At 43.7% G+C, this 72,089-nt stretch overlaps 1 protein-coding gene across 1 annotated transcript; it reads left to right on the top strand.

The window, feature by feature from the left end:
* The first annotated feature begins 23,949 nt into the window (after nt 1–23,949).
* Nucleotides 23,950–64,066, top strand: LOC147606059 (nucleolar-like protein). The gene is made up of 4 exons (XM_086792660.1): nt 23,950–24,129; nt 24,220–24,401; nt 63,522–63,643; nt 63,724–64,066. The coding sequence occupies exons 1-4, from the start codon at nt 24,008–24,010 to the stop codon at nt 63,844–63,846; spliced, it is 549 nt and encodes a 182-aa protein (XP_086648786.1). The 5' UTR covers nt 23,950–24,007; the 3' UTR covers nt 63,847–64,066.
* Nucleotides 64,067–72,089: the final 8,023 nt, after the last annotated feature.

The following is a 72,089-nucleotide window of genomic DNA, read 5'->3' as shown; positions in this document are numbered from 1 at the left end:
AGTGGTTCATTGATGAGTTCTTGAGTACATTGTCTCTTCTCTCATCTCTTCTTTCTCACGAGAGAGAGAGAGAGAGAGAGAGGGAGGGAGGGAGGAGTTAAAACTTAAAAAAGAAAAAAGAAACCCTAAACAACTACAAAGCCCTAAAATGGAGGTCAAAACCTTAAAACTCAGGGTGGCCATAGTTTAGGAACCCTAAAGTGTAGAGCAAAACCTTAAAGTGCAAGAAAAACCCTAAAATGCAAGTAAAAACCCTAAAATAAGGCAACTCCTAAAATGTAGGAAAAAACCTAAAATACAACTTGAAACCCTAAAATGTAAGAAAAAACCTAAAACAAGCTCATAAGAGAGAAAGAGAGAGAGAGAGAGAGAGAGAGAGAGAGAGAGAGAAAGAAGAGCAGTAAACTTCAAGTGGTAAAGAAGCATAATAGGAGTTGCTCCTCAACGATGCACATCACGAAGGTAGAGAGACAAAGTCGACAATCAACACCAAGGCTTCAAAAGCTTCGTAAGGAAATACACACATTACACACGCGCGTGTGCACAGAGAGTGCAAAGTAGAATGAAGTTAGGCTCTAAGGGCATTTACAAACTTCACTTGCCCATGGTGCATTGAATTAATATGTACCGTGGGCTGGATGTGGGCGGGCAATCTTGCCCATCCATAATCTATGGTCATGCCCACGGGTGGGGTAGACTGTAAACACCCTAAGTAGAAGAGAGGAAGTGTTTAAAGGTGCCAATACAAGGAATATAGTACAAATACCTTTTAAAAAATTCTTCATTGATATATTCTTAATTTTATATATGAAGGTTTTCCAATTTTTGAGAAAATAGTTTTTTTCGAGCACTGATTGGAACCCCAAGCAAGAACACATTTTCCACCAGGACCGAGTTGAGTCCCAAACGCACCATGTGGAAAAGGCCTTCCACCATCTCACTAAAAAGAATGACCTCAAGCTGGGGACACAGAGTGCAGCATGGAGCTTGGTGTGGGCAAGGAGAGGTGGGAAACCAAGCTGCTGTCTTCACCACAACCGTAGAAAAAAGGTGGAAGATAAGGAGTTCATGTATTTTGATTGATTATATTTTAAATTGAATTTATATCAAGTTTTTTTCACCATACTTGATTACAAGAAAGTGCTAAAAGATTTCAATGTCAACATTTTATATCTTTAGAATGTGGGCTACTAGCACTTAGTGTCAAGATCCAAACTCCATTATAGTAGAGAAGGAACAAAAATGTGGTTTCAATAAGAGCAATAAAAGTCAAAAAAGATTTAGAAACTATAAAAAAAGTTAAAGAAGAAATCCATAACAAGTGCATTCATAATTCTAAGCTTATATCAAGAGGTATAATTCAATTTTAAACAAATCATTTTTTAAATTGTAATTAAAGTATTTATGGTAAATTATGGTAATTCCAAATGAATTTTTTGTTGATTGTGAATGTACATAAGTTTGGTCTAACTTACAAGAGTTAAGACTTCAGTGAAGGTTTCAACTTAATAAAAGTGAGCACGTGATAATTCAAAGTGAAGGTTTCAGCTTAATAAAAGTGAGCACGTGATAGTTCAAAGAGAAGTTTTGGACAAGCTCTTAAGGTGTCTATTGGATCACTTTCAGAATAATGATACAAGTTTTAAAGAAATGTTATAGAGCTTCTAGTTCATTGGAACATTCACTGTTAACAACAAAGTGATTGTATCTTTTTGTTGTAGCATAATAACATTCATTTTTACCTAATTTCTTTGTTTCTAATTATATATATAATTTTAAAGCATGATTTTATACAAATTCATTAAAAAGAGTTTTTTATTTTATTTTCATCACAAATATGTTCATATTTGAAAACTACTCTCTTGTGTATTGATTATTGATGAAAAGTTAAAGTGTTAATTATGTAAGAAACTTCTCCATTTAGGTAATTTAATTTAGATATAATTTACTATGAATGACTTGATGGATTAGAGTGAAAAATGAAAGAAAGGAAGAAAGACCAAGGGCGTTAACTCAAAGATTGACTTGTATGGTTACTTGTAAAAGGTGAAGTCAATGGTTAAAAAGGTAGCACATGAAAAGCACAAGGAGACACATGGAGTGTGAGAATTTCTTGACACATAAATGGCACAAGGGTGCATGTATCTTATGGATGAGGCCTCCTTAAGAGATATAAAATCATTTAATTGGGTTATCGCATTTGAGAGAAATGAAATGATATTATCTATTGTGTGATTAGTCTCTTCATTTTATATAAGTCATGTTTACCTCTTAATCTTTAATTAGTTTTCTTAATTATGGATGTCATTAACTTTGATCCTCCATAGCCTAGCCTAGATTCATGCTTTCTCCATATCTCCCCAATTGGCCACATGGAAGCTCTTCAATGCGAGCGTGGCTCGAGCGTGACCACCATCTTTAATACATTACCAGACCCCATAAGTGTGAGCCGTGCTAGATTGTAAGTCATGTTTACCTCTTAATCTTTAATTAGTTTTCTTAATTATGGATGTCATTAGCTTTGATCCTCCATAGCCTAGCCTAGATTCATGCTTTCTCCATATCTCCCCAATTGGCCACATGGAAGCTCTTCAATGCGAGCGTGGCTCGAGCGTGACCACCATCTTTAATACATTACCAGACCCCATAAGTGTGAGCCGTGCTAGATTGTAAGTGAGAGACATGTTAGACCTCAAGCTTAAGGTAGAGAACCAGTGTATCATGACTTCTTTCAATGTGTGCACCAACGAGCTCGAGGTCAGTAAAGGGGGGGGAGAGAGAGAGAGAGAGAGAGAGAGAGAGAGAGAGAGAGAGAGAGATAAAGAGTAGAATTAGTGAAAAATACCTTTTGTTTTGCTTTATTTAACTACAAAAAGTATATGACAACAATAAGATGAGAGAGAGAGAGAGAGAGAGAGAGGAAGAAGAAGAAGAATTAGTTTTAAAAATTGGTATTTGTTTTGTTTTATTTGTGTGTGAGAGAGAGTAGAATTAGTTTTTTTGTCTTATTTTGTTGTTGTTGTTGTTGTTGTTGTTGTTGTGTGTGTGTGTGTGTGTGTGTGTGAGAGAGAGAGAGAGAGAGAGAGAGAGAGAGAGGTGAGAGAGTTGATTACTTTACAAAGAGAGAGAGAGGGATTAAAGAGAAACAGTAGAATTAGTTTAAAATTTTTGTTTTTTTTAAGAGAGAGGAACACACACACACACACACACATGGATTAAAGAGAAACATTAGAATTAGTTTTAAAATTTTGTTTTGTTTTAAGAGAGAGAGAGAGAGAGAGAGAGAGAGAGAGAAACACACACACACACACATGCATAGATAGGGAGAGAGATAGGCTGACTAACTTGGACAAAGAGAGACAGAGGGGAAGAGGGGAGAGAGGGTAGAATTAGTTTTTAGAAACAATGTTTTTTTCTTTAAAAGAAAAACATAATTAGAGGAGAGAGAGAGAGAGAGAGAGAGAGAGAGAGAGTATTGAATGCGTGTTTGGTTGTTGTTAAGGTATTGTAAGCTTGGACTTAGTGAGGAATTGCGAAAATTGTGGGATAGTAGCGTATAGAATACTCTCCATACACATGTATATTTATTTGTATAAGAGTTGTTTACATTCTTTTAATTTTTATGTGTGTTTATTTTAAGTTTTGTGTGTGTATTATCTAGAATATTTCCTTTTCTATGAATCATTTTAAATTTCTGGTCATCATTGGCACCTATTGAGGTCTTTAAGAGAGTACATTTAGAATGTGGAAAGAATAGCTTAGGAGAGGTGTATAATATTGGAGCCTTTTGGCATGTAGAGATTGAGGTCTTTAAGGGAGTACATTTAGAAGGTGGAAATAATAGCTTAGGAGAGGTGTATATTGGAACCTTTTAGCATGTAGAGATTTTTATGGGAGGTATATATGTGCTTGAGAGTGTGTCCATGTTTGTGTGGATATGCTTTCTTGTGTGTGTTCACAATGTGCATACTATTAGGTGGACGTTATGGATATGAGTTTGTATATGCTTGTTGCAAGTGCAAGTAAGACCGATATAGCACACACATGTTAGTCGCACATAATACATTACCTTATGAATGTGCACACACACACACACACACAATTTAATAAGGACTAATCAAATATTTTTTTAGAATTTATAACCTTTCATGTACATATGAAATAAATATTGCTAAGGATTAGATGAAATCTTAAATATAAATAAAAAGTTGATACATCTTATAATAAAAGTACCTAATTGGTCCTATATGTTTAACAAAGCATGTAAGATCCCTCTTCTTATACCATAAAAGTACCTAATTGGTCTTATATGTTTAACAAAGCATGTAAGATCCCTCTTCTTATACCATAATTCTAACTGAGGTATTACATTTTGAGCTACACTTTCTAGTAAGAGAATGTGATTTTTTAAAGAAGGTGCACATCTAATAGGAGACACTTGGGAGTTTGAGACAATAAAATTAGAAAAATAAAATTTAAGTAAAATTGGCCAAGTTTCCATGTGCACAAATTAGAAAAATAAAATGAAGTAAATTGGCCAAGTTAGTATGTGCACAAATTCATTTGGGACTTTCACGTGTGAACCCCCCTACACACATTAAAGTTAAAAAGAGGAAAACAAATTATTGTACATTTTTATGAAAAAAAATGAGTTATTCCAAGAAAATTAAATAATCCATATGCAACTAAATAGGCTAAGGTTGAATGGATAAATGTAAAATCTAAGGTTGGATGGTAAAGTGCAAAATCATAGGTCTAATTTTTTGGGGTGTAAAATAAATATAAAATAAGGAGATAAGATTGGATGGATAAATGTAAAATAAGGAGATAACGTTGAATGGATAAATGTGAAACAATTAGGCTAAGGTTGAATGGATAAATGTAAAGTCTAAGGTTGGATGGTAAAGTGCAAAATCATAGGTCTAATTTTTGAGGTGTAAAATAAATATAAACAAGGAGATAATCTTGAAGAGACTAATAGAAACTCCAGCCATACTTAAATGAGGAAGTTCACTTGATGTAAGAGTTATATGCATGTGGAGTGGTTGGGTGCATGAAAAAATGAGAGGCTACATGAAGATTAAGTTTTAATTACATGGATATAATGTGGGCTACTGACCTTGAGTTAACTAGGGGAGCTTCTTCATGGTATCAAATGATGGAAAAATGGAATATCAACTAATCCTACAAAGGTGCAAGAGTGTAAGGCATCATTGACACAAGCCTAACACAAGCCAAAATCGAAGATGATATTAGGCCTAACTAGGTGGTATCAGATTTTCATCCCCCCATTTCTTCTCCTTTAACCCTTCTCAATAATGACACTCTTTTCCAATGGTCTTCTATGTGTTAAAGTGCCTTTGATAAGTTAAAGGTCGCACTTAACAAATCTTGTGTTGAAACTATCAAAATTTGGAAAGCCTTTTGAAGTCATCATTAATGCCAATGGATTCATTGTTGGTGGAATCCTAATGCAAGAAGGATGGCCCATTATATATGTACCTTAGAAGTTGAGGCCTCATGAAAGAAACTATGATGTCTATGATTTAAAGCTATTGCCAAAAGATCAAGGCCAAGAGAGTAAAGATGCCAAGAAAGTTCCATCCTTTGGACATCTCATAGATGAAATGGGAATGTATAAGCATGGATTTCATCACTGTATTTACCTTCAATAAATGCTAGTATGACTCTATTCTAGTAGTCATAGACAGCTAACAAAGGTTGCACACCTGATGCCTCCAATTAAAAAGACCTATAGTGCACTTGATGTGGGAGAGAATGTTAAATCAAACAAAGTAGTGATTAGTCCTAAAGTCGAACACAACATTGTATCTAAGAAAACTTGGGTATCTTTGAGACAAGCCACAATCACTCCTAGACACATTAATGTGATAGATGCTAGGGGGGAATACATGGAAATTTTGGGCTATTTCACTATTCTCATTGAGGGGATTAACATAGAATGGGAGTCCTAGGCTACTCCTATGTGATGACCTTGACAAAAAACATCTTGGGTGGCTTTTAGTTTTAAGTACTCTATTGACCAATCAATATGAACTATCACCTTAAACACCTAGTGATTACATTTACACCACTCTTACAAGAAGAGGAGTTGTTTTGAAATGGAACCCTTACCAAATAAACCCATAGATCTTGAAATCCCAATGCTTGAACTTGATCCATAGAGCTTGAAATCCATTTTTCTTTAAAAAATTCAATAATAGTGTAGACCTTGCAATTTAATCGGGCACAGAGAACTTCCACAACAAGGATTTGGCTCTGATACCAATGTTGAAAAAAAGAAGACATGGGGGAAGAAGCTCCACACAACTCTATGCTTATTATGAGAGGACTCAACCCTTTCTATACAACTTATAAAAAGTGAAAACTCAAAATAACGGAAAGCACTTTGTTAAAAATACCCTAGCGGGAAAAGTTTATAGCTTTAAAAACCCACTTTCACGACTCGTATAATGTTGGTAATGTATAAATAGACTAGGAAATTAGCCTAGACTAACTTATAGGCCCTCCAACATTAGGGCTCTTCATACACGTGCCCATGGAACATGCTTATTAACCCATTTTAGGGTTAACAAGGGTTAGGTTACCACACCCAATTATATGCCAAATCATGAGAAAATATCAAGGATGGACACACCAAAGTCATGTACAAACAAGCCATGAAGCAGTGGTGTCCAAATCTCAAATCGTTAAGTTCTAACGGATAATTAATCATGTTTTCTTGCTCCGATCCTCTCTATGAACCCTACAGAAGGGAAGGAGCAATTTAAATGGGGTAATCTTGGGGAAAACACATGCACTATGTCGGCTATAGATGGCAAATTTTTGCATTCTCAAAATAAACATTAGCAACTCCATGTTATGCTTTAGAATAAGTATTAAAGATTCTTAGTATTTTTTGTATAGGTTTTTAGTAGTAATAAAAGTTTTTTTTTAAGAAACTGTGGTGCTTGGGATTCCCTATAAATATCTCACATGTAGGGATTGAGCAAAGAGGGGAGCCTTTATAGGGCTCTCTCTTTACTTCACCACCAAGAGAGGGCATGGGGCGTGGAACTCATGGTGCTATTGGGCCTTTAGCAACCAACGTTTCGTCGCTTTCTTACGTGTGAATGGGGCCGCAATTTTAGGCTTCACACTAGGGTCCATGGCTTGGCTTGGTTAGGCCCTTCTTGTGGGACCTTTGCGCCACCTGTCGGCTATCTAGATCGGCCACGTGCACCTAAATCCGAGTTTGCCCATGCCCCATTTTTGGAAATTCTACCCCTTTATCTCTTCTCGTCACCTCTCTTTTAAAAAAATCTTTCTTTTCTCAAAAGTTTTGAGCTTTTTTAATCTTTTTAGCAAAAAAAAAGAGAGCCACTTTTAGCCCAAATAAACATGGTTGTTTGGCGAGAATAAGAATGCATGCACCACTCTTTTTTGCCAAGAAGAGGAAGAGAGCAAAAGGACGGTGTAAAGTTCAAGTCTCTCACCACAAGAACTCTATAAAGGACACCATATGCCTCACCAAGGAAGGAGAGAAGATTAAGCTAGACATAGCCTCTAGGAGAGGAGCTTAGTTGCAATATGATCTTTGTGGGTGTGTGAACTGTAGAACTCATGTGTTTTTGATGTGAGAGAATTTGTATCCTAATGAATATGAGATTTCTTTGTTAGTGGAGTCCATCCAACCATACGGGTGTCTTGTTATACATACTTACCACAAGTTTTGAATATCCACATATGTATTTATTGCATGGTGGCTAGTAGAGAAGAAGAAGAAGAAGGCTAGTAGAGAAGAAGAAGAAGAAGGCTCTTCATAGATTTTTTTGTCAACAATATCACCGGGTGGTAGAGTGTCCTCACTTAAGAAAGCTATGGTAGTCGCACCAACCAGCCCATAGCTGCTAGTACCACTCTGTATAGGTTGTGGCATTCACCACATGTATAAGGATTGCCATTCCAATCCGAGCTCAAGAGCACAAACCAAGTACAAGCCTTGATTTGCTAAGCATTAGGGATGGGCTCTTAAAAATGGTTCCTCTCAACATCATGAGACTAGAATAATGCAGAATAGGAGGAGAGTCACTGCTCATAAAATCGTGAAGGACTATTACCTGTTACCATTTACTGAGCATGTGCTAGAATGAGTAACAGGCAAAGAGGCCCCTAGACCTTAAACATAATATTACATTTACCATAGAATGGGGCACTTATGCATACAAAGTTATGCTATTTGTCCTATCCAACACACCAAGCATTTTCCAAAGGCTTATGTGCACACAATATACGAGGAATACATTAGGGAGTTCCTTAAGGTTTTGATGGATGACTTGTGTATCAATTCCAAATGGAAAGTGCATGTTTGGTGCCTTAGGAAGGTACTACTGGGAAAGATGCAAATTACACAATATCCCTTAATCCACTTAAATGCCAATTTTGGGTGAGGCATGGAGTAATACTAGGCCACATCATTTCTAAACATGGCATCTCCACCACTCATGATAGCAAGTTGAAGCTAGTTCTTCAGCTTCCCCCACCCACTAACTTTAATGGTATCCAGTGTTTCATGGGACATGTCAACGGATTCTATAGAATATTTATAATCATGTATGTTGACATAGCAAGACCCTTATACACAGTGGATGGACGAGTGTCAAAAAGCCTGTAACACTCTCAAGAAAGCCTTAGTAGCAAGTGCACCCATCCTAAGGTATCCCAATTGGGATATTATCCATGTGTACATATATTATTGAGATATCAAGCCTGTAACACTCTCAAGAAAGCCTTAGTAGCAAGTGCACCCATCCTAAGATAATATCCCAATTGGGATATTATCCATGTGTACATATATTATTGAGATATCAAGCTCAACTAGTGCTGCGGACATTGATGACTTGCCTGCTAGGTGGTGATAGCATCTGCACTTATGCCAGGCATGGTTGATGAGATTATGGTTAATATGCCACCAGTGGATGATAGGTTGTGTGATAACCACTTTAGAGTACTAGAGTTATGGCATAGTTATAGCACCAACTCAAAATGTTGGGTTCACATTATGGACCGACCATTGTACATTATAGTAGGAGAGTACTTTCCCTTATATTATGTACTCTTATCTCTTTTATGTTAATGGTTGTAGAAAAGAGAAGAAGATAGAAGAAAATCCAGCCATCCATCTCTCTCTTGTGTGTGTGTTTGCTTACAAGGAAATCAAGCTCTCCCTCTCACCCATATCCTCTTTATGGTATCAGAGCTTTGGTTTGTGTGAGAGCTAAGGAGGAAAGCAAGAGGCAAGAAAGAGGAAATCAAGGAAGTGGTACTACATGGGTAAGGGTATTTACATGTCTTTCTCTCTTTAATTTTGGAGCAACACCTTTGGTAGCTATGAGATTGAGGCATCCTCTTGTGTGAAGGAACAAAACCATATTGTGTTCAATTAATGTAGTTAACTAAATTTGGGCACGTTTCGACGTGATTCAGGCGTAGTTAACTACATTTAGTTAATGTAGTTGCATAAATTTGGGCGCATTTTGGCTTTGCAAGTTTTTTGTAAGCACTCTGTGATGTGTTGATTTTGACTGAATATGCCCAATTTCTAGTTCGGTGCAAAGTTGTAGCAGACATTTAGTTTCTAGTTCTTGGGTGCGTTTTGGGACCGCTTTGGCTCTGCAAGTTTTTTGTAAGCATTCTGTGATGTGTTGATTTTGACTGAATATGCCCAATTTCTAGTGGTGCAAAGTTGTAGCAGACATTTAGTTGTAGGAAAGTTTGTGCAAACAATCTAAGTGTTGCAACAAGTGTTGGTGGATGCATGTGTATGTGACTAGTTCACATATAGTGGCATTATAACATGTTTACAATACCACTTTATAGAAGGTTATAGATTTTCTACAAGAAGTGCAAAAGCTTTTTTGCAAGCACTATTTGGTAAGTTGATGCAAGTAAAGATGTATGCTGATAGTCTATCACTCAGATTGTGAGCGAGAAGCTAGATAAGATTAACTTCCAAGCATGGAAGTTCAGGATAACCAATTTCCTTATGAGAAAAGGATATTGGGAGTTCATTACACATGATAAAAAGGAGCCAGAGATTGCTCAAGAAAATTTGACTCCTCAACGAGTGTAAACATATAAAGCATGGCATGAAAAAACCAGAAAGATGTTGTATTGGTTGTGTATATACAGGATTCTATAATTGGGCATATACATGATGCACAAATGCCTAAGAAGGCTAGGGACACATTGGTGAAGATGTACCACACAAATATCCAAGCTCGGAAGATGTAGCTACTAAAGCAGGAGATGCATAATGTGACCAGAGGAAAGCTAAGTATAAATGATTACTCAATGAAGGTCAAAACACTTACAGATGCCCTTGCTTCCTATTGAATCACTAATAGATGATGATAATATGGTGTCCGTGACCTTAAATGATCTTAGCAAAGAATACAACCAATTTTAGACCTCCATTGGAGTTCAAGAGATCTTTCCTAATTTTTAGGAATTAATTTCTTTTCTCATCCATGAGAGGAGATGAATATTGGAGGAGGTTCATCCTTTGGAAATTTAAAAGTGCATGCCTTCTACTCAAATACGAGTAGATGTAGAGGGACATCATCATTTAGAGACTAAGGTGGAGACTGTTTTGGAAACAAAAACCATGGGCAGCAAACAACAACAAGATTCAAATGTATAAACAAGTGGAAGGGGCCACTCGAGGCAAGGGAAGCCACAGAGATCAAGGTTAGTTGGCAAAGAAATCAAAATGCAAATAACGTAGAGAGTTATTTACTATTGCAAACTAGGGTATATGGCAAAGAACTAATATAAAAAGAGTATTTTCCCAATAAGTTCAGTGATTTCTTAAGAAAGCAAGGAATCAAGAAATAGTTTACATGCAGGTTCTTTTTAGATAGCAAGGCACATGCCAATTTTACAATGTGCCTATTTTTCATTTCTATAATACCATTCTATTTTGCAATGCTTGAAATCAAGAAATGAATCTTTAAAGGTTATGCTTTGCACTAAAAAGTTTATAGATGCCATAACCCTACGACTCATGAGATGCAAGTAAGCAAAGATGCCTTTGATAAGATGAGTAGCTACTGGTATACACTAGTGAAGGCAATAGAAGATGTAGATATAAGAAGTAATGATGTTTCCCCACATGTAGAGTAGCAATCATAGGTTCTTAGTGGACCTAGAGAGTCCTCTAACAATGGATACAGTATTAGTCCATGGTTAGGCAGGTTAAGGATAGATGTAGGTACACAGGTATCATGCAAAGGGAAGGAAAAGGTAGATCAATCTTTTGTGAATGATCTGTCAACAGGTCACTCATATGTGGATGGTGACTTTAGTGGCTCTGAGCATAGCCTTTATGAGAAGCTTGGAATTCTGTTAGTGGGTTTACTCCTGGTACAAGGCTCTAGGGCATTCCGTCAGTGGCTACTACTGATGCAAGGAGATCTGGCAATGATCCCCGTGTATGTAAGTCTATGATGGTTAGATACCATGTTGACAAGTTGAGATATAATGGATACATAACCCATCATTATGCTTACATGGTTAAAGCAATATAGGAATTGGAGAGACCACTTATTTTGAGTAGGCACTTGGAAATAAAAAATGGGAAGATGCCATGAATGAGAAGATGGCATCATTGGATGTATTGTTAGTCCATGGTCAGTCAAGTGGAGGACAGATGTAGGTACACATGTATCATGCAAAGGAAAAGGTAGATCAAGCTTTTGTACCTAACCTGTCAGGACAGGTCACTCATATATAGATGGTGACTCTAGTGGCTTTGAGCAAAGCCTTGATGAGAAGCTTGGCATTCTGTCAGTGATATGATTACTCTTGGTGCAAGGAGAACGAGGGCTATTTTGAGGACACTTGGCAATGATTCAAGTGTACACAAGTCTGAGGATTAGATACCATGTTAACAACTTGAGATATGATAGATAAACATCCCATCATTATGCTTACATGGTCAAAGCAATACAAGAATTGAGCCCACTTGTTTTAAGCAGACACTTGGAAATGAGCATGTACTTGGAAATAAAAAATGGGAAGATGCCATGAATGAGGAGATGGTAGTATTTGATGAAAATGCAACATGTGGGAGCTAGTGCCTTTACCTAAGGAAAAAAAGGCAATTGGATGTAAGTGGGTGTATAAGCAAATGCAACATGATGGGAGTTAGTGCTTTTGCCTAAAGGAAAAGAAGGCAATTGGATATAAGTGGTATTAATCCCATTTTGGATTAACAAACATGATCCTCAATTGAGGACCTTAATAAGTGTCATGAAACGGCACTATAAAAGTTATACATTATGAGATATTGTCTCCCCAAGGCCTAGTAAGTGAGTTTTGGATGCCCAAGTGTAAATAAGAGCCAAATGTATATAAGGCATTTTCTCATAATGAAAAGACACAATCCCCTTTGTGCTATAAAGAGCTCACCCTTTTACCTTGAGAGAGATTGAAGGTGTGAGAGAGATTGAAGGTGTGAGAGCATTCTAGCATTGTGCCTCTTTCATGCTTATGTGATTCATGCTTGTGTGAGAGAGTGAGAGAGAGAGTGATTGCCTTATGCGATGGTGTGAGCAACTCTACGGTGACAGCGTGGAGGTGGCGCTTAGAGGTTGGAGCTTAACAAGTGAGCTTGGAGGCCTCAAGGGACTCAAGTTCGAGCATTAGTAAGTACCCTACGACAGTTGTGATCTATTTCTCATCCTTTAGGTGAATGTGTAGAGTTCCCTCTTGGAGGTGTGGTAGCCCATAACATTTTTGGCGCCGCTGTAGGGAAAATACCTTTGTTTCTTCCATCCTCTTGGACTTTCAGCTCCCATTACATAGGATTCATTATTGCCCTTGCATTCTCATAGTGCATTGTGTGGAAAATGAATGGATAAGATGTGTGTGGTGGTAAGAAGTCATGAGAAATTGGTTGTGATGTTATGTATGTTTGTGGTGGAGTGGTTTTAGGATAAGGCTTCACTGTTTGTTCTTATTAATTTTGATATTCGCATCATTGAAAACACCCACGTGAATGAGCATGTTGGTGTTTGGCTTCTTTCTTTTTAAAAAAATTCATAAAAAACAAAAACATAAGGGACCATTGACTGTGCCAAGAACTTGCATTTCATTCCTTAGGAGTGGCACAATCGATTTGGTATCAATTGGATAAGTATTATGCACCCAAAATCACAAACTTTTGACACGAGAAGTTCCACGTGAAAGTGCAGAAAATCCATTCACGGGCGTGAACCATTTCTTGCAGTTTCATGCCGCGAAATCATTCACGAAATCAATGCCACAATTAACACCGAAAATCACGGGGTTACCTTTCTAAAAACCTTATCCTGACACCTCTGACACCGCGAAGTCTGCCGAAATTTTTGAGCACGTGAAAGTTCAGTAAAGCGTTCACGACGTGAAACATTTCTTACAGTTTCACGCCGCGAAATCGTTCATGAAATCAGTGCGGCAATTAACGTCAAAAATCTCGGGATTACCTTTCTAAAAATAAAAAAGCTTATCCCCTGACACTTTTGACACCGCGAAGTTTGCCGAAATTTTTGAGCACGTGAAAGGTTAGTAAAGCATTCACGACGTGAAACATTCTAAAGCTGTTCACGGCATGAAACCCTTCCTGGTTCACGACGTGAACCCTTCTGAAACAGTTCACGACGTGAAACCCTTTCTGGTTCACGACGTGAAACATTCTCTGCAGATTCACGGGTTGGCCAAATCCAACGATTAGACAATGGACCGAGGCCACGAGCGTCAATTAAGGAGGGCAGCCTATATCAAAGAGAGGGGATCTAACCCGAAAGGCAAAATTTTTTGAGCACGTGTAAGTGCAAAAAAGTCGTTCACACCGTGAACCATTTCCTGCAGTTTCATGCCGTGAACCATTCTCTGTAGTTTCACGGTCTCTGAAACAGAGCGATAGAATCGGAAGCAAAATCAAATATGCTGTTTGGTTAGGTGCAGAGGCTGTAGTCGAAGCCAAACCCTTGAGTTAGTCATGCAGCCTATTAAGCTAGTGGCGGGTCTAGCATTTATTGATTGAGTGGGATTTTACCCCCATGGTCCGCTATCCCTTCCATCGATTATAGATTGGAGAAAGTGTCACTGCTTGTTGAGAGTCTCAAGCCATGTACCACACTGAATCTCATTCCTAAAAAGAGTCCCAAGACAAAGTGGGTTGATAAGAGCCTACTTGGGTCGACATGGTTTTCTGTAAATCTATCCCTAATACGCCCCTTAATTAACTGCATATCATTGCAGCCTGTTTTAGGACTAGGGGGATGTTTCAAATTTTTTGTTGTTGTTGGAGAAACTTGTCCAAAAGGGGTTTCATACAGTTCTAAACACTTTGGGAAGGATTGTGCATGCATTTTTTTTGGGCCAACCAGAGGGTTTCCTATAGTTCTATGGGAAATTGTATTTTTTTTTGGGGTTTTGTATTAAGTGCGCCAAAATGACCGCAATAGTCTGAAACCCATAATAGACAAGTTTATGTGTGCACTTTAAAAAAAAAATCTTTTTTTGGGCCCGCGGCCTTGTACCTTTTTCCTTTTCCCTTTTTTCCTTTTCCCTTACATGTACAAGCATTCATGCAACCTTTTTGTACCATATGAATAGAAGAAAACCCTCACATCCAATCTCTCTCTTCTTCCTAATCATGTTGCAAGCCATTTCAATCAACTAATCCTAATAGAGAAATTTTGTCAAGTAGTCTCGAAAAGGGCTATTTGTAGCTTTCACTTTTTCATTTCCCAATGAAATAAACTTCATAAACTATGTTTTTTGACATTCGTGAAATCATAGTTAATTGGAACATTATATGCATCACGTACGTGCACTCTAGATCAAGTAAAAAAGAAACATACGTACTGCTTTACTAGCATGTGTGCTAACCCCTATATTATCCCAATCCTGGTATTTGAAAATTGTGCCGAAAACTCCCTACCATCTGTAGGGTTGCCAAGCGGTGGAGGGGCTGACATCCTCTAACCTCTCTTTCTAAAAAAATCCTCTACATTGGTCACTGCATCTTTGTAGATCTGCTTCTTAGTGTCCTTGTCTTAGATACGACATATTTCTTGAATTCATCCTACACAAAGACATCCTATCAAATGCTGAATTCCAACCTCACCTCAAGAATCATAATTACCAATGTCGAAATTATAGTTACATATAGACTCATTGATGATAACTGATACCATGTATCTTTTGACCTTGACTTCTCATGTGTTACTATCTACCCACTTCCTCTCCTCAGGATATAATTTTCCCAATAAAGAGTAAGGATCGGCTAATCTAAAACGTTGCATCAAGAAGATTTCATGGCCCAGTGTTTGTGGAACATGAACTCTGTAACTCTAAGTTAGGCACCAGAAAGAGATTAATACATCTTTACAGAGACCCTAAACAAAACCCAAATATTACGAAAATTAAACATCTTACTTATTCATGTTAGAATTATTAGAAATTTCACCTCTGCCATTTCTCAAACTTGATCGCGTTACACTTAATCAAAGGATATCTATGTCATGTATCCCATTCCAAAAACATAAAAGGATTAAAAATAACTTTAGATTTAATCAAATTACACACACATAGAAAAAGGGAATTTTAGTGGTTTTGAGCTTCTTACTTGACAATATTCTCTCCAGCCATACAACAAGCTGGTGGTTCCCATCCTTGATGATTGGGTTCTTCTTTTCAAGGTGGGATCATTTTGGAGAGCCCATGAGCTAGCAATCAAAGTCATTGGATTGATTACACCACCAACCCTAGCTCCACCTTGCATCACTTGGATCATAAGTAATCGATTGCTCACCAACCATACTTTCTCACACAATGAACTCGCATCACTTGGATCATAAGTAATCGATTGCTCGCCAACCATACTTTCTCACACAATGAACTCGCCCATGGAAGCCACATATCCATGAATATCTAACACATGTTTAAGCTTCTCCAGGTGTTCATGGGTGGTTCTCATAGTTGGGCTTACGACCAACCTATTCATCAGCACCTTTGCCATGCTTTCCCGTGTTAACAATCCTAATATGGGATTGATCATGGTGATAGACACAAGATTAAGAATTAGATTAAGGTGGATTATACCACACTAAAAACTCCATGATTAGAGAGAGAGAGAGAGAGAGAGAGAGAGAGAGAGAGAGATTGCACACTCAACACAAGATCTCTATTGCATTCACAATGAACCATACAATGATATAGGCTGTCTAGCCTTATCCCACTTTACACATCATCATCCATGTGGCACTCCCTTTTCCACTCCTTTGGTCAACATCACCATACAATATTACATGTGGCATTCTTATCTTACCACAGTATCTTGCATCTCTAGGGTGCTTTCCCACATACACACAACATCACGATTACATCTCTAAACACCCCCTCTTAATCAAGGTGTTCCACAACTCACCCATCACCCATCACACCAATGTAGCATTGCCAAATGCAACACGTCTCTCAACACTCCCCCTCAATGCGAAATTTGAGTGTTAGCTAATGAACATGTGTACACGTGTCTACCATCTTAGACATCGAATCCATTTTGAGAGCTGACTTGCTCACAGTGGAACCATTAAGTCTGATTTGAACATTGAAGTTTGGGTGGGAACCCATGTGCATGCACTTCACATGTGCATTGTTCATGCACACATCACACGACAACCATTTTGAGGCAGGGCAATCCTTATACCAATGGGTGAATACACATCTTGTTTTAAACACACAGGCTCGAGTACGATTACCCATCATCATACATTAGGTGAAAATCCAATTACAAAATATTTTGATCGAAGTCGGGCAGTGAACCTGTGTAAGAAATTCATCCACGACTTTATTTCTTATAAAGCCGATATTGCCCAATATTTCAAGGCGATTAATCCTTTTGTGTGTGTGACTTACCATTTCGCTTTTGGCTGCTGGTAATTATGAAAAAATTACCCTAAGAATCCGATCGGACATTAAAAAATTTTGATTCCACCTGACAAACCTCGAATCCAATTAAAATCTATAATTTTAATGGAAATTCTAATTTTTTGGGCAAAAAGTTGATTTTCACAAGAAATCGAACGGTCACAGGCATCCCAAACGGACACATCACATGTCGGATGACAAAGCTGGATATTCCAAAAATTGGAAAAAATGTTTGTCTAATTTTCCACGAATTTCTAAAAATTTTTCAAAAATTTAATTGTATCCTGAACGCATGAAAATATGAACGGACACAAATTTCGAAACCCGAATAGCCATCCCGGAATACGAACAGCGAACAGCCAACCGACGCGAAAAACGAAAGGACATGAATTTTCCCACAGTGAATGGTTTTTCAAAAAACAATTTGGACCCAAAAGGTCAAAAGTTTTCAGATGAGTTTTTAAATCATGAAAATGATTTTTCAAATGATGTGATTTAAAGCTTTTTTAATTAAATAAAGCTTTTAATTTAAAAAAATCAAATCAACGGGCGCGCACGCAGGATGGCTGGTGGAGGGCGCCCAGCATTTGGACGACATGTTTGCAGGCATCTTGCTGCACACTTCGCGCCGCCGTTTCACCAGCACTTGGTTTACCGGGTGCGGCCACTGCGCCTCATCAACGTTTTATATGTACAAGAACTTGCCCACTGGTTACCGGATAAGCCCGTCCCCCCGCTTCCCCCACATCGAATCCAGCTGGTAGCCCGACCATACACTGGAAAATCCGCCCACCCGCCCGCCCTCCCGCCCTCCCAGGAACGGTAGACAACCTCACCCTCCAGCAAGGTGCCAAATACCTCCACTCCAGGCTTGGAGATGGGGCGCCACAAGATGTGCGAGCAACCGGTCTTGCATAGCGGCGCCAAACCCACGTCCTTCCACTGACCGCACTATTGCACTATAGAAACCCGCAAAAATGCATTAAAAATTGCCTATTTTACAATAAAAATGTTGTAAAAAATCCTAAATAATTAGAAATATTTCCTAAAAATTGATATAGATGTAAGGAATCCTTTGTACTTAAAATAGCCGCAGTAGCATGTGTGGTATTTTGGTTTAAAAAACCCCATAAAATACTTATTTAAACCATTAAAAATAGCATTTTCACTCACAAAAATTTCCCACATCATCGATATGTCCATCCAAGTTGAGAAGCACCACGTTCCAACTGCCATGTTGATGTTCCAACGCATAAGATACCAAAACAAACTAAAAAATAATATTTTTTACCTAGTAAACATTAAAATTTACTTTAAAAATGCTTTAAAATTGGTGTAATGAGAGAATTAAGAGGAGAAAAAACACCAAAAATTCACTAGAGACCCATCTGATACCACTGTGAAAATCCCAAAGATCTCTCTAGCTAATCTTTATGCATAAACACACATAATCCAGGCATATGCTCATCCACCCGACCACCCCTGAGCCCAAGGGTGCACACATCATAGTAATGAAGAACCACATACCTATCCTTGGTGTCTGATTTGATGGATGATGATCGTATCCATAGTAGATCATATGCTATAGATCTTGAGAGATTTGCATTTGATCTAAACATCTCCTTAGATCCTATATTATTTGAGGTAGATTTATCATGGGATATAGGTCACATATGGGCATCATTGATGGAGATAGACCATGTTTATGAGGATGACCTCTTAGAGGCCTTGGAGATGTCATAGATGAAAATTTAGGGGAGGATGATACCATTTATCTTTCATTTGAGGATACCTCTTCATTTTTTAGTGATGATTATGATGATGCTAATGAGTATATTTATATCTTAGATCATCATACACACATAGAGGGTTTTACACATGAGGAGGTAGTGCATGGTTTGGCTCATGTCCATATACCTATTGATGTAGTGGATCATGTCTTTGACATTTTGAGTGATGCCACATGGGATTACCTGACCCTAACCCCAACCTTGGTTAGGTCTAACCCTTGTCCCCCATTAGAGCATACTCCCATGCTCCCATGCTCACACACCTAGAGTGGGTTAGCCTTCTAGTAAATTCAAAATGTATTATGGTCCTCTTATGAGGAAGCCTTGTGGGTCGAACATGATAAGAAAGCAGTCAAGAAAAAAGTGGAACTAAAGCTCGACAAGAAGCTAAAAAAAGGCAAATCCGACAGCTGCAACGACGAGAATCTATCCTTGGATCTGCACAAGCCTTTATGGGAGAAGTTGAAGGAGACACCGAGGTGCACATAACACCTCTACAAACATCCATTCAATTGCCTAGCCCTTATGGTAAAGTGCTCTACAATGCATTGCTTGACACGGGGACTAGTCACATTTTAATTTCCTTTAATGCATGGAACTAGTTGGGAAAACCTCAACTCATAGACACCTCTTTAAAGGTGAAAGGTATTCATAGTAGGAATAACAAGGTTCTTGGGATACTACAAATAGAAACATATTGTGATAGCAACAAGCACCTAATGGAAAACTTCTTGGTTATGCTACAAGAACATTACTTGAATCGGTAATACTTGGTCGCACATGGATGAAGGCTGTTGGATGTATGATTGATTGGTTAACAAGGGGCGTATCTCTGTGGGTAAAGCCACTACTGAACATTTTGCTAACCCCCTGCCACCTCTCACTCTTATCGAGAGTTGCAAACGAGGAGGAAGCTTCAACATCCACAAAATCTAAGGAAACCCCTCCACTTCATCGTCCACTGTTCAAGAAACTCTCAAATCTTTTACCTCCACACGACAAACACCTCCATGTCATAAGGACAAGCAAATATGATGGGCTAAAAAGTGGCAACCCAAATCTACCTTGAAATGGGTTCCAAGATTTCTCTATCTGTCACCTCAACCAACCAAAAAAAAAGCCTTAATATAATAATCAGCGCTGGAAGTCCAAATTATAGGTTACCCCAAAATGGATACCCAAATGCTTATTGAAATATCAAGGCTACTCTACGAGGGTAACCATTGTATTTAAATACCAAAACATAAATGTATACCACTAGCCTCATTGTTGCCGCTTACAAATTCCCAAGTCTCCTCAGTGATGGACAAAGGCTTTAATGGCTCAAGTTCAAACAAAGAGAAGACTATTGTAGAAGAACCTTTACCACTAATATAACACAAAGTTTGGATCCCAAAGAGAAACCCTATCACACGAGACATGGTGAATGATGGGGAAGGTTCTACATCACAAAATGTTACAAAACCATTGTGGCTATCCAAGCTCAAATCCCGTTGGTTTCCCTAGAGTGACCCATTATGCAAGTACAAAACCATTGTTGGCTATCCAAGACCAACCCCATTGGTTTCCCTAGAGTGATCCACTACCGGGCGGCAAGTACAAATTGCCTTGCCGGTAAAAGTGTCAACTCCATTCCTTATCTATAAGGGAGAACCCATAAGCTTCATCCGGTAATATGAAATCCCCTCACCGCCCTTAAAGTTGGAGATTGATATGCCGCAATAAGTAACAAAGGATGCTCCTAACCAACAAGCACTGATGGAGCAAAGTTGGAAGACATGGTTACAAAAAACCTACAATATCTTATGCGAAGTCAAGGTATGATAGGAAGTAGGAAGGGGAGACTTATGCTAATATCATCACTTTTATCCCCACGTTTTGCTCCTCGACAAATTTCATGTCCATATTAAGAGGGAGCCAGTTGGAAAAAGCTAACCTATGACAATGTAGCTTGCACCAACCTATACAATAATATAGCACTTATACACATACTAAAAATCTGACTAATAATAAAAATTAAAAAAGATGATGAGAAAGAGAACTTACCAAAGTAAGAGAATGAAAGTTTGACTCTATTGTTACTATAGGCCTTGAAAATAGACTTTTTGTGGATTGATACCTGGACCCACATGGTTTGGATTGGTACTATCACAGGCAGCTAAGTATTCCTCCTTTCCAAGCCCACTCATGATATTTTTATGCACCATTAGGGGAGCGATGTTGTGAAGCCACCTTTGTGGACTTGTTCTACCTACAGTTCTATCCCCTTACACCATGTCTTAGCTGCTATGAGTGTTGCATGCTATCCGTAGCTTCCTACTTATGTTGGCATTGTAGAACTTATTTTAGACACTATGGGACAAGACACTTGCAGTCCATTGTAGGAGAGACACCATAACAATATGAGGACGTGAGTGTACTTTACCCAGTGGGAGGACCCTATCAAGTAAGGAATGTACATGAATAGCTTGTGGATTAGGGGAGGACAGCAAGAGCTTACGTACTTACACCATCATTCTATAAAATAATGTTGCTAACTCCTTATCCCTTCTGGAGCATGGTGGGTAATTATCTTGACAGCTTAGCTAGCAGTAGCTACTTAGCTCACTTGCTTCTACTAGTACCCATGCCATATCACAGTGAGGATGCACTCAGTTCAGTGACTCGAATACCAAAGCATGCAAATATATTAGAATCAAACCGTGAGGATAATGAGCTTAGTGACACTGATTCCGACCTAGCATATGAGTTATGGCTATCTGATGACGATCTGTTATGATGATTCCAACCTATCATATGAGTTATGGCTATCTAATGTGACGATCTATTATGATGATTTTGAATATTTTTTTAAAAGGTTCACAGGAAGCAATAATGAAAGTTCTTAAATCACAAGTACAATTCTACAAGACCGACTTCCTAACCATACAACTAACCAAGTGTATTCTAACCATCCTCAAGACCGACTTCCTAACCATACAACTAACCAGGTGTATAAACCCATCCTCAAATAATGCTATTGTTTTCAATTTCAATATTTTTTATAATTCTCCATTCAAGTTTGTTTGAGTACTTATTTATATCGTTTTGGATTGGTCTATCATTTTTATAGTTATTACTTGGATAACTGTTAAGATTTGGTCCTAGTTCAATCTTTACTTAGATTGACCTTAAAGTATGCCAAGTACTCCACCTTCCTTTTAGTGTGCCCTCTTTAGTTAGAGTAGAGTCTTCTAAGTGAATTGTGAAAGTGGCATTAGTTTAAAAATTATATTTTAAAAATACAAAAAAGGGCCCAAGAAGATAACCATTGCCATGTGGCTCTTGGTAGGACTTTTGGCTCTTAGTGAATGATAGAGCCTTGGGACCATAGCCTTGATTTCATGGGATGGGACCTTGTGGCTAAAAACGTACCAATAAAGGGCTAAAAAACCATCGATGTTGAGGTACTTAGTGGTTCTTAGATACTCTTGTATGGGATCTTTGAGCCATTGTGCATTTCTAACTACACTCTCAATTTTGTTGGGTGATTATGACATAGCTTGTGAATCAAGAATCGCATCAGTGAACCATTTGAACCAATCTCTATTGTGGGATGATACAATTGCGGCCATTCTTAGGCTTAGTTTTATTGATGGGCTTAATTTTTATCTTTTAAGATAGTTGGATCAACAACTCTACCTAATTCTAGATCACGCACCTTATGTCACACAATCTTATGGTTGATGGTCTTCTTTTTTGAATTTTGGAATAATTTATAGTCACATGTTTGCATGGTGACAATGTCACACATGTTATATGTGGAAGTCACGCTTATTGCTTGAACCTACTTTTTTTGGGATTTTTTTTTGATTTTGCTTAAAGACAAGATGTAATTGTGTTGAGCCCCTAGAAAAGGCACAAAAAATTAGTCAATTTCAATCTTTTGGCTAACAAACAATGCCTTTTCTTATGGGAAAAGGGCTTTATATAATGTTCAGAGGCCATCATGGCACATTTATGTGGGTGGCCAACCCTAACTACCTTCTCCATCTATTACAACCAACAGGAGTTACATAATTTATTGCTTGGTTTTTTCTTTGTTTTTCGCTTTTGTTTGGTCTTTTATGGTAGTGATTTTCCTCCTTGTGTTTCTCCCCAACTTTCTCTCTCATAATCCTAATCACCAAGTCAAGCTACCAAAAAAAGTAATCAATTGATCAACTTTCAATATTTAAAAATAGCTGTCATTTAGGTTCTAAATAAAAGGCCACATAGCCAAAAGGCTTCTATGATGGCAACACATTCATTTCAATAGGCCCTAAAGCCATCACCATTCACACAAGCCTTGCAAAAATATATTTTATTAGCCCAAATGGTGTGGTGGCCTAAGTAGACTATAAGAACCTCTCTTGGCAAACAGCTAATACACAAGAACCTACTTACAATGTGTAAGATAAGGGCAAACAATAGCTAGATTTGTCCCCTACTCTTAAAAGTGGAGTGTCCCTCTTTAATAAACCCTCACCATCCTTTATGCAAGTGGAACCACAAGAACCTGCATCCAAAAAAGATGCAACACCACCTTGCATGAGGGTAATTCTTCAATCTCCCCCGTAACCTCACCGTGGAGCCTTCTATCCACAACCTCCTACAATATTTGATATTGAATTTTAGATGTAGTCTCAATTGCCATCAAATCAAATATGAGGCGATTTTCCATTGAAACCCTCCTACAATGGACTATGCTAAGTTGATTCTACTATGAGAGAGAGAGAGAGAGAGAGAGAGAGAGAGAGAGAGAGAGAGGTTGCATATAAGGGCGCTTGTAAGCAAAAATCAAGCGTAAAAGAATTATTGATAAAAGACTATGAAATTCTATTTTAGCACATCAATTAAGATGCCAAGCTTATAAAACCTTAGAAAATCTATGTTTTTTTTGGGGGATCTTGGCTTGAAAGTAGAAAGTATAACTTTTTTTCAACCACACACAGAAGTGCTATCGCTCGCACAGGGGAGATTCGAACCTACAAGGTACAACTTTTTTTCAACCACACACACAAGTGCTATCGCTCGCATAGGGGAGATTCGAACCTACAACCTGGGCACTTGGGAACTCCATTCTCGATCGGCAAAATCTTAGGACTTCATTTCTAGGGAGAGGTTTTTTTTTTGTGTTTTTATTTTTATTTTTTTTGGGGGGGGGGTGTTATACCCATGTAATAAAAAAATTATTGAGTGGTTTGTGAACCCATGCTCGAATGGCTCGGTCAAGACGAGCTTACAAGAAGTCCAAGCCCACAGTTAGGGTGGGCTTGCCCAGCCGGAAGCCCTTCAAGCCCAAGCCAGCCGCTCCATTACCAGCCAAAGCCGTGCTAAACGAGTAAGCTTTGTATTCAAGTTTCCTTCAAACAGAAGAAGAAGAAAAAGGTAACAGCATTTCAAATACTTTTTGTTGATTTCAATAATACAGTGCCGTGTGGGACGAGAATGCGAGCCTGCTGAAGAACTACAAGTCCTTGGGAATCGTGAACAATCCGAACTTTTTAGGTGCCCGCTCTAGCAGCAGGGAGACTGTGCAGTCTCAAAGCTTGCAGGTTCCCCATGGAGCCCAGGATATGGTGGCCGATGGAGGCAGCGATGTTGAAAGCGATGGTATTTATTTTTGAATTTCCCTAGCAAAAATCTAGAGATTAGGTTGGTGATAATAAATTCTTTTGGAGTGATTACATGCATATAGTCCCCCTCCCTTGACTGGCAAAAATTTGGAGTGGGTGATTGTTGTACTCGCAAATACTGGGAAGGGTGTGAGAGTGTGACTTAAATGAAGACCTACACAAAAAATGATTCAGACCTGTTAGGAGAACCATGCGGCAAAGCAGAGTCGCGATCTTTGATGCCCATGCCGGCCTGCCAGTAGAGACAAAGCTTTGAGGAGCTAATTGTTGCACATACACACATTAGACCATGTGAACCCGGTGTCTGAAGGTGTTGGCATCGTTTATACATTACAGGTCATGCATACTTTTATGCTGCCTCATGCTGCTGAATGCAGGAGTCTTACCTTGCAGTTATAGGAGCAGCAGTGAAGGTGGTGATCTGCTCAATGCATAACCCGTCTCCCTCACTTGGTAATGAGGAAGGGAGAATGGGTAATACGAGTTACAAAGATTGTGGCTTCTTGGCCATTGACTAGTGTAAAATCAAAGGGTGAGTATTGCGCCAATTGTATTCTTAAGGACAGGTACACGAGGACAGGTATGTGACACCCCTTAAACTAGGTGCAACTAAAACCCATCCCCGTGGCCAATGCCACATGCATCATTCTTTCGATTCGAAGCATGTGGGAAAGGACTTGCTGATAGGAGGGAAGATGGTCATGAGAGAACTGGCATAGAGATGTTCGAATGTTTGCACACTTGGAATGATGAGCATTGGGCATGGGAGTAGGGAGGGCAGGGGCAAGGGTTTTTAGCCACTTGAAAGACCAGCCTTGCGGGATTGAAAAGATTCCAATTGGTCAGCATCTGCAGCCAGCCAGGGCCCAGAAAAAGTGACTTGGCTTTGATCTTATTTCATCTTTTTTCCCACATGCAATTGCCAGCAAATTAGCAATGTAGCAGGTGCTGTTAAACCTCAGACTGCCTTGTCTGCCACCTTACTTCAGATCCAAGTAGGGCCAGACTAGCCCTGGCTCCTAGCCCATCCTTGGGTGCTTGGTCGATAGCCAGGGATAGTGTGAAGAGCCCTGGCTCCTAGCCCATCCTTGGGTGCTTGGTCGATAGCCAGGGATAGTGTGAAGATCCCAACGGGCCGTAAACAGTCTAAATCTTGCTCTGAACTTGTTCATTTAGTTGTCATTGAAATCTGCTCAAATCTTATGCACATTTTTCGCTTCTTCTGTTCCCAGCCTGGTGTTCTCTCAGGGCTTTGCTGCCTCAGGTGTGGCTTCTTCTCCTAACCTAGTGCACCTCTATGTTAATGGCCTTGTGCCTTCTCTAGTTGCAGCTTGCAGTGGGCAGCGGGTGGCGGGCCACACTCTCTTGTGCCTTCCCAGAGGGACACGATGGGACATTTGGTCACGAGTAGGGGACACTACGGTGATTCATGTCTCATCTGGATTGTGAATGATATGAGTCCAGATGGAGATCTGATGTCTCGCCTAGAATCGTGCTCGGTATGAGTCTAGATGGAGATGCTTGTATGGTGTACTGCCTCTTACCTAAACCAGTGTAAGACTCCTTTCGTAGAACCTGCTACAAATATCCGATTGCTTACTACCTCTTACCTAAGCCAATGTGAGACTCCTTTCGTAGAACTTGCTACAAAGATCCAATTGCTTACTGCCAATCCAACTCTCGTGCAAGAGCTAAATCCTAATAGGACGTCTAGTCACAAAGTTACCGAAACAACCCTAGCACAACTCAATTGTCATACCAAATGGCATCCTGCATTAGTTGTCGGCAAACACTAGTCCACTGAATGCACAACCGAGTTCTAGTGCATATCTCCCCTATCCAATCCTCTTCAGATTGTGTTTTCACACATAACTAGTAGATACTCACGCCTACTCTAGGGCAAGCATAAAACTCCCCATCAATTTTTGCATATGTCCCACGTCCTTGGACAACGTGAAGACAACATACGGCTAATAACCACTTTCACCCCACTAAATTGGGATGAACCAAAGGTCCACACAATCCCATTAACAGAGATCTTGAAGGACAATGGTTAGAACATATTCCAATTATAACCATGGCCCAAATATATGGGCGAGACTAATGAGTCTCCACAATACAAATATCCAAATCATATCTCTCTTTCTATACTCCAAGTCAAATCCACCAACTCCAAGGAGTAGTTACTTGTTCCCCAAATCCTGAGTGTCACGTCAAACGCATGCTACTCTCCCATGCGTACATCAGACCGAGAAACAGAATAGCGATTCACTATGCACGCGGATGTAGAACCTCTACTAGTTTTGAGCGCAGACATCAAGTCCCTAGCATATCATCTATTGACCCTTGGCGGAGACATAAGTCCCATGCCAAATAGTTGTAGGTCCACATGACCCTTGGTGTAGATGTATGTTCCTTGCCAAACAGGCATCATGTTAAGTCCCTTGCCATCCAGGTGTCATGTCCACTCTACCACTTGCACTCTGTGTTGCTACTTTGACCACACCCCTTGGAAGAAAGGTGGGCTCAAAAGTGTGTAACATAAGATAAGAATCACTTAGAGGCATAGATATCCCGATGCTCCGTAAACATTTTTGCTACACATAGTTTACAGGCATTTCTGTCACCAATAATTTTACAAATATTTCGGTCGCCAATAGAATCCATAGAAAAATCTGTGTTGTCCGACTTTGCCTTCGGCTTCTATGTGATGTCTAATTTTGTCCTACATACTCGTAGGTGTGTCACATTCTCCCCTACTTGCATTGCAATTGTCCTCAACTGCACAATGTTCATATAAAGTGCCCTTTCAGAAAAGGAAAAGATCTAAGCAAAGCTCATCCAAGAGACCCAAGATCTCAAACATTGCGAGACCACTTTGCGTCCACTGCGAAGGCTCACATTCCGTCCTCGCCATGTTTGCATGAAGACTTGTAGAGAAACTTGCTGATGACCAACTTCCACTTGATCGAGCACTCTCCGTCTGTACAATCGTCCATGAAAAAACACTGCACACCTCTGAGCATCCTCTGGTAGTCCATGAGAAGAACACTAGAGAATAGCCAAGCAAAACTCTACCATCCAAACTCCAACCACTAATGCATCGGCTCAGATGGAGCACAAGAATTGCTTGCACCATCTCCGATGCACCCTGAAGGAAGAAAGCAGAACTAGGAACCATTCTTCTCAGGAACGTTGCACCAAATCTGTATCCGTTAGTACTGCTGGACACTTGTATGTCTAAACCACTTATGTCCTCTCTGGAACATACTCCAAGTAATACATCTGCCTGTTGATGCACCAAATTCAAAACCTCGGTGGTTGTCATTGTCGGTATAGTCTCTAAGAAATTTGTATGTTGTGAAGATACACCAACTGGCCTATCCTCCCATGATGAATTCAAATCTGATGGTGTGTCCTCTTGTGGTTCCTCCATGACATCAGACACTGAAGATACTCTACCCAATGCAAACGGTAGGTGAGAAGAGTCCTCTTGAACGACCCCATAAACTGAAGCGACCGCCATTAAAGCCAAAGATTCTCCACCAAGTGCAAATGGCAACTGTGAAGACTCCCTCAAAGGCTTGGCTGAAGACTTCCTCTATTCGTACTTGTGGGCTTATGCAATGAAGCACCATGGATGTGTACTCAACTTGAGAAATGAAAAAAGTTGAGACGTGCACACTGTTGAAATATATCATCTCTAGAGGTCTACATCACCTTTTTTCATGCTTGTACTGGTCATTTTATGAGACCCTACATTGGCATATTTAGCAGATATTATTTGGGATTTTAAAACCATTTTTTAGGCATTTTATAGCATTTTATGCTACTGGACAGCTGTCGGCCTATCACAACTGGCCGACCAGCTGTTTGAAAGGATATACAAGGGTGCTTACCCTTCCCCTCGCTTTTCATCTCACCCTTGCTTATCTGCTAGAGGTCATTGGCTGAACAACAGTCTCTTATGCTTGTAAGCACCTACGGTTTTCCCTCGTGCTCATTTTCAGCAATAATCAACTGTATTTGGGCGTGTTCTTGGATTCATCTAGGTATATAATTCAGTTGTATTAGCGGATATGCAGATTTCACATTGTGAAGTTTTCGTCCGAGTTGCGGCCAGTTGATATTGTGCTTATTCTTTCTATCTTTAGCGGTGCATTTGCCCTGTAAACTACTTATTTGCTGTACTAATTCTTTCTATTTGCTACTTCCCTTAGTGCTAGGCTTCATTATCGCTGAGTCAGCCTTGCAGCTCCGGAGGTTTGACAGAAACTGAGTATGAAGGGCTTTGTGTGAATATATACTCTTATGTGTGTGTGTGTGTGTGTGTGTGTGTGTGTGTGTGAGTGCGTGTGTGAGAGCATATCTTGTAACAGAGTTCTACACCCACTATTGGGCACTGATGACGTTAGTGGGGATGTCGTAGTATCTAGTCCATACTATGCATAATGGAGTTGATAGTTTTATAGTCTTGTGGGTTGACTACCATGAGCATATAACATGCACGTTCTTAAAAGATGAATTTGGGCATGTTCCTGGATTCATCTAGGTATATAAATAATCAACTGTTTCCAGCCTTCTACAGTTTGTGCTTTGGGCCTACAACTTGTGATGCTCTTTCTTTCATGGTATCAAAGCCAAACACTGATCTACAGGTAAGGAATTGTTGCGTTTTTCTGATTGGAGTAGAGGCTTCATCATTGTTGCATTTTTTCTGCATCTGAACTGTTGGATTGCTACGTTTTTGCTATTGGAGGCTGAAGCTCTCTTCTAGGTGCTGTGGACAGGGTTCCTAAGAGATTTGCTTTCTCTATTTCTCTTTTCCCAGCGTCCCTTCCTCCCTCTTTCTCTCGTCTTGCTGTGTACAGCTTACGACAAGTGCATGCTTTGCGGAAAAGGCAAGTCGGAGTTTGCTTTTGTTGCCTCTGACAAGGGCAAAGGCAAAGGCGGAAAAGGGACCTACAACAACAACAACAACAACAACAACAACAACAAGAAAGGCAAAGGCAAAGGCAAAGGCAAAGGCAAGAGTAAACAGGATTAAAAGGAGTCCAAGGACAAAAGTAATGAATGTGATTACTGCGGGCAGGACAGGTCATACCGAGAGTTCGATGCTTTTGCCAATTTCAGGACTGGGATCGCGATGGTGGAAAATTAGTCTAGGGATACAGTTTCATTTCTCCAGACTAAATAATGGTGGCGAGTTTATACCGTTTGATAACTTCCTTGCGTCGAAGGGCATTCACCGACAGACCACAGTTCCTTATTCCTCAACAGAATGGAGTTGTGGAACTGATGAACCGGACTGTAAAAGAGATGGCTTGTTCTTTGTTGCATCATGCAGGTCTCCCACCTGCTTTTTGGGGTGAAGCTGTGGCTACCTCAGTTTATCTCATTAATCGCTCTCTTACAAAAGGGGTTGAGGGGATGACTTTGGAGGAGGCTTTTACAGGACAAGCCTTCTGTTACTCATCTTCGTGTTTTCGGTCGTGTTGCTTATGTGCATGTCCCAGATCAGAAGAGGACCACACTCGCACTGAAGTCAAAGAGGATGATCTTCATAGGCTACAGTAGGAGATCCAAAGGGTACCGCTTCTGGGATCTGGACATTGATGACATCATTATTTTTCGTGATGCTCGGTTTGATGAGAGCTTGTTTGGTATCGACTCCTCTCCACGTGATGCATCTACAGATTTTCTGGATGATTCATTCCCGACGGATGTTAGTGATCTTATTCCTCTTCCACATCCAGCTCCTCCTCCTCCTCCTCCTCCTCTTTCTCCCCCTGCTGCAACTCTGGTGCCAGTTGCTACTTTACAGCCACTAGTTCTTGTTGCACCAGCTTCTATAGTTCCCAATCCCTCTACGAGTCTTGCTTTGACTCCAGGATTACCCTCACCAATGCTTACTTCATCACCTCTCCCAGCAGCATTGTACTGTAGCTAGATCTTCTTCTTCACGCTTTGAGAGGAAGGCTGGCCTACCTCGGCGGGTTCAGCAATTCTTTAGAGATTCTAGTCTTAATGATGCACAGCTCCATAACCAGATCTCTACCACCACCTCTGGACCTCGCCGTTCATCTTGGGCTTCCACATCTCATCACACAGTGAATTATGCTCTCATGAGTTCTCTCCAGGAGATCGATGAGCCTGAGAGTCCAGAGGAGGCTCTTTCATAGCCGCAGTGGTGGCAAGCCATGGAAGGAGAGATGTCCAATCACACTTGGTCTTTGATGCTACGATGACTTTGGATGCATCAGATTCTGGAGCATTTGTGTTGTGCTGACACTTTCCTAGTTACCATCTTCTTGGATTCTCAAGGTGCTATTGCTCTAGTTTAGAATCCTGTGATATGGGACAATCCAAGCATATTGAGGTGCATTATCATTTTGGACGTGACTGGATCGAGGTGGGACTTCTTCGGCTGGCCTACTGTTCTACCAAGGACAATGTGACTGATCTCTTCACCAAACCACTTCCGAAAGCTGCTTTGGAGGTGTTACTTTAGCATGCTGGTATTGGACTGCCCCTTTGGCGCTGAAGAGGAGGTGTTGGAATATGTCATCTCGAGAGGGTCTACATCACCTTTTTTTCATGCTTGTACTGGTCATTTTATGAGACCCTGCATTGGCATATTTAGCAGATATTATTTGGGATTTTTCTACCATTTTTTAGCATTTTATGCTATTGGACAGCTGTTGGCCTGCTATACAGCTGGCCGACCAGCTCTCTGGAGGGATACATAAGGGTGCTTACCCTTCCCCTCACTTTTCATCTCACCCTTGCATATTTGCTGGAGGTCATTGGCTGTAACAACAGTCTCTTATGCTTGTAAGCACCTACGGGCTTCCCTCGTGCTCATTTTCAGCAATAATCAACTGTTTCCAACCTTCTACAGTTTGTGCTTTGGGCCTACAACCTGTGATGCTCTTTCTTTCACACACATGCATCTCCTTCATATTCATCCTCTGGTTTTGAAGAAGCCTCCTCCTCAGACTGGTCCTCCAAGGTCTTTAGACAATCCTTTGTGATGTGCTCGGTGGAGTCACAATAAAAGCACTGTACAGCAGCCATCTTGGCATGACGCTCTTCAGGGGTGAGGCCAGTCACCGAGGCTCCCCCACTTGCCTTGTCCTTCCCATCCTTTGCTTTGGACTGGCCACCCTTGTCTTTGCTTTTTTGCTGCCCCTGTTGTTGAGTCCCATATTTGGAACTCTCCCCCATATAAAGGGTTGTAGTAAGACGAACTGCATCTGAAAGATCACGGGTTTTACATGCACTGAGGTTGATCGTGGTAATGCACAACAAGCCTTCTATAAACTTTACTTTGGTGAGATCTTTAGCATCCATTCACTCAGTAGAGAGAGAAGAGAATAGAAGAGAAAGTAGATGACACAGTATTGGGTCCCAATTACCCATTGAAGCCCCTCTTGCCTCTCGCTGGTAGGAGTATTTGCTTGTATTATTTCTTTGGAGAACTATTGTACAATGCTTTAGAACAAGATCTATGAATGCCCAATGCAAGGATGAGAAAGACCGTACGTCGGTTGAGATCCACCAATCCAAGGGCACTGCAGAAGACTCTTTTGGGCCAGGTTGAGTAACCGTGCTTGTTTCGTATGTGAAACTTTCACTTTTTGACATACCTGGCATGCTTGGATGTGCCGATAGACATCCCGTCACACTTTGGGCCAATAAAATGACCGCTCTAACTTCTCCAGGGTACTGTTGATACCTCTATGACCTTTGACAAGAGAATATGGGCATCATGGAGAAGGACTTGGTGCTTTTCTTTGAGTACACATAGGCAGTTCTTGAAAACTAACCAGCCATCTTGTATACTATAGTGGCCTGGTTCTGAATTGAGGGCCAATTGATACTGAGTCCCGAATTCTTTCGAATCCGGATGCTGTCTCTTCATGCTTTTTCCAAGTCTTTTCCTTGAATTTCTAGCACACTGGACTCTTGCAATGTTTGAATCGTGCCTTTACGAGTGTGAGTGTTGGACGGCAACTGGTTATTCTTACTAGGAACGTATTCAATCATTTCCCCCAACTGGTTATTCTTACTAGGAACGTATTCAATCATTTCCCCAAACTATTGGAACAAATGACTCCATTTAGATTGCCTGTCGCTCCATTGGACACTGGGTGTGGTTTGCAACCATTTAAGTGCCTAGTGATGAGTCTTAACTGTGAAATCTCTCTCGTAAAGGAAATGTTTCCAATGTTTAAGTGTTGTCATCATCCCCAAAAGCTCTTTGTCATATATCAAATAATTCATTTCGGTGGTATTTAACTTGCGGGTATAATAAGCCATTGGCCTACCATCTTGCTGTAGAACAGCTCCAATGGCTAGGTTACTGGCATCGGTAATCATACGAAAGGATCATCCTATGATGCCAACTTTAAGACAGGTGACTCAAAGGCAACTTTCTTCAATGCTTGGAATGCCTCTAAAGCCTTGCCCGTAATGGACACTTTTTGACGACGAGTCTGTTGGTCATGACCACTCCCGGCTAGTTCAGGAGTGAACACAGCTTACTCACGGGCACTTTTTCCCTGTGACTAGACATAGGTTTTTTCCCGTGTGAACACACTTATGTGTGTTGGGCACTTTGCCCTAGGCTACTTTATGTACTCACATTGTACTTTCATTTCATTATTATCGAGTACATCTTTTCCAGCACTCTTGAGCTTCACTAGTTCTTCTCTCTCTTGCACTTGTGTGTGTGTGTGTGTCTGTGTGCAAGCTTCTTCCCCCATACCCAACATTGGTGTCAGAGCAGTTTAGGGTTAGGGTTTCGCCCACCTACTTTGCCTTGTTTAGGGTTAGGGTTTTGACTATCTGCTGTGCGCTTTAGGGTTTCGCCAATCTGCCTTGCGCCGCCTGCAATAGAGCCGCCCTCAGACACGCTGTCGTTGTGCGCCGCCGCCGCCACTGTCGATCTTGAGATCCGCCGTCGCCGCCTTCAAATCCGTATTCGCCGTCGTCGCCTCTGCATCGTACGCGTCGTCTGTACCTGCATCGCCTGCAACAGCTCTGCCCTGCGTCGCCTGCAACAACTGCATCGCCCAACGCTGCTTGTAACAGCTCGCCGCCCTGCACCTGTTCGTCGTCTGTACCGAGCTCCCCGACTGTACCTTGTACATGCTGCACAGCAGAGGCGCCATACAGTTCTGCTACGAATCTTGGCCTCAATCGTTTCCTCGAACTCCGTGCCAACGATAATCAGTAACCAATTTGCTATCTTTTTTAATTTCTACAAAAAAAAGAAATTGCCAAAAAAATATTAGCAAATTGACGGCATTAATTTTGGGGCTTTTCATCATTGAGCTCAAAATTGCAAAATTGACATACATTGGCACTGATTTTACCTAATTCAGTGCGTAATTGCACTAGAAATTTAGGGATTTTGCAAGAATTGACACCATTTGCAGGTCCTTTATAGACATTTGCAGGCATTTTGGGCGTTACAGGCATATTCAGTTGACATTGGGGCATTTCTCCCAAATTTTTGGTGGCTATAGCATTACTGCAACATTACTACTTGTTTGTACACACTTGTGACAGCTATGTCTGGGAACACTAGTGATTTATTTGGAATGCTTTCCGTTGAGGATAAGTTGGATGGTACCAACTATCCTATGTGGGCATACATGATGAAACATGTACTTGTTGCAACGAATTTGCGGGTTTATATATCAGGAGCTGATGTCAGGCCCATTGCTCCTGCACGAGCAGCAAGTACTTTAGGAACCATTGATGCAGGTGATGATGTGTCTTCAGGTGGTGCAGGAGACGTCTTCGTATTGCAGGATCCTGTCACACAAATGCTCACACCGTCTTCTGTATCTTGAGTTTCATGAGTTTAGCAATCCACTTTAATACTTTAAACTTTAGAGAGATATGAGAGAGAGAGATGAGAACTGTACACCGTATGGGGTCCCGAATTACCCACTAAAGGGCCCCCTATCCCATTACCGAGATAGTATTTGCTTTATTATCTTTAAAGAGACTGACGGTGTGACTGACGATAAGCCAAACTCAAGACCTCTGAAGACCAAGTGTTGGGCTGAACTGCACACTGATATAGAAGCACCAAAGATGTCCAATCTCGAGCCTATGCACTCTTCCCAATGGTATGAGGGAGGGATGCAAAGCTAGGGCTGAGAGAGGGGCTGTTTGGGACTGTTCTAGACTGTATATGAATGCTGTAAATGAATGAGAATGCTGCGTTTTACCTTCACCAAGAGGCTGGAGCAAAACGATGACATGATGAATGCTGAAAACTGTGTGGATGCAGAAAACGCAAGGCTGAATGCTGAACTGATGCGTTTGACTGATGTAGATGGTTGTAAATGAATGAGAATGCTGCGTTTTACCTTCACCAAGAGGCTGGAGCAAAACGATGACATGATGAATGCTGAAAACTGTGTGGATGCAGAAAACGCAAGGCTGAATGCTGAACTGATGCGTTTGACTGATGTAGATGGCTGAATGCTCATGCGTTTGAGGCACCTAGAGCTGTAGGAGACAAACGCTGAAGAGAGAGGGCTGAAACTGCAATCGCTTATGCTCCTGAGGTTGAGGATGACAAGTGCTTGATGGCTCTCTTGCTGAATATGATGAATGACTAAATGATTATGCAAAGCCTCTATTTGTATGGACAAGATGTGCCAGTCGGCTGGCTACAGTGCTGCTGACAGTCAGCACATGTCCAAATAAAATGTCTAAATGATGTATAAAATGCTGGGAAAAATACCAGAAAAATCCTAGATAAATCCTGGATGCTATGTGAGGTTCCTGCAATGGTCTAGATGCTATGCATGAATGATGTGCAATATGCAGGATGCTTTCTGATGCAAATCCTAAGGTTTCTACTGACTGTATATGCATGAATGCGTCTCTTTAAGTGGGTTAAGGGACTTAGACTGACTGACCGACTGGCTGACTAACTGTGGCTGAGAATGACCTACGTAGTTCGTGCCTGACTTATCCTGGACCGATGATTACAATGGGGTCACGGCGTACGACAAATATCATCCTGAATGGAACTAATACTATACAAATGTTGCCCTGCTGATGATGAGCCAGTTTGTCACCATGCACTACAGTGCAAAGTGCATGTGACATTCCTTCCTGCTTAGCTTGGCGGCAGGTTCATGGCTTCCAAGTAGTCCGCCAACAACTGGGGGTACTCTTGAAAGAACTCCTCGTTTAGCCATATGGCTTCGTGGGTACCTCGATCTCGGAATTTCTTATAGAACTGACGTATCCGTCGACCGGAACCATGCTTCTAACGATGAAGAAGGATCTGCTCGTGCTCAATGACTTCTGCTTCGTCTACCACGTCTGGCTGCTGTTCATCTGAAACATCAAACACTTCTGGACCAACATATGGTTTTAGCCAAGAAACATGAAAAACATCATGCATTGTCCAACTGGTAGGCAACTTTAACTTCATGGAGACATCACTTAACTTCTTAACTATTGGAAAAGGTCCAAAACTGCAGAATGAAAGCTTGGGGCAACGTTTGCCTACTTGTTTCAATCTTTGTTTCATGATTCGCGGATAGACTCAATTCCCTTCCTTGAAGTGGACATCTTGTCTAAACTTACTTGCCTGTGTGTGAACTGAATAATGGCCAGGCTCAAAATTGAGGGCCAAACTGGGTTGAGTACCAAACTCTGCGGACTCGACATACTGATCTTTTATGCTATTTACGTCTTTTCCAGAGATGTTGAGAATGGTAGACTCCTGACTGGTTGGGATGCTTGTCTTTCTACTAAGAACATCTGCTACTGGGTTATGCTGACCAGGGATGTACTTGATCATGTCTCCAACCTGGTGGAAGAGCTGACCCTGTCTAGTGTGCTGAGCACTCCACTGGGCACTTGGCATTGTCGGGAGCCACTTAAGTGCTTGGTGGTCTGTGGTGATTGTGAAAATGCGGCCATAAGGAACATATTTTAAATGTTTGAGTACTGACTGCTGTTCTAGCTTGCCCTTGAAAGTCTTGGAAAGACAAGAGGGAAACTTGCTAGGAGGTTTTGCTAATTGTGGGATAGTGGGTGGGAGATCATCCTTAAAAATGTCTGAATGAGAAAGGAGATCTACCAATTGAGGGACTGAAGAAGATGAGACAGCGGTTATCGATGAGATAGGAGCTGTCTGAGCGTAAATTAATGCTCCTTCTGCTCCCTTGCGGATAGCTCGTTTGGCCTGGAGATGAGAAATCATAGGAATGCCAAGAATGCTCCTGTCCCCCCCAATCATGACAGGCTCAGGAAAACCTTTAGAGATAATAAAGGTGTCCTGCCCCCAATTGGGAATAGGTTCATATTGAAGAAACCACTGGATTCCTAAGGTCATGTCACATCCCAAAAGAGGAGAGACAATGAAATCTCGTTGGAATGAGGCCTTTTGAACTTGAAAAGAAAACTATTGTGCCTGTTGAGATATGTGGGTGCGGAGACCAGGTGTAAAACCGTCTACCTCCAAATGATAGGGCTCTAAGGTACAGCTCATGTTGGTAGCCAACTGGGGAGAGATGGCATCCTCAAAACTGCCCATGTCAAAAAGGATTATGAACTGTCGGCCCTTAGCAGAGCCATAAGCTTGGATTAGGCTGCTCTGTGTGGTTGTTGCCTCACCCTCCTGCTTAGCATCAAGTACCACAGATGGCATGGGATGCATAGAAGGTAAGATCTGAACTGCATTTGTGGTAGCAGGCGGGTTTGGAGGAGCGGGGGATACAGCGGCAACTGTGGCAGAAGGCTCTTTGGAGGCTTGCTCCGCTTGCCTTTTTGGACAATCCTTCTTATCATGCCCAATGGTATGACAGAAAAAACATCGGTTTTCTGACTGATACTGTCTTTGCTCCTCTTTTGAAGATAGCCTCCAGTGATGCCTGCTTTAGCCTTTTCCTCGGGGGTCTTCTTTGGCTTGGGTTCCTTACCCCCTGAACTAGAGCTAGGACTGTTTTCTATCTCGGTGTCTTTAGAAGATGAATTACCCTTCCCCGGTTGGGGTTTGGTATTGGACTGTGATGACTGCTTGGGCTTGTCTCCGTTCATCTTCATTTCTTCATTCTGAGCGAGAGTCAAAGCCCAGTCATATGTACTGGGTTCAAAGTTACGAACTGTGAATTGAATGTTAGGATCCAATCCACGAATGAATTGCTCCATCTTGGTCTGCGTAGATAACCCTAACTGCTGTGCTAAAGTAATAACCTTTCCGAAAAACTGAAGCACTGGGGATCCGTTCTATCTGAGTCCATAGAACTCATCTGCCAGACCGGTCATGTACTGGGGCGGGAGGAATTTGGTCTTCAAGTCATGGACAAAGGTATCCCAGCTGAAAGCTGTGACACTTGTGGTCTGGTTTGTATAGAGATTAGACCAATGCTGCCACCAAGCGACCGCCTCACCAGTGAGATGGGGAGCCGCTACGTGGACTCTATCCTGAGGATCTGTGATCCTAGCTAATGGAAAATGAGCAGTAAATTGATGAATAAACTTATGTATTGCTAAATGATCACACTTACCATCGTACTTACTGAAATTAGGTTGACTTCGAATGACGATAGTTGATGCTGCGGGCTGCTGGCTGGTGGCACTTGAGGCGGGGGATGCTGAAGAGAGGTGCTGGTATCTAAGATGAATGGCCTCCTTTTCCCTTTGGTGCTCGAGTAACATACGTTCTCGATCGAGCTCTCGTTGGTGCTCCGGGGCAGCGAGTTCAGCTTGACGCCGGTCTTTGTCGATCCTGCATGGGGCTTTCTCATAGTCCTATCGTTCTGCTTTTTCTTACTGCTTTCTAGCTTCTGCTTCTCCTTTTTCTTCTCTCCTACGGGCCTCATCCTCTCTCCTTTGTTGTTCCATCTAAAAGGAGAGGGAGATGTAGTGGTGTCATGTGCACAGTGTGTATCTACCGTGTGCTACACGCACGCAAGACTAGTTTCGCGGATTGGGGAAGCTTGGAACTAGGCAGGCTGATTGACGAGCTGAGTTAGGGATATGGCCAAGAGCCTATAAAAGGGTGGCCAAGGTTAGTTATTGGGATATAGAGTCTTGCGAGTTTGTAAGAGCTCTATGGTCTTGGAGCTTGGATCTAGTGCAGACGTGCACCTGCTTTACCCAGCCGAGGCCGACAGCAGTCTCGAGTGAATGGGAGAGTTTAGGGTTAGAGTTCATGTGTGGGAGACATACACAGAGAGAAGGAGGGAGAGAGAGAGAGAGTTGTGGGGATAAGTCAACTCATTAGCATGAGTGTGTGACTCCCCTATCACACATGCATATTGCACTAGTACACATAGTGCACTTAGTACATTAAAAGTACTAAGTGTACTATGTACTATAACTTATGGGCTTGTACACACTATAAGGGTGGGCATAATGCCTTTACCCCAACAACCGCCCACTTAAAGGCAAAGTGCCCTTAAATGAAGGAAAAGAAAAATCAGCATGTACATGATAATATACAAGGCCATATCAAGGCTGAAACTGGCCTCATCCAATGCCCATCAAGTGTCTGCAATGAGCAAACCGCTCCGGAGGCAAACTCTTTGTCAACAGATCAGCCGGGTTGTCATCCGTATGAATCTTAACAAGCTGAATTTGCTTGTTCTCTATCACCTCTCTGATGAAGTGATACTTCACATCCACATGCTTCGTCTTTGCATGAAAGACAGGGTTCTTTGCCAACTGGATGGCACTCTGACTGTCACAATGCAACAATGGAATATCCCCTGTATAGCCCAAATCAACCACTAACCGAGATAGCCATAATGCCTCCTTGCAAGCCTCTGTGGCTGCAATATACTCGGCCTCTGTAGTAGATAAGGCAGTGCACTTCTGCATCCTGGATATCCATGACAGAGCACCTCCTGTGAATGTAAACACATAACCGGTAGTAGACTTCCGGTTATCTGGATGACTGGCATAATCCGAATCTGTGTAACCATGCACTAATGCATCCTGTTTGCCAAAACAAATGTACATATCATGTGTGCCCTTCAGGTATCTCATGACACCTTTCACTGCTTCCCAATGCTTCTTGCCAGGGTTGGCCATGTATCTAGAAACCACTCCCACTGCAAATGCAATGTCCGGCCTAGTAGCAACCATGGCATACATGAGACTGCCACAAGCTGAAGCATACGGAATCTTGGCCATATCAGCCCTGCCACTATCTGACTGTGGGCTGTCCATAGCACTGAGTTTCACATATGGAGGCAAAGGAGTACTAGTCTTCTTCCCCCCGTCCATATTGAACCTCTGCAAAACTTTGCCAATGTATTCCTTTTGAGACAAATACAACCATGCTGATTTCTGTCCCGAAGTATCCGCATACCCAAAATGTGATTTGCATCACCCAAATCCTTCATATCAAAGGTTTGATGCAGCCTCTGCTTCAAGGTATCCATTGTTAGAAGTCATCTCCTGTCTATTTGTATACACCAGGGCCTTTGTTGTGGGTGTGCCCGCCCGTATATCATTTTTCCACACTCCCCGTATTTTTTCCCTATTTTTCCCATTTTTTTCTAGTGGCTGGAGGGCTGCCAGTTGATGCCAGGAGCACTCTGAAGCTGGCCGACTGCATCTGTATCAGTCGTGGGCTGTCTGAGTGCTGGCCGACTTGTTCTGTCCAGGCGTGGGGCATCAGATGCTGGCCGACTGCTATATTCAGGTTACTCTCCGAGATGGCGGATTTACTCGAGATGGCTGAGAAGCACGTGAAGATTCCGACTCTCCCCACGTTCCCAGTGGATCGGCAGTTGGACGGGTCCAATTATGGCATGTGGAAGGTCATGATGGAGTCAGTTCTGGAGTCATATGATCTTGCTGATTTTATTATCAAAGGGGTGCCAAGGCCGGAAGCTGAGGAAGGGGAGGTTTTATCGACGAGGAAGGACCGAGAGGCACAGGCACAAATGTGGGACCGTGTCAACGCCAGGGTCCGGTCGTTTATATTCCTCAATTGCACACCACAGGTGATCAACCATGTGAAGCACATGACGCTGGCGAGAGGCATATGGGAGCACTTGGCTTCTTTGTACAACAGGGTGTCACCCATGAAGCGGATATCCTTGGAAGTGCAGATGCGGGTTATGAACCCTGCAAAGTCTTCGACGATGCGGGAACACATTAACAAGCTGCAGGCCCCTCAGCAGGAAGTCCTTCAAGCTGGGAAAGAGATATCGTCCGAAGATATGGCCATCACGTTACTTTCCCACTTGCCTGGTCAGTATTCCGCTTTCTATTCCTCGTTGATCACTAGTGGCAGGCTCAGCACCATTACTTGGGAGGAGCTTGTGCCAATGGTCCTGGACCAGGAGGAACGTTTCACGAACCCTCCTCACGGCGGAGGTTCGGAGGCCTTAACTGGCCAACGGTCGAAAGGCCGTAATACCAACAAGGGCAAAGGGAAGGCTTCACCAGATAAGTCTTCCGAGAAGAAGCCTGATCCAGAACGAGAGAAGCTGAAGGCCGAAAGATCGTGTAATGATTGTGGCGAGAAAGGCCACTACTGGAGGAAGTGCCCTAAGCGGACAGGGAAGAGTGCTGAGTCCTCGGCCTCAGCTGCGAAGACTCCGGCATTTGTGCACTTGGAGATGGTGGACTCCGATGATTCATCGTCTTCGAGCGAGGAGGCAGTTGGCTTCACCGCAAAGGATACTCGGGAATGGATTCTCGACAATGGTGCTTCCAGGCACATGACTCCATCCCGTGACTTCTTCCTGGATCTAAAACGGCAGTCAGGTCGTATCTTTATTGGCGATAACTCCACTATTCCGATTCATAGTGAGGGCCGGATGGAGATCATTCCCGACGGCAAAGGGGGCAAGCATGCTTCCCGTGTTCTTTATGTCCCTGCTCTGGGCTTTCATCTTTTGTCAGTGCATGAGGTATGCAAGACTGGCTTTCGGGTGGAATTTGAGGAGCATTCAGTTGCTCTAAGGGACCGTGAGATAGGCAAAGTTGTTTGGGAAGGCGGTGTGGAGAACGGCATCTACAAGCTCTCTGCACTCTCCTCACTGACAGGCTCTCAGGTCGGAGATTTGTGGCACTTTTGCGGCGCGCCTTCCGGGACCAGATGGTGGTTGGCTTGCCAGATGTTGGTAGTAGGCAGGGACGCTGCAGTTCTTGCATACGTGGTAAGCAGCACAGGGAATCCTTTCCGAAGCAGGCTTCCAGGCGGGCTTCGAAACCTTTGGAGTTGATTCACACTGACTTGTGTGGACCACAGCAGATACCATCCTTGGGAGGATCTCTCTACTTCATGCTGCTTGTTGATGATTGTACCAGATTCACGTGGGTCTACTTTCTTTCACAGAAGGACCAGGCTTTTGCTCGGTTCAAGGATTGGCACGTGATGGTGGAGAAAGAGTCTAGATTTCAGGTCAAGACTCTCAGGGCTGACAAAGGAGGGGAATTCTCCTCGACTGTATTCTTTCGGTTTTGTGCAGATCATGGCATCAAGAGGGAATTGGCCAATACCGGATCGCCTTCGGAGAATGGAGTTGTTGAACGTAAGAACAGGACTGTGGTGGAGATGGCGAGGACCATGCTGGAGCATCGAGATCTTCCTCGTCCACTTTGGGGTGAGGCTGTGGCGACAGCTGTCCATACCATTAACCGCTCTCCGACGACTTCTGTATCCCATATGACTCCATTTGAGGCACATTTTGGCAGGAAACCCGATGTCTCGCACTGTGTTTTTTTGGGAGTGATGCGTATGTACATATTCCGAAGAAGCAGAGGGGGAAGCTTGACTCCAAGTCCCGCAAGCTGGTATGTGTGGGGTATAACTCTCTTTCCAAGGGATACAGGTTGTATGATCCAGAGAGGAACGAGATTGTTGTCAGCCGGGATGTGGTCTTTGACGAGCATGTTCCAGCATCCACTGTCGAGGAGCCGCCACTTCTTGGAGATCCAGAGTCTGATGATGATTCCCAGTCTACCACTCCAGTTGATCCACCTCAGTCATCACAGGAGGTTGAGCCCGTAGCTGGAGTTGAGCACCCGCGACCACAGGAGGCTCCACGATCTGTTCGAGTACCTAGGTGGTTGATGGACACCCTTCGGGAGTCAGGTGTCACGGAGCTACCCTCCGAGTGGACCACAGAGGACGGCCCTCGAAGATCACATCGAGTTCGAGATAAAAGCAACACGGCGGAGCTTCTTAAGGTGAACTATGCTCTTATGTCTCGTATCATGCGGGATAAAGAGCCCACTTCCGTAAAGGAAGCCCTTTCACAGGATACTTGGAGGGAAGCCATGCAGGTGAAACTTGACGCCATCGAGAAGAACAACACTTGGGAGTTGGTACCGAGGCCGTCGAAGCGGTCAGTCATTGGTGTCAAATGGGTCTTTAAGACCAAGTACGCGGCTGATGGGTCGGTGGACAAACACAAAGCCAGGCTCGTGGCTAAGGGTTATGCTCAGCGGCCAGGCATCGACTACGAGGATACCTTTGCACCGACAGCGCGGATGACCACGATTCGGACCGTTCTTGCCCTTGCTTCTTCTCAAAGGTGGCCCGTGTACCAGATGGATGTAAAATCGGCGTTCCTTAATGGTGACCTGCAGGAGGAGGTGTACGTAGAGCAGCCTCCAGGCTTCATTGTTCCAGGATCGGAAGGGATGGTTTACAGGTTACGTAAGGCCTTGTATGGTCTTAAGCAGGCTCCGCGGGCTTGGAATCAGAAGATTGATTCCTTCTTTATTCGGACTGGATTCCAGAGATCGGTTGCAGATCCGAACCTGTATCTCTTTCGGGAACGTGGCATGGTCACACTCATCATCCTTTATGTGGATGATCTCATTCTCACCGGCGGTCATGTGGAGCACATTGGAGTGACGAAGGCTGCCTTGTCAAAGGAGTTTGAGATGACCGATTTAGGCTTACTCCACTTCTTCTTGGGATTGGAGATCTGGCAGACCCAGAGGGGGTTTTTCGTCTCTCAGCAGCGGTATGTTCATGAGTTGCTTGAGGCCTTTGGGATGGAGAACTGCAAGCCTATTACTTCGCCGATGGACCCGAACACAAAGTTAACCGTTACAGATCCTTGTGAGCCAGTTGATGCCTCGCAGTACCGGAAGCTGGTTGGTTCATTGATCTGGTTGCTGAACACCAGATTGGACTTGAGCTTCTCCGTGGGGCTGTTGAGCTCTTTTATGCAGACGCCATTGAAGACTCATTGGGACGCAGGATTGCGGATCTTGCGGTATATGCAGAGTACGAAGGATCTGGGATTCTTTTACACAGGAGGGAATGGAGTCAAGCTCCAAGGATGGAGTGACTCAGATTGGGGAGGAGATCCAGACACGAGGAGATCTACTTCAGGATACACTTTTACCCTCGGCTCAGGAGCGGTTTCTTGGAGCAGCAAGAAGCAGCCAACTATTGCCCTTTCTTCGACAGAGGCAGAGTATCGGGCTGCTTGTGGTGCTGCTTGTGAGGTTGTATGGCTGCGGGCCCGGATGACTACCATTCGCACCGTTCTTGCACTTGCAGGACATCATAGATGGCCCGTTTTCTAGATGGACGTCAAGTCGGCTTTCTTGAATGGAGAGCTTACACAGGAGGTTTATGTTGATCAGCCGCCAGGATTTGTTGTTCCGGGCAAACAGGATCATGTGTACCGGCTGAAGAAGGCTTTATATGGTCTAAAGCAGGCTCCGCGGGCTTGGTACCAGCGGATTGATGAGTTCTTTCAGAAGCTCGGCCTGCGCCGCTCTCATGCAGATTCGAACCTTTATATCCTCCTTGAGAGGGCGGACCTCTTCACGAAGTCTCTACCTCAGGCTACGCTCAGGCGGCACTCCAGCTCCCTGGGGTTGGTTACACAGCCAGGAGCTGAGAGGGGGTGTTAGAAGTCATCTCCTGTCTATTTGTATACACCAGGGCCTCTGTTGTGGGTGTGCCCGCCCGTATATCATTTTTCCACACTCCCCGTATTTTTTCCCTATTTTTCCCATTTTTTTCTAGTGGCTGGAGGGCTGCCAGTTGATGCCAGGAGCACTCTGAAGCTGGCCGACTGCATCTGTATCAGTCGTGGGCTGTCTGAGTGCTGGCCGACTTGTTCTGTCCAGGCGTGGGGCATCAAATGCTGGCCGACTGCTATATTCAGCAGTCGTGGGAGTTTTGCTCAGTCGTGGGCCCTTTCCAGTGCTGGCCGACTGCCCTCATGGGCTTGTATATATTGCCCCCCATCCTCCTCCGCTTTCTCATTCAGTTCTTCGGGATCTTGTGTATAGAGAAGAGTTTACACACATCTCTCTGTGTTTCTTGTGCTGATTATTTTTTGCAGTCTACTTGCTCTTGTCTACCCAAGTTTGGATATCATTTCCGCTGCATATTCTGACATCCATCTCCTTACGAGATTTCCCAGCAATCAACATATCATCAACATACAAGATGAGGATCAATAGACTGCCATCCAAAGCTTTCTTGGTGTATAAGCAGTGATCTATGTCACTTCTCCTGAATTTCTGGGATTTCATGAACGTATCAAATTTATGATACCATTCCCTTGGTGCCTGTTTGAGCCCATAAAGACTCTTTTTCAGCTTGCATACAAGCTTCTCCTTTCCACTCCCTGCATAACCCTCTGGCTGTTGCATATATATCTCTTCATGGAGATCACCGTGAAGAAAAGCAGTCTTCACATCCATCTGAATCAAGTCCAGATCATCATGCGCAACCAAAGCTAACACAGCTCTAAGTGTGGTCATTTTGACCACTGGAGAGAAGATCTCCTCAAAGTCCACACCATATTCCTGCTTGAAGCCCTTAGCCACTAACCTGGCTTTGTATCTTGGCTTTGCATCTGGTGCAACTTTGAGCCTGTACACCCATTTGCATGGCAAAACCTTCTTGCCTGCAGGCAAATGCACCAACTTCCATGTTCCATTTTTGTGCAGAGAATCCATCTTTGACTTCATGGCACGCTCCCAAAGAGCCTTGTCTGCCCTCTGTAAAGCCTCCTTATAACATGAGGGCTCCCCACAGTCAGTAAGCATCAAGTAGTCAACCCCTGGAACAAACCTGTCAGGGGCTCTGGAGGGTCTAGTGGACCTCTGTACCCAATGACCATCATTTGCAGGTTGCTGTCCAGCCTGCATATCACCAATTGGTGGCTCCTGTTCCATGCCATAAGGCTGAAAAATCATGCCTGGTATCTCCTCTAACTGTGGCATATCCATAGGGATATCTTCTGCCATCTCTGGCTGTCCATTTGGACCATTTTCAGCACCATTTAAGGGCTGGTTTTGCTGCTGTAATGGCTGATTTACAGCCCTTGGTTGTTGTCCATGATGTCCATCGTCATCAAAGATGACTCTGCTAGGCTCCTGTTGCCTTGCAGGCTCCTTATACATGCATGTTTCATTAAAAATGACATCATTGCTGCGTATAATCTTTCTATTCACGAGATCCCAAAGTCTATACCCCATTTCACCTCTGTCACCATATCCTAGGAATATGCATTTGTGAGACTTAAGAAAATTTGGTGCGCATTTCCCTGCGTATGTGCACGTATGCAACGCAACCAAACACTCTCAAGTGCTTGTATGACGGAGGCTTCCCTGTCCATACTTCCTCTGGCACTTTCCCACCAAGCCTCGTGTTAGGTGACCTGTTTATAAGGTGAACGGCTGTCATAACAGCTTCAGCCCAAAAACCATGAGGTAATGCAGCATGTGACAACATAGAACGGACCTTCTCCTGAATGGTCCTGTTCATCCTCTTTGCTGTCCCGTTTTGTGGAGGATCATAAGGAGTAGAGAGCTCCCTCTTGATGCCTTTAGCATCACAAAAGTCCTGAAACTGTTTGGACATATACTCTCCACCATTGTCGGAACGCAAAGCCTTCAGTGTTTTGCTTGTTTGATTCTCAACAAGAGCAACAAACTTCTGAAACACTGAAAATGTATCACTCTTCAAACGAAGAGGATAAACCCACACCTTGCGTGTGGCATCGTCAATAAAAGACACAGTATTTTGCCCCTCCCAAAGAAAGCTGAGGCATCTCACATACATCTGTATGCACAAGCTCTAATTGAGCATCTTTCTGTCCAAGAGCTTTCTTGTGGGGGCACTGTAGTTGCCTACCATATATACAATGCTCACAAAACTGAAAACTTGAAAACTTTAGAGAAGGCAAGTAACCCAAACGAGACAATTGCTCCATTCCTCTGACACTCATGTGTCCCAACCGGCTATGCCACATAGAGATTTCCGGCAGCTCGGTTGCATTTACATTAGCATGGTGACAAACACCTGCATGCATAAAGTAAAGAGTGTCCACCTTAGAGCCTCTGGCAACAACCAGTGAGCTCTTACTAATTTTCCACTTTCCACTTCCAAATGTGGTAACATAATCAGCATCATCAAGCTGTCCAGTAGAAAGCCGGTTCTTCTTGATCTCAGGCACATGCCTGACATCATGGAGCATAAGCTGTGAGCCATCTGAAAACACAAGCCTCACATCACCTCTGCCAAGAATCTTGCATGCATGGTTATCACCCAAATAAACTACTCCTTCATTGCCAGTAGTATACGTGACAAACAAGTCTCTGCAACCTGTGACATGAAAGGAGGCACCTGAATCAATGATCCATGAGTGCATACCATGACCACCTGTAAGAAGTGAATGGGCATCAAGTGAAGACGTAAATAGGACCTCATCCTCACTGTCACCTGCATGTGACACATTGACTTCTTCAATCTTGACTCCACTTTTGCCCTTTGGCTTTACATCTTTGGCTTCATCTTTGTCTTTGTCTTTGCCTTTTCCCTTTTCCTTTTGATCATTTTTCCATTTGTAGCATTGCTTTTTAATGTGTCCCTTCTTGCCACAATAATGGCATTCCAAGTCCTTTTTGGAGCGAGACTTGCTCCTTCCCCGTTCTTGGCTTTTACCCCTTTGCTGGGATCTCCCACGTGCATTCATTGCATTGGACTTTCCAACAGAGTTGTTTTTCCTATTCATCTCTTCTTGAAGAAGAGCACCCTCAACATCTGCATATGACAGCATAGCATTCGAATTGCTAGTGGTTGTCCTGAATGTGTCCCAACTCTCTGGCAAAGTGCATAAGAGAAAAGTGGCTTTGAACTCATCGTCCATTGCCAACTTTTGATTTATAACTTGGCTGACAATACCATTAAACTCATTTAGATGGGCTGCCATAGATGCCCCTTCCTTCATCTGAAGACCTATGAGTTTCTTCAACCAATACACTTTGCTTGAGGCACTTTGCTGGGCATACAAGTCCTGCAATCTTTGCCACATTCCCCAAGCTGTCTTCTCTTCACGAATGCTGAAAAGTAAAGAGTCTGACACAGACAACATGATAGTAGATCTTGCCAGCTCATCCATATCTTCCCACTCTTCAGCAGTAAGAGAAGCGGGCTTTACACCCCTTTCTTTGATAGGCTTGTGCTGCTTTTCTGGAGCAACACATTATAGCACTGGGTTTGCCAAATATCATAGTTATGCGAGCCTTCAAGCTTCTTGATGTGAAGCAATGAAGAGCTCTCACCTGTGGTTGCCATAGCAATATGCAGCCTGTCAATGCCTGACTCCTTGCAAAATGTGCAAACACTGCACCAAAAGCACACAAAGTGCTCACAGTTGTTCTCCCAAGCTTTATCTCCCACTGCGGAAGCACGAATGCAACTTTTGTCCCACTTTATGTGATGAAATCACCAAAATCTGGTTGCTGCAGATTTAGGACAGCACCTTAAATGTGCTCTATTGCCCTTCCAAAGTACTGTACAACAGTACCAAGTGCTCACCAATGATGTACCAAACCTGTACCGGCAAGTACAGCAGCTGAAATTGAACCTTTTGCTCACTCAAATCAATGTGCAGCCATGCCAAAACTTGTACAAAGCTGTACCAAATCTGTACCGGCAGGTACAGTAGCAATAAATGCTCTCCTGGCTGTCCAAATGAGTGAAAATCAGACTTTTACAGTCCCGAACACTGCATACAACAGTCCCGAACAGAAATTGGGCAAAGGCCCCTTGACTGCAAGCTGATTTCTAAGGATTCAAGGCATAAAAGTCTTGCCTGCTGCTTTGCCAAGCTCAACAAGCATAAAATCTTGAAAAGCCCCTTGGTTTAAGATCGATTGCTGATCATACATGGTACATTGACGCACATGAAGGCATCCAGAGTCTTTGCGATGCTTCCACTTGGCCACATATACATCCAATACATAAAAGCCCCTTGATTTACAGGCACATTGAGTGCTTGTCAGGTATCAACACATTGCCCAAAGCATCAACTGCGAGTGCCTGCATGCAAATCAACTTAATCGGCACAAAAGCCCCTTGATTTGCACTGCAATTTGTTGCAATTTTGCCCAAATGTGCGATTTCTCACATCATACAGTATGTATGAGTGCTTAATTGCACAATTACATCAAAAGCCCCAAATTTCGACAGCCAATTTCCTGCAAATTGATCTTAATTGTGACCAATGTCACCCAATTTTGCCAATTTTGCTTAGAAATTGAGCAATTCGGCACCTGTACCTGCTCAATTGATTGAATTGATAAGAAATTCCCAAAATTGAAGGCAAATACCTCTTAATTTTTTTTTTGAATTTCTCTGATCTGCAGGCTGAATTTCTTTGTGATGCTATTGCAGAAATCTGATGCAGAAAAGGAGGGGAGGGGGGGGGGGCGCTTCTTGCTGATGTGCCTGCAGTGCTGCAGTTGTACGGATGGCTGCATCTACCACCAGCTTGTGTGACCGGCTACACTACTATAGTGATACATGTATGCTGCCTGGTTGGGCCACTTTGTAGTCGAGCTTCGCAGGCGTGGGGTCTACACAAGCGAAGGCGAGCCGGTGCTGCTGCTGGCGACTCAATGTTGCCGCCTCCGTTTAGTGGCTTGCGCTACACGCATTGGCCCTAACCGAAGCTGGTGCGTTCGATGGATGCCCGCCTCCGACTTCGCCTAGTAGCCAGCCAACGACTAAAGCCTACGTGTCCGCCTGGTTGCTGTAGGCGCCTGACTAAGTATATTGCAGCCAGTTACGTGTCCGCCTGCTTTCGCCTGTGTTCGCTCGCTGCTGAGCGCCACTCGCCTAGTAGCCAGCCGACCAACGCTTGAAAGCTGCAAGCGCACGAGTGGTGAATTCCAGCCTCGCTTCTTTGTTACGCTTTGTGGCCACCAACGCCTTGCTGCTTACACTGCCTACGACTTGCTGCGAGCGCTGCTGCCCTGCACTGGAGGTGTGTGAAGCGACCCATACTCTGATACCAGTTGAATGGGAGAGTTTAGGGTTAGAGTTCATGTGTGGGAGAATACACAGAGAGAAGGAGGGAGAGAGAGAGAGAGTTGTGGGGATAAGTCAACTCATTAGCATGAGTGTGTGACTCCCCTATCACACATGTATATTGGACTAGTACACATAGTGCACTTAGTACATTAAAAGTACTAAGTGTACTATGTACTATAACTTATGGGCTTGTACACACTATAAGGGTGGGGATAATGCCTTTACCCCAACATCGAGGCCCGCGAGGGCAGCTTCGTGGCGGTATGGGACGTCGCGAGGAGGAGATTGGTCGGTACGTCATCTTAGTTAGCTCAGCTCGTGGCTTGGTGGGGACAGCCAAGACTGTGGGCTTGCCCACGGCTGTCATGGTTGGGAGGTGAGTCAGGCCTGCACCCCCTTGTTGTTTGTTTGTTCGTTTGTTTGCAGGTTTCGAGTTTCGAACCAAGGTCGATCACGAGGGGATCCGTGGGGATTTGACAGTGCTGTTAGAGCGTATCTCGTGAACAAGCAAGTCGGTAGGTAGAGAAGAAGAGGTTGAAGAAAGGTATGTGTTAAAAAACTTGCTGTTTTTTCTGTGCATACTGCTGTTTTTAGAATAGCATGTGTTTTTTCTTCATCAAAGAGACCCATGTTGATGGGAGATGGTAGTCTTAGAAGGGTCGTTTGCTTTGCAAAGAAGAGGAGAGTCGTTTGTGCGGTCATATGCATGAACTGCAGGGAGAGAATCAGAAAAAAAAAGCACGTTTGCTTTTCATGAACGATAGAGAGAGAGAACGGTTGTGAGAAGAGGCACTGGCGGCTGGCGTGTTTGTGAGCTGGCGGGTGTTGCTGGCGTTGGGCTACCGGCGGTTGAAGGCGCCTAAGGCCTGCCAAGCCAGGCGACCAGGCAGCCAAGCCCATGTAGGCGCCTAGGCTAGGCAAGGCGGGTTGATGCCCAGGCCACGTGGCCCTGTGGCCAGGCGTAGGCGCAACCTACCTGTGCGCACACAAGCGCTGGCTGGAACGCAGGCGTCGTCAGCACATCTTGCGCCGGCAGTGGTTGGCAACAGCAGCACGTTGACGTCAGCAGACGACAGCTCCAACCGGCGGTCTAATCCAGGAGAAAAAAAAACGAGGAAAGCTCACGTTTTTTTAAGCTTTCGTTTTTTTTTTTTGAGTTTTTTTTTTTAAAGTTTTAAAAGAACCCTTCTCCAAGGTTTAAAAGTGTTTATTTTTTTTTAAGAACTTAGAATATATATATATATATATATATATATATATATATATATATGAGAAAAAAAAAACTCAAAAGCAAAGCAAAAGCTAAGCCTAGCTTTTCGAGATTTTTAGCTTTGGGGCTATCTTTATAAACCTCTTAAGTGGGCTTCTTGCCACACATCTCTCGAGTTTTCAAGCTCTCAAGCTCTCAAGTTCCCTCGCACTTTTATTGTGCAAAGATCAAATTTTCTCTCCACGTACCCTCTTCACGATGTTGACCCAAGAATCGGAGTTGGAGCCCCTTGTGGAATGCGAAGGCTTGCCGGCTACGGAAGGTACCGATGCCGATCTTTTTGACGATTTTGTGTCAAAATCGAATTTCCAAGAGTTCAAAGTAGCTCTCGAAGCTTCTTCGACGGAATGTCAGGCACAAATTGCAGCCCAGATGCAAGCTTTGCAGAACTCCATTGCTCTATTGACCGCTACCCTCTCTACCTTCGCGGGTATGGATACCTTGGCTTCAGCTTTAGGCCCCAACATTACTCCGGAACTGTTCGGGGGCGAGCAAAAGCAACGCACCAAGGAGATTGTGGACACGTGGCTACATAAGTGGCAAGTTCACTTTCAGTTTCATCCATATGATGATGGAAAGAAGATCCAGTTAGCAGCAGGTTTCCTGCCCGGCAAAGCTTTGCTTTGGTGGAAGGAACTCAACCCTAAGCCAACGACTTGGGCACAATTCGAAGACGTTTTCAAGAAAGAATTCCTCAAGAAAGAGGATGACTATGATGTTGTTGCCCGGTTTTCAGCTTTGACCATGACCTCGCAGCACCTCACTTATGAGGTCTACCTCCAGAAGTTTCGTGACTTGCAGATGAAAGCTACAAAGATGGATTCCACTACTCTTTTGGGGTTTTTCGTAGCTGGTTTACCAGACTCGTACCGATTACAGGTTAAAAATAATAAATGTAAAACATTGCACGAGGCCATTCATTCAGCTCGTATCTATGATGATACGATGGTCTCTTCCAAGTCGAAACCCGTTACCGAGCAGGGGAACAAGCATAAAAGGAAGTTCTCCGCATCTATGGCTAACACGAAAGAAGGAAAGTCTTCGGACCAACCTTCGAAGAGTTCTAGTTCGACACTAGCGAAGAAGAAACGACTCCTTAGGGCTTTAAAGCTCAAGAAGGAAGGACGTTGTTTTATCTGCGAAGAAAAAGGACACATGCGTAACGAGTGTCCAAAGCAAAAGGGTACCAAGGCAAACGCAGGACCCAAGCCAAAGGCAGCTAACCAGTTGTCTTTGACAGGTACGTCAATTACTGTACTTTCTCGCCCTAGTACTTGTTCTGATTGTCTGTTCAATTCTAAAGTATTTGGCTTGCATGATCTTCTCCGAGTTTATGGAGAAGTGAATGGCCATAAAATTCACATTCTTTTAGACCTTGGCAGTTCGCATAACTTTGTTAACTACAAACTTGTGCAGAAATTAAGTCTTGATACGATACTTAGCGACCATATCTATGAGGTACGCCTACCTGCGGGAAGGCAAGTTTGGGATCGCAAGGTGGAGATGCATTCAGGACTACAAAGATACTGTGGAATGCGATGTAATGCATCTAGAAAATGTAGACTTGTTATTAGGGATTGAGTGGTTTAAGACTCTTGAAGTCCAGATAGATTGGTCTAGTCATATTTTTTCTTTTCAGTATAAGGACACCAAGTATAGTATTTTAGGTGATTGTATTCATCCCTCTCAGGGACCTCTTGTAAATACACTTGATTTTGAAAATATAATGGATTCTTCTTTGTATACCGCTTTCCATTGTGTATTGAATCCACTTTCTTCTTTTCTCATCCCTTCCATGGATGTGAATGAATTACGTGTGTTTGAAAGCAAAGAATTATAGAAGATACTTGATTCGTTTCAAGACGTATTGCCTAAGGAACTGCCATCGGGTTTACCACTTGAACAGGCAGTAGATCATCGTATTGACTTGATCCCTAGTGCTCATCCTGTCAGTATTCCACCTTATAGGATGAGCCAAGCCGAGGAAGATGAGTTGGCTAAACAACTCGAAGATTATTTGAGGATGGGCCAGATCCGTCCAAGTAAATCACCTTGGGGTGCACCTGTGTTGCTTAGGAGAAAGAAGGACAATACTTGGAGAATGTGTATAGATTACAAGAGATTGAACAAGCTGACCATTAAGAACCGTTATCCTCTTCCTAGATCAGATGACCTGATTGACCGGTTAGCAGGAGCGCAATATTTCACGAAGATAGATTTACGTACTGGCTATCACCAGATACGTATTCATGAAAGGCATGTCGAAAGAACCGCCTTTCAGACCAGGTATGGCCATGACAAGTTTCTCGTATTACCTTTTGGGTTAACCAATGCTCCAGCCACTTTCCAGCAGATGATGAACGATCTTTTTCGTGAACATTTGGGGAAATTTGTGGTGGTGTTCCTGGATGATATTTTGATTTATAGTCGTACTCTTGAGGATCATGTCAGACACCTCACGATTGTCTTATCTATTTTAAGACAGAATTGACTATATGCTAAGTTAAGTAAATGTGAGTTCTTTATGACCAACATCATTTACTTGGGACACAAGATCACTCGAGATGGATTGAGCATTGACTATGACCGAATTCAGAAGGTTCTGGACTGGCCTATACCGCGAACAGTGAAACAACTTCGTTCTTTTCTCGGATTTGTTGTTTTTCATCGGAAATCTGTACGGGAGTACTCTCAGCTCACACTACCGATGACCGACTTATTGAAAGGTCGTGAACGTAAGTCCAATCAGCCTATCACTTGGAATAACGATTTGGATATGGCCTTCAGACTTTTGAAAGATAAAGTCAAGGAAGCACCTATCTTAGCATTACCTGATCCTAGTCAGCCTTATGTTCTTGAAACTGATGCCAGTGACTATGCTATCGGGGTTGCTTTATTTCAAGATGGTAGACCGGTTGCTTTTGAAAGTAAAAAGCTAGACGACACTCAATCTCGTTGGCCAATGCTTGAGAAGGAGCTTTATGCTGTGATTCATGTTCTCAAGGTTTGGAGACATTATTTATATGGCTCCAAGTTTGTGGTATTGACTGATCATCAGTCAATTAAGTATGTGTGTGATGCGGATGATTTGAGAGGCAGGAAAGCTCGTTGGGCGGAGTTAATGCAAGATTTTGATTTTGAGATCCGTTATCGGAAAGGGTCCATGAATAGTATTGCAGATGCGCTTAGTCGGATTAGAGAGGTGAATACTTTGTCGTTCATCGAGATTTCTACTGACTTATTTCAATCATTGAGAGGGCTTTGCAGGACTGATAGTTATTTTGGTCCATTTTGGCAGAAGATCCAGGACGGGAGCTCATTGATTGACCAAGACTCGATGACTGAGCAGTCTACTATTCAGGCTGCAGGAGGCCAGTGGATGATTCGGAATGGTTTACTGTTCCGTAATGACAAAATTTGTGTACCACAGATCCCGGACATTAGGTCCAAGATTCTTAAGGAGTGTCACGACGCCCCTTTTGCTGGACACCCTGGGGTACACAGGACACTATCATTAGTGAAACACACTTTTTATTGGCCAAAGATGAAAGGGTATGTAGAAGATTATGTTCTCAAGTGTCAGATTTGTCAGGCAAATAAAGCTGAACGCTTTAGACAGGCTGGGTTGTTGCATCCTTTGCAAATCCCAAGTAATAAATGGAAAGTATTTCCATGGATTTTATTACCGGATTGCCAAGAAAACATCAAGGCCACGATTCTATTTGGGTTGTGGTAGATCGCTTGATAAAAATCGCTAGATTTTTACTGACCCGGAAGACTATTATAGCTACGCAATTAGCACGGTAGTTTATCGAGCAATTGTTTAGACTGTACGGGTTATTGCAGGACATAGTCAGTGATAGAGACTCTAAGTTTACGAGTGATTTTTGGAAACTTGTTTTTGAGAAGTTGGAAACAACTTTGAATTTGAGTTGCTCAGATCATCCTCAATCTGATGGCCAGACTGAAAGAGTGAATCAGATTTTGGAGGATATGCTTCGAGCATATGTATCCAAAAGACAGAGTTCATGGGAGAATTATCTTCCTATGTTAGAATTTACTTATAACAGTACTAAGCATACGAGTACAGGGTTTAGTCCTTTCATGCTTATGTATGGTTTTCAACCTAGATCACCTGTTACAGTAGGATTCTCAGGACTTCAGCATGATGCAGCACGTAATTTTTTGCAAGATATGCAGGAAATGTTACAAGTTGCAAAGGAATCTATTAGAAGTGCTCAAGACCGAGACAGGTTTTATTCCAATAGACATCGTTCACCCAGAGAGTTCTCTGAAGGAACGACGGTGTATTTGCGAGTTTCAAAAGATTCCGAGACTTTACGGACAGGTCGATCTCCGAAATTATCCCCTAGATACTGTGGACCATTTCGTGTTACACGACGGATTGGTTCAGTTGCATATGAATTGGATTTGCCTTCTCATGTGAAAGTTCATCCTGTATTTCATGTCAGTAGACTTAAGGAAGTACTGGGTGGAGCAGATCAGTTAGTTACTCCTCAAGTAATTATAGATGTTGAGGACATGACATTTGTTCCGCACGAACTTGAAAAGATTCTTGGATTTCGTGAACGAAGATTGCGTAATACGCTTATCACGGAATACAAGATCAAGTGGAAGGATCGTGTTGAGGAGGACACTACATGGGAGACATTGACTACTCTTCAAAGAGATTATCCTGGCTTTTTAGTGAGCTCAGGAGTGAGCTCTTAGAGGAAGGGGAGTATGTCATGTGCACAGTGTGTATCTACCGTGTGCTACATGCATGCTCTAAGAGCTCAGGAGTGAGCTCTTAGAGGAAGGGGAGTATGTCATGTGCACAGTGTGTATCTACCGTGTGCTACATGCATGCAAGACTAGTTTCGAGGCTTGGGGAAGCTTGGAACTAGGCAGGTTGATTGATGAGCTGAGTTAGGGATATACTAACGGGCGGTCACCCAAGTATGGACAGGCGGGCGCCCAAGTGTGGATGCCCGATGACCGGCCAAGAGCCTATAAAAGGGTGGCCAAGGTTAGTTATTGGGATATAGAGAGTCTCGCGAGTTTGTGAGAGCTCTATGGTCTTGGAGCCTGGATCTAGTGCAGACGTGCACCTGCTTTACCCAGCCGAGGCCGACGGCGGCAGTCTCGAGGCCCGCGAGGGCAGCTTCGTGGCGGTATGGGACGTCGCGAGGAGGAGATTGGTCGGTACGTCATCCTAGTTACCTCAGCTCGTGGCTCGGTGGGGACAGCCAAGACTGTGGGCTTGCCCACGGCTGTCATGGTTGGGAGGTGAGTCAGGCCTGCACCCCCTTGTTGTTTGTTTGTTCGTTTGTTTGCTGGTTTCGAGTTTCGAACCAAGGTCGATCACGAGGGGATCTGTGGGGATTTGACAAGTCGGGTGTTGTTGGAGGCGGAGGAGGACGTGCTGCTGCTGCCTCCAAGAGTTGGAGATGCTCCATGAGCAGCTGGTTCTGAGCTCTAAGAAGAGCTATGGTATCTGCGGTAGACGGAAGAGTAAGGTCTCCTTCGGGGGAGACGTCTTCCGGCTGATGAGTACTCTCTTTTGTAGACGTGATGCTAAAGTCGGTGGTCGTGCCGGAACGCAATCTGACCATCCAAGGATGCCCTCACGCTAGGATACGATGTGTGTGGACAAGCTGAATTTGATACCAATGTAACATGCAGCGGAAGTCTTCGTATTGGAGGATCGTGTCACACAAATGCTCACACTGTCTTCTGTATCCTGAGTTTCACGAGTTTAGCAAGCCACTTTAATACTTCAAACTCTAGAGAGAGATGAGAGAGAGAGATGAGAACTGTACACCGTATGGGGTCCCGAATTACCCACTGAAGGGCCCCCTATCCCGTTAACGAGATAGTATTTGCTTTATTATCTATAAAGAGACTGACGGTGTGACTGACAATAAGCCAAACACAAGACCTCTGAAGACCAAGTGTTGGGCTGAACTGTACACTGCTGTAGAAGCACCAAAGATGTCCAATTTCGAGCCTATGCACTCTTCCCAATGGTATGAGGGAGGGATGCAAAGCTAGGGTTGAGGGAGGGGTTGTTTGGGACTGTTCTAGACTGTATATGAATGCTGTAAATGAATGAGAATGCTGCGTTTTACCTTCACCAAGAGGTTGGAGCAAAACGACGATATGATGAATGCTGAAAACTGAGTGGATGCAGAAAACGCAAGGCTGAATGCTGAACTGATGCGTTTGACTGATATAGATGGCTGAATGCTCATGCGTTTGAGGCGCCTAGAGCTGTAGGAGACAAATGCTGAAGAGAGAGGCCTGAAACTGCAATCGCTTATGCTCCTGAGGCTGAGGATGACAAGCGCTTGATGGCTCTCTTGCTGAATATGATAAATGACTAAATGATTATGCAAAGCCTCTATTTATATGGACAAGATGTGCTAGTTGGCTGGCTATAGTGTTGGCCGATTGCACATGTCCAAATAAAATGTCTAAATGATGTATAAAATGCTATAAATGCTGGAAAAAATATCGAAAAAATTCTAGATAAATCGTGGATGCTATGTGAGGTTCCTGCAATGGTCTAGATGCTATGCATGAATGATGTGCAATATGTAGGATGCTTTGTGATGCAAACCCTAAGGTTTCTATTGACTGTATATGCATGAATGCATCTCTTTAAGTGGGTTAAGGGACTTAGATTGACTGACTGACTGACTGACTATGGCTGAGAATGACCTACGTAGCTTGTGCCGACTTATCCTGGACTGAGGATTACAATGGGGTCACGGCGTACGACAAATATCATCCTGAATGAAACTAATACTGTACAAATGTTACACTGCTGATGATGAGCCAGTTTGTCACCATGCACTACAGTGCAGAGTGCATGTGACAGCCACCCACTCCAGAACAGCTCAGATGGGATGCCAAGGATGCTCATGCACATGCTTTGATTGCCCTTTCATGCAAAAGGCAGCTTATACCGCACATTCGTTCATGCTCTTCTTCTAAGGGGGCATGGGATGTACTTGTTTCTTTGTATCAGGTTCGCAATGAGGCTCGTGTTGCCTATCTTCACAAGAAGATTGAGTCTGAGCGTATGGATGAGGATGATTCAATGGACAAGTTCCTTACCCGCATCAAGGATTTGCGAGAGCAGCTCATCAACATTGATGAGGTCATTTCATATGGTTCACTTGTATCTACAGTGCTTTAGGGTTTGCCAGAATCCTATCAGGGTTTTGCTACTACTCTTCGTCTACTCATGAAGGGTAATCCAAACTTGTATACCTTTGATGAGTTGGTGACTCTCTTATTGCAGGAGGAGCAGTCTCGTTCTAATAGGACCACTGTGCTTTTTGCTGATCAGGCATTTGGTGCCTTTGATCGAAACAAAGGTAAATCTAGGGCTGCATCTAGTGGTAAACTTAAGGGCAAACCACATGCCCATTCAGATTCTACCTCGTCTAAAGCAATGTGAAGCTAACCCCAAGTAATGGGGATAGCTTTACTCTCTGCGACACTTTACATGTACCAGGCATTGAGAAGAATCTCATTTCTGTTTCAGCCCTTGCATTATCTGGGTTTACGGTTCAGTTTTTTGACCATTGTTGCTCAGTGTATGACAACAGAGATTCAGCTTCTCTTATGCTTTTTGGGACATTATGCAATGGCTTGTATAAGCTCGATATGTATGACAAGAGTACTTATTCTCATGATGCTATGCTTGCATCCATCTCTCGTGTGTTGAGTGACACTGAGTTATGGCATGCTCGGTTTGGTCACTTGAACTTCCCATCTCTTGTACGCTTGTAGAAGCAAGGTATGGTGCATGAGCTTCCTCCTATGCAGGTTCCCTTCAAGCATGTATGTGAGGGATGCATCCTGGAAAGATGCACATGAATTCCTTTCCTAAAGATGGTGCTATGAGGGCTGTCTGACCATTACAGCTTGTTCATAGTGATCTTTGTGGCCCCATGAGGGCTCCATCTTTTGGAGGACACTTGTACTTCATCACGTTCATTGATGACTACACTCGGTTTTGTTCGGTGTATGGTTTAAAAATGAAGTCAGGTGCCTTTGCAGCTTTCAGAGACTTCTGTCCCATGGTTGAAAATGCTTGCGGACACAAGCTTGTCACATTGCGTACAGATTGCTGCAGTTACATGGTATTTCTCATCAGTGTACTACCCCCTATACTCCTCAGCAAAATGGAGTTGCAGAGAGACGTAATCGTACACTTATGGAGATGGCACGTTGCAAAAGCAAGGATCTGCCTAGTAAGTTTTGGCTTGAGGCGGTTATGTGTGCCAATTATGTGCTTAACTGTTGTCCCATTAAAGCCTTGAAATCTATGATTGCATATGAGGCATGGAATAGCAGGATTCCAGGTGACTCATATGAGAGTCTTTGGGTGCTTGGAATATATGCATGTGCCCACACAACAAAGACATAAGCTTGATGCAAAGGCAATAAAATGCATTTTCATTAGTTATAGTACTGAGAGTAAGGGATATAGACTCTATGTGCCTAATACAGGCAAGATCATTGTGTCAAGAGATGTTATCTTTGATGAATATGCATCTCAACCACTTGTCTCATGTACCAAACAGCCATCTATTGGGCCGGAAGATGTGTTTGATACTTTGTTGCCTTTATTCAATTCAAATGTGGACAATGTAGAGCCCGTTTCAGCTCATTTACAGCCACCTATGCCTGCTGAAAACCAGCAAAATCAGCAGCTGAACTTGCCTCAAATTGATCCTGAAATGTCTCAGATTGATCAGGATACCTTGGGTGATGCATTGGCAGAGGAAGATGCAAATACTAGGAAGTCAAAAACTGTTCCTAGATGGCTGGGTGGCACTTTGCGTGATAGCAAACAATCTGCATTTATGCTAGGTCGTACACGTGCTGCTTCTCGCCATGCATCTTCACATTATGTGGATACAGCTCTTGTTGCCACCGCTTGTAATGAGGAACCCATTTCTCATGTCGATGCATTGGAGGATGACAATTGGGTGATAGCCATGCGTTCGGAGTTGGACTCCATTGACAAAAACGGTACTTGGGAGTTATGTGACTTGCCCCCAGGCAAGTGTGCTATCGGCACAAAATGGGTTTTCAAGCTTAAGCGTAAGCCTGATGGTTCAGTTGATCGCCATAAGGCTCGCTTGGTCATCAAAGGGTATGCCCATCGTGAGGGCATTGACTATGAGGAGACCTTTGCTCCCACTTCACGTATGACTACCATACGTACTGTTATTGCATTGGCTGCTCACAAACAATGGCATGTACATCAGTTGGATGTCAAAATTGCTTTTTTGAATGGCGATTTGCAGGAGGAAGTTTATGTGTCTCAGCCTCCTGGCTTTGTTCAAAAAGGTGCAGAAAGTAAAGTATGCCGTTTACATAAAGCACTGTATGGTCTTAAACAGGCTCCTTGTGCTTGGTACCACAAAATTCATGCATACTTGACTGCCGAAGGGTTTCAGAATAGTTCAGTCGAGAGTACACTTTATGTACGCCACATTGGAAACAATGTTCTCATTCTTATTCTTTATGTGGATGACATGCTTGTCACTGGCCCTGAAGAGGGTGATATTTCAGCTTTTAAAGCTGATTTGCAGCATGCATTTGATGTTACAGACATGGGGCATTTATATTACTATTTGCGTATACAGTTTATACCTTTTGAGGGGGGTATCATGTTATCTCAGTGCAGATATGTTGAGCAGCTCCTTGAGTGTTTTCACATGACAGATTGTAAACTTGTTTCTACTTCTATGGAACCAGGTCTAAAACTGTCACTTGAGCATGCTAGTGAGTCTTTTGATGTTGCCACCTATCAGCAAGCTGTGGGATGCCTTATCTATTTATGCTCTACTCGTTTGGACATACAGTATGCTGTTTCTCAGTTGAGCAGATTCATGCATTGTCCGAGCACTATGCATTGGCAAGCGTGTAAGCGTGTCTTTTGCTATCTTAAAGGCATTGCAAACTTTGCCTTGTTTTATGGCAGTTCTTCTACACTATGCTTGCTTGCATTTACAGAGAGTGATTGGGTAGGTTGCTATCACACGCGAGTGTCAACTAGTGGTAAGTGTTTTCTTCTTGGTGACTCATGCATCTCATGGCTCAGTAAGAAGCAGCCTACAGTGGCCATTTCTAGCTGTGAAGCTGAATACAGGGTAGCCTTTACAGCTACTGTGGAATGTGTTTGGCTACGACGCCTTCTAGCCGATCTTGGTGTTGGACAGTAGTCCCCTACCCCCATTTACACTGACAGTCAGAGTGCTTTGGCAGTTGCACGAAACCCAGTATTTCATGCCTGCACAAAGCATATTGAGGTTCACTGTCATTATGTCAGGGAAAGGCTCCATGCAGGAGAGATTGACTTGGCTTATGTATGTACACATGCCAATATAGCAGATGGGTTTACAAAGCCTCTTTCGAGGGAAAAGTTTGAAGCTTTCCGCAAAGCTTTGAGCTTACAACCTCTACCACGGTAGTTTGCTACACCCTGTCCCCGTTCACACCATTCACTTGAGGGGGGTTTGTTGGTCATGACCACTCTCAGCTAGTTCAGGTGTGAACACAGCTTACTCATAGGCCCTTTTTCCCTGTGACTGGACATGTTTTTTCCCCCGTGTGAACACACTTATGTGTGTTGGGCACTTTGCCCAGGTTACTTTATGTACTCACATTGTACTTTCATTTCATTATTATTGAGTACATCTTTTCTAGCACTCTTGAGCTTCACTAGTTCTTCTCTCTCTTGCACTTGTGTGTGTGTGTTTCTGTGTGCAGGCTTCTTCCTCATACCCAAGATGAGTCTTCACGCCCTTAAGCAAGTTGGTGAGAGGTGCTGCAAGGTTAGAAAACTTGTTCATATGCGTGCTGTAGGCCTGACAAAGACCCACAATGTAGCATACGCCAAGCTAGGACCGTATGAAACAAGGGGGCCTTCTTTATATCTGAGTTTAGTGAGTCTTTAGCAATCCTTCAACATCATCATCATCATCATCAGAAGTATCAACATCATCTGTAACACGCGGAAGCTTTGGGGGTCTTCTTTCAGCCCTAACACCGCTGAGAACATGCTGATGCAAAAACGAAGACAGAAGGGAGAGTAGAGATAGCTGGAAATTTAGTATATGCATGTGGTACAAAAAGGTACCCCTAATCTACAGCCATAGGCTGCCTTCCTAAAAAGGTGGAATACACCAAAATACTCCTAGTCTAGACCCACACCCAAAAGGGGAGTGAATGAATACAATAATGAGCCTTGAGTGCCTTATATAGGCCTTTGGACAAAATAGGGAGCTGGCCGACTGGACACCAAACTCCCAAGCTGCCTTCTCATGCAGCTGACAGCGCATCATGCCACCGACAGGTTCTTCTAGCATTCCATGCAGCCGACAGGTCATTTGGTCCATTCCTAGTCCAACACTTTTCCATGCTTTGCACTCTGTTGCTCCAAAATCTGGTTCTAACTGATTCTTAAGTCCTTCTTTATCTGTTGCCCTTCAGGCCTAGCCTCAGAGAATGTCCATGGCAAATCTTGCACATCATATCATCATCATCATGGAGGCTGGAGCTTCTGTCGGCTGGCTGTAGACAAGCTGTCGGCAGCCAGCAGAGGCTCTTGCAGTAGGTGGGACAGCAGTCAGGCAAAGGCCAGCAAGGTGGGGCAGCAACAGAAGTAAAGGGAAGCATTTAAGGCATTTATTGCCCATATTCCTGTCTAGTAACTGGCTGACAGCCTCTGCTGCTGGCCGATCAGCACTCCAGCATAATATATAAGCATCAAGTCATAAATCAAGCAATTCATTCAGTCATTTCATCAGTCCGTCATTCACACCACACAGGCCGGAATGGGCCGATTCCCCCCTTGGAGTATTTTAGTACCCAAGATAAAAATATCATGTAAAAGCTTTGGTGGAGCACACACTCCAGATTTATCCACATACAACCATGAATAATTCATATACACGGGCATAGCTATGGCGACTTTAAACTTGGCTGCATTCAGATTCAGTCTTCTTCAAAAGCTTCAATGGTGAGGGACCACAGAAGCATTTTGGCAAAACAATAAGCTAATTTAGTTCAACACATGTTAATAAACTTGGCGTTGGGCCATATTATGTATTGAGGAAGAAAAGAGGTTATGAGAGGATAATAAGGCCCAGGGCCTATTTATGTTTTCCTTCAAACGAGTTATAGATCCAATATCAAAAACTTCACATAGTTTTGTGATTGCCCCCCACGTGCTAAATACATTCCAAAGCAAAGCAGAGCTCTAGTAATCGTGCTTGGTGAATTTCTTACAGTGCATAAATCTGCTTGTTAAGATGTGACACAAGCAGGTGTTGAGGGTTATTCTACATGACTTGCTTGTGTGCAAATCCTTTATTCTCACCATCATAGTGGCTGGAAAGTTCTCAACCTTTGTTTTATTTATGCTTGTGTGGGAATCACTTATAGTTTTGAGTTGTAGTTCATACTTTTACCCTTTTTTCGGTTTGCAGATTTGAAAACTGCCTTGGGGAAAAAACGACAAGATGGCCAACATGCTCCTCTACAACGTTTGACAAAGATGCAGAGGGTTTATGTGAGCCGCCTCATATTGAAGCACCAGGATGATTACCAGGTTTGTAGTGAAATTAATAACAAGTTTAGTTTGGGTTAACTTTCATTCAGAGTGATACTAAGATTTAGAAGTTGTGGCAGGCAATGTCCAGGGATTTGAAGTTGAACAAAATGCAACATCCACCAGCAGCATTGGAAAAGCTATGCAAACGCTTTGTGGCTTACGAGAAGTCATCTTCATGCCAAGAGGCTCAATCAAGTTGATGTCATGCCATGCTGAAGTCGGTATTTGAAAGTGCTTTGAGATTTCGTGCAAATCTGGGATCGTGTGTTTGGAAGAGCTTTGAGAAGCGTCTTCTTTGTGCCAATGAACTCATTTAATCTAGTGACATGCTGAACTTTGAGAACATGTGTAGGGTGTCTTTTCATGTCTTTGTGTTGTAAGTGATGAGTACGTGAGAAACGAGTTTGAGTCGTGAGCGCATCTAAGCTCCCCCCCTTGCCTGCGTTTTCTCCTGCTCCCCCCTTCCCTGTGCGCGTTTCAGTCCACCCTCCCTATTCTCCTTCACGCATCTGTTGCCCCCCGCCCTCCCCCCCCTTTTTTTTTCTGCGCGCCTCAGCCGGCCGCCCCTCTCCGCGTTATTCAGTGCCGCCCCCTCCATTGCATGTCTTTCAGCCCCCCCTCCCTCCCTGCGTGTTTCTTGTGCCGTCTCCCCCTCTTCTGCCCTTCTAGCCTCCGCCTTGCCCTGCCTGCCTCCCCTCCCCCTTCGCGCCTCCATTTCCTCCCACCCCCGTCTTCCTTTTCCTTCGCCCCCTAGCCTGCCCCACCTCCTGTGTGAGCGCCCCCCCCCCCTCTCCTTTCCTTTTTTCTGTCCTCTTTTCCAGTCTTCAGCTTTTCTCTCTTCTCTCCTCCCGTGCAAGTAGAGATCTCAGTCTCGTTGGGGTTTCTTCGCTCTTTTCGGCAAGTTTCGGCCTATTCTAGTCTTCACCCTCAGGAGGACTCCATGGCAGCGGCTCCATCATCCTCGACCGAGGCCACCGTTGCTTGCATTTCCTTTTCCAAAGCGGATTTTCAGATGCTCGCCACGATTGTTGCCTCACTTGAGGCCTCCACCCTGGTTTGCAAAATTGTTGGTAGCTGCCCTGCGCAAGGACAGCTCAAGGATCTTTTACTGGCGAGCATGCAAAGATCACTAATATTCACCCTTTGGGGCGCAATTACTACCAGGTGGAGTTCGACTTGCCAACGGCGTCAGACCTAGTCATGCAGCTGAGCTCCCTTGCATTGCGTACGGCGTAGGCCTTCTTTGCACGGTGGTAGCATGGCTTTGATCTTGTGTCTGACCCTCTAGCTGGCGTGTCGGGCTTCCCAGCAACAATTTATTTCCCAGGCCTCAGGAAGGAGTACCTTCCTCTTCTCCCGGTGATTGGTGGTGCCATTGGGAGAGTGATGGAGTCCCCCACTGTTGCCTCGGCCCTCGCATGGGCAACTGGGATTCCATCCCTCCACATCTGTGTAGCCTCGCTGGATTTTGTGCTGTATTGTTTATCTATTCCTAGCCTCCGGGGCGACCCCATACAACAGCGCGTGGAGTATCCAGGCCTTCCAGGTCAATGCTTCATTTGTAGACAGATGGGTCACTTAGCTAGCGGCGGTAGTCCAGGAGACAACCTCCGGTGGTTTTGTCCCCCGTTTCTCGTTCAAATCCTTACCAGGAGCATGGAGAGAGGCAGGCCCTCAAGCAGCAGAGCATCAGGCCCTGACCCCACAGACGACCCACCGTCAAAACCCGAGAATACAAGCCATGAAAAGCAAGACAAAGCAACAAACCCTAACCCTAGAAGGCAAAGCGGAAGAAACATATCTGGGTGCAGGCATACTCGCCACCCGACCATGACAGCCATGAGCGAGGCTCACAATCTTGGCCGTCCCCACCGAGCCACGAGCTATAGCATCATGCCCTCGCGAGTGTCCTGCCACCGTCGTCCTTTGGTGTCTCATACCACCAGGGGTTATCCCTCCCAAGGACGATGGCCTACTGCACGGTGGAGCTCTTCGTTCCACATGCTCTGAATTGCTGAGCTCCATCCGTCGGTGTGTGCCCAACTGGTACCCCTCCCCCCAATAAATAGGGAAGGAACGCCCAAAAAGCGCGCACTATCAATAGCGGACAAAAAAGCACATGTCCGCCCACAACATATCACACTCTAGCTCGCCAATCTGCCTGCCCCTAGCGTGCACATGATATACTCCCCTTCCTCAAAAGACCTCACTCTTGAGCTCAAGAAAAAGAACTCAAGGAGAAGTTAGTCACACTCGCAACGCTAGTGAAACTGTTAGAAGTCATCTCCTGTCTTTACAAGACACCAAGGCCTCTATTGTGGGTGTGCCCGCCCTTTGTAGGTGTTTTCTCATTTTTCCTCACTCCCTGTATTTTTTCCCCATTTTTCCCTATTTTCTTGGCTTGGGTGGTTGCCCTGTGTTAGCAGGAGGGCCCATGAGCTGGCCGACTGATTCTTCAGGTCCATGACCTCTCACAGTTGTTGCTGGCCGACTTGATACAGCTGGCCGACTGGTGCACTTTGCTGGTCGTGGAGTTTTCAGTCCCTGTCGGTTGCCTTTCTACAGGCCGATTGCTTGTTTGGGGCCATATAAAATGGCCCCAAGCCCCTTGCCATTGTATCTTGTATCACTTCGCGATCTTGTGTATATAGAGCAGAGTTACATGCATATCTCTCTCCTTCTCTTGTGCTGTCTATTTTCTGCAATCTACTTGCTCTTGTGGTCTCGGATTTGGTTATCATCTCCGCTGCGTATTTTGATAGAAACACCCTCTATTGGTCGAAACCAATAGTCTGAAGGACAATCCGACTAAGAGATCGACCTTCTCAAGTAACATGACATGAGCGTCAATTGCTAGTCACAAAAGCCTAATCCGGAGCAAATGGATCATCTGGGTAACTCGAAGCTGACAATGCTACCAGTACCAGAGGTAAGCAACCATTGTCCTAAAGAGTTATCCCGAAACCAAAAGTATCTTCCATTTGACTACCATGCTTTCATCTTGATGTCCTTTATAAATCTGGTCTGGAAAAAACCACAAAACTGGGAAAACCCAAAACCTACTACTGAAGCCTGAACCAAGGGAACACAACAGTATACTCTTCCCAAACAAGAGAAGAACCGATCTTCTAGAAAAGATCATCAATCAGTACTTCGTCACCACGAAAGTCTAACTTCCCAAACAAACCTCAGAAAGCCTATGAGGACCTTGGACATGAAAGGAACAACTATTCCACAGACTTGGTTATGACACAAGCTAGCATCTATCAAACTGTCTGTAAAAGTAAAGTATCTATCCCTTAAAAATGTTGAGATAGCCTTGTGTTTGTAGGCATAGAGTCCGAATGAAGTTTGGACAATCTGGCTTAGCCCCATAACATGTGATGGATCATGGCATCCCATACCACCATGATACACCCATGCTACGATTACTACAAAACACCAGTTTGTGGATCTGTCGCGATTTATCAGAAACAATAAATTCCAATTGCCGACCATGTGCCACAAACTGAAACAAGTTCTTGAAAGGAAGAACTCCAAACGAGACTAGTGATCATAACTCGGTCCAGGGATTAGACAACCTCTGTGTACACAAAGAAGAACAACCTTGACCAGCGTCCCAATCAAAGCAGCTGTCTAAACCCAAAACATCTTGGAAACCAAAACTTGCTTCCAAAAACTTATGCACATAGCGCAAGTTCTTGAATAATCATGATTCAATAGTCTTGGTATAAGAATAGGCGGGTATACTTGGAATAGCGTGAATATCTGTACACACTCATGCCATGGACATAAAACTAGAGGACCATCAAAACCTTAAGGATTGTAAGGCTGAAAAGGTACATATTGGGTATTGTCGCATAACCGTCTTGTCATGCAATCTGACAATGAATCCCAACATGTAAACTTAATCTAGATGCTCTCTTATCAAATATCCGTGTAGCCACAGTGGCAATGTGTGGTCAACTATTCCTCAATCCTACATATGTAGATAAGTCTTAACTATCAAAGCCCAACAATGAAAACAATGGTCATTCCAATATCTGTAGGGTATTAGGTTTATTTCTTGCGTGGTACAAGACCATGACTAACTCGTGTGTATGCCCACAAAATTCTTGGAGTAGAAACTCCTGTGTGTATCAAGAGCAACTTCGTATATGAGCAAAGCAAGATACAGTACTATGCTTCTACTATCGTTCCATATATAGCATGTCTCTGGTACGAACACATACCTCTTAATATGCAGGTTCAAATCAGGGATACGACAAAGCACGTGCATCGAGTCGTGCAAGTACACCTTTGATTCTGTACACAAGCTTGTCCTGCTTCACCTCGAGATGAGAGTCAAAACTTACCCCCAAATCTGTGAAGAACAGTCCTAACTTCTGCGAGAAAAAGAAAAGAAGAAGCTCGAGAGAAGAAAGGGTTCATGGGAACCCACTTGCTGCTGGACTGCTCAGGGAAAAACCCGGCCTGCTTTCCTGGCTGCCTACCTGCGCCATAGAGAGAGGGAATCCCCTCTAGATCTGGATGGGCACATCTGGGCTGTCCACCATGCCTTGCTCTAGCCTGCCCGCTCACTGAAGAAAGGAGGGGCCCTCTGCCTTGGCCACGCCCTTGGATTGCCCGCTGGCTGCAGATCACCCTAACCTGGCCGAGCCCAAGTGGAACCCTCTTTCCTCCCTGCAGGCTGCCCGCGACCTAAACTGGGCTCTTGCATGTCACCTCGGCTTGCTCGTGCACCCCAGGTTGGCCGCCATCTCTGCAGCCACTGTTCCCAGGTCTGCCTGCACTCGAGCTGGGCCCTTTCACTGCCCATAGGCCCAACACTGACCTACCCTTGGACAGAAGACTGCCCGCTAGATCTGGGGGTTGGGCTGCACAACCGCCAGCTCTCTCTCTCTCTCTCTCTCTCTCTCTCTCTCTCTCTCTCTCTTTCTATCTTGCAACAAACACACACATGTACGCTGCAGGAAACATAGAAAGAGCTCATCCGAAGGTGTCCCGCTTGCATCTTCCTCTCGGAGAGGCTCTGATACCACTGTCAAAACCCACAATCTCTCTCAGAAGGAAACCTGCAATACAAGCCATGAAAAGCAAGACAAAGCAACAAACCCTAACCCTAGAAGGCAAAGCAGAAGAAACATATCTGGGTGTAGGCATACTCGCCACCCACCCATGACAGCCGTGAGCGAGGCTCACAATCTTGGCCGTCCCCACCGAGCCACGAGCTACAACATCATGCCCTCGCGAGTGTCCTGCCACCGTCGTCCTCTGGTGTCTCATACCACCAGGGGTTATCCCTCCCAAGGACGATTGCCTACTGCACGGTGGAGCTCTTCGTTCCACATGCTCTGAATTGCTGAGCTCCATCCGTCGGTGTGTGCCCAACTGGTACCCCTCCCCCCAATAAATAGGGAAGGAACGCCCAAAAAGCACATGCTATCAATAGCGGACCAAAAAGCACATGTCCGCCCACAACATATCGCACTCTAGCTCGCCAATCTGCCTACCCCTAGCGTGCACATGACACTAGCTGCCAATGAGTGGCGGACGGGCGCGGGCCGCCAGCCAACCACCATAGCCAAGCACTGCGCGCCAGGTTGGCAAAGCTCAGGAGGATTCGGTTCTGTCAGAGAACTGTTTTGAGCATTTATCTCAGCACTTTCCTGTCGGTGACAGGCCCCCTCCGGTCCCACCAGTATGGCGGCCGATCCTTCGTCGAGATTCTCCCCCAGGCCCTCAATGCTCTGTGAGGTTGGCTGACCTCTGGTGGGCCCTCCCGTAGCCTTCCTCGCCGATGGATCTCTCACAGCAGCACCCCTCTCCGGCCCTTCGCCCTTCCTCGCCTCCTCCCCCCTCCTCCTCCATCCTTGACACCGACTTTACTCGCAGCAGTTCACTCTGCCCCGTCCTCATCATCCGAGCCTTGCCCCCCCCCCCCCCCCCCCCCAATCCACCTCTCTAGAGCACTCCCATCGCCTCCTAGCAGCCCCTGAGTCAGAGCGGAGGCCGTTGGCGAGTTCCGTCCGCTGCTTGATTCATCGTTTTTTGAGCCGGTATTGCCGCCTCCCTGGTGAGGACCCTTCTGGCAGAGTCACTAGGTGGGGCCCCCAGGATCTTGGGACAGCCTGTGGATTATAGTTTCTTTCGATGTTTGCCGGACGGAAGGGATTGATAAGTTTGAGAAGACAATAGCCCCTATACGGGTATGTGTGGTTTTTCACTACTCCAGACTCTCTACGCCAGATAATGGCATGATGATTTTCTCTTTCCCCCTCAGTGCAGCCTCGGGATGGAGTGGGATCTTCAGTTGGTGGTAGCCGCCATCTAGGGACAGGTAGTTGAGCTCTCCCACCATCTCCATGATCTTCGCATCACCAACATTCTCACCCATTTTTGGCCTTTGGCTAGGATGGAGCTTGGAGGTTCAGCCCATCGAGGCCAAGACGGTGAGATGATGGCCTCCGGCTTAAAGGTGTTGCTCTTTGTACTCATGCATATTTTTGCCGCGGTACCTTTTCCCCCTTCTTACAAATACCTCCACTATGATCGAAGGAGTCCGGAGTATGCATATGGTCGCGCTCAGACAAAGTGGCATCACATGGAGGACATGATCAGTGCCCACCTGGTGCGCCTTCGTCCCCATATGGATTGTGACTACTCCCCATCTAAACCCTCGCCCAAGACTCTTTGAGTTGAGGGCAGTTCCAGTAATGCCGCATCACACAGAGATTGATATGTGGATTGTATCATGGAACATTCAGGGTTTAGGGGAGCTTTAGTGCTTTCAGAGACGAGGCGTCCTTAGAGGCGAGCTTCAGAGAGCCATACCCATAGACATTGTTTTCCTCCAGGAGCATCACCTTTCAGAGGGGCGCACTTGCCGATGCGGGAAGATTCCTCTTACTTTCTTGTTGAATGGGAGATGGAATTAGGGTTTCATGTGAGAGACAAACACACAAAGAGAAGAAGGGAGAGAGAGAGAGAGTTGTGGGGATAAGTCAACTCATGGGAATGAGTGTGTGACTCCCCTATCACACATGTATATTGCACTAGTACACATAGTGCACTTAGTACATTAAAAGTACTAAGTGTACTATGTACTATAACTTATGGGCTTGTACACACTACAAGGGTGGGCATAGTGCCTTTACCCCAACAACCTCCCACTTAAAGGCAAAGTGCCCTTAAATGAAGGAAAAGAAAAAATCAGCATGTACATGATAATATACAAGGCCATATCAAGGCTGAAACTGGCCTCATCCAATGCCCATCAAGTGTCTGCAATGAGCAAACCGCTCTGGAGGCAAACTCTTTGTCAACAGATCAGCCGGGTTGTCATCCGTATGAATCTTAACAAGCTGAATTTGCTTGTTCTCTATCACCTCTCTAATGAAGTGATACTTCACATCCACATGCTTCGTCTTTGCATGAAAGACACGGTTCTTTGCCAACTAGATGGCACTCTGACTGTCACAATGCAACAATGGAATATCCCCTGTATAGCCCAAATCAACCACTAACCGAGATAGCCATAATGCCTCCTTGCAAGCCTCTGTGGCTGCAATATACTCGGCCTCTGTAGTAGATAAGGCAGTGCACTTCTGCATCCTGGATATCCATGACACAACACCTCCTGTGAATGTAAACACATAACCGGTAGTAGACTTCCGGTTATCTGGATGACCGACATAATCCGAATCCGTGTAACCATGCACTAATGCATCCTGTTTGCCAAAACAAATGCACATATCATGTGTGCCCTTCAGGTATCTCATGACACCTTTCACTGCTTCGCAATGCTTCTTGCCAGATTTGGCCATGTATCTAGAAACCACTCCCACTGCAAATGCAATGTCCGGCCTAGTAGCAACCGTGTTATACATGAGACTGCCACAAGCTGAAGCATACGGAATCTTGGCCATATCAGCCCTGTCACTATCCGACTGTGGGCTGTCAATAGTACTGAGTTTCACATATGGAGGCAAAGGAGTACTAGTCTTCTTCCCCCCGTCCATATTGAACCTCTGCAAAACTTTGCCAATGTATTCCTTCTGAGACAAATACAACACATGCTGATTTCTGTCCTGAAGTATCCACATACCCAGAATGTGATTTGCATCACCCAAATCTTTCATATCAAGGTCTGATGCAGCCTCTTCTTCAAGGCATCCATCTCTTTACAAGATTTCCCGGCAATCAACATATCATCAACATACAAGATGAGGATCAATAGACTGCCATCCAAAGCTTTCTTGGTGTATAAGCAGTGATCTATGTCACTTCTCCTGAAATCCTGTGATTTCATGAATGTATCAAATTTATGATACCATTCCCTTGGTGCCTGTTTGAGCCCATAAAGACTCTTTTTCAGCTTGCATACAAGCTTCTCCTTTCCATTCACTGCATAACCCTCTGGCTGTTGCATATATATCTCCTC

The sequence above is a fragment of the Cibotium barometz genome, chromosome 58, assembly GCF_041138505.1.
Source record: "Cibotium barometz isolate CiBa-2024 chromosome 58, ASM4113850v1, whole genome shotgun sequence".
Taxonomy (NCBI): Eukaryota; Viridiplantae; Streptophyta; class Polypodiopsida; order Cyatheales; family Cibotiaceae; genus Cibotium; species Cibotium barometz.
This window is presented reverse-complemented; position numbering and strand designations above follow the sequence as displayed.

Bases quoted from the DNA above. Each gene is read 5' to 3' on its own strand.
- LOC147606059 (XM_086792660.1), top strand. From the start codon at position 24,008: ATGGCTCGGTCAAGACGAGCTTACAAGAAGTCCAAGCCCACAGTTAGG. The intron at 24,402-63,521 runs GTATTTATTTTT...TTCGGTTTGCAG, and splicing joins CAGCGATGTTGAAAGCGATG to ATTTGAAAACTGCCTTGGGG. The intron at 63,644-63,723 runs GTTTGTAGTGAA...AAGTTGTGGCAG, and splicing joins AGCACCAGGATGATTACCAG to GCAATGTCCAGGGATTTGAA.